Below are 72,089 nucleotides of genomic sequence, written 5' to 3'. Positions count from 1 at the left end.
GTATCTCTGTTGCGACGGTATGTGGCGGATGAATCTCATATTCTGCAGCGGTCTGAGGTTCAAGTGAACAAGGATTTTACCTATGTTGAGAATGAAAGAGTGGGTGCCCAGTGAGCCAACTTGTGGCTATGGGCTTTGATGACTCTTTGTACAAACGATCTTTTGTTTAATGTAATTTACACTTTTATTAATGGCAATGACTTTATCTTTCTTCATATTGTTATATTATGATATACTATTGTTGTTTTGATAAAGACCTTGAATATACTATAGTGTATGTAAGATGTGGTAGAACATGGGGATGTCTATCATGAAATACATCTTATAGTCACTGTATATTCTAAACTGTTCCTAGTCGATTGAGCCGTCCGATAATAAGGATAAGGATCGCTCGAGTTTGAGACTAGCATTTGCGATGCGGAGTACCACGTTTCATTGGTAGGGAACATGGAGATGTTCAAAGCATGCAAATGGATATTCATAGGATGAATAATCGAACTACCCTATCCGGACTTTCCAAGTGGTTATCACTTATCGAGTGGATAAAGTCCGCGGTTTTGGTTGTACACCATTAGTCCTTACTACTTGAAACATCATGGAGACTCTATATGCTAGTACTGTGCTTTGACTCGTTTACCGACTCTATGGGGTCATCAGGTGTCGGGATTGGGTACAGTTACAACACATATAGGAGTCGATGCATTGTTGTCAAGGATTCACCACATACTTGCGAGTGTGGATATCCTATGCGATCTGAGGAGATATTAGTGTGACGAATCTTTGGCCAGAGTACTTGATGTGATTTAAGAAATGGTTTCTTAGTAGCACATGCGATGTCACTAATTTGATCTTCAAGATGTATTGCATAGTTATCGAATCTTGAGCGACTCTCGATATACCAATGGTTGTTGATTCGATCGGGATATATGGATGAAGGGACCGTACTGTACGCTAACCAAAATCTACTGGTTCTTGTAGGCACTATCAGTGATACCTAGGGAATCATGGGGCGATGTTGCTAGGCGCTTTACCATGATTCGTTGGGCAAGTCGGAAATCGTTGTTCCGAGTCACAAGGAGTTGTGAGCCCACGGCTAGCTGTATCCCTGAACCATTGAGGGTCACACAGTGTAATGGAGTTTTAATCCCCGTTGAGATAGTTAAATTTAAAGAGTTAAATTTAATGAATAAAGAAGTTGGACTTCTTAAATAAGAGTAAGGGAGTAGGATTTCCTAAAATGACATAGGGATGTACATTTTTGGAAACCACTGAATTCGGATTCAGGAAAATTTATCTTGACTTTAAAATGTGCAGAAATGGTTTCTGTGCACATTGGTAAAATCGGTTTATCAATCGGAGTCACGATGAATTTTATATTAATTTCTGAACATGCGGGCTTTGCTTGTCGGGCCTCAACTTATGACTAATGGGCCTTAAGGTGTTAGTGGCCTGCATTATAAATAAGTTATTGCAGTACAGAAATTACACACAACAGGTAATAATTTTGAGAGAAAAATTTCGAAATCCTAGCCTCTCTCTCAAATATTTCGGCCGAACACCCTCCCTCTCTCTGTCTGAGAAATTCCGGTCTGTGATTTTGAATTGCAGTCTGGAATAGCGAATCAAATTCGTTTATTCTCTTCGCAGAAAACTTCATATAGATTTTCTAGTGCAATCTATCAGAGGGATTAAACCTCCATTCGTGGACCTGATTGAAGGAGTTCATCAGTTCCTGGGAGAGACAACAAGAGTAGAGAAATCTGTTGGAGTCCAATAATCTCGCTTCGAGATTGAAGGTAAAATTTAATAATTGTTATTTAATTTTACACACACTTATAATTTAATCGTTAAACGGTTGATACCCACACTATGGAATTGTTCCATAATAAAATTTTTAAACTTCCGCTGCACCGGGTATCAATCGTGATTGATCTGAACGCCAGTTTTCCAACAGTGGTATCAGAGCCAGGTTGCTCAGATCAAACGATTAAATTAATCGATTGCACAAAAATTTTTGAGTCTTGGTTTTTTAAAACAAAATAAATATTTTAAATAAAAAATTTTTTTTTTCGGGCAAAACCCGGGCAGCGATTGGATCGCTGCCCCGGGCGGCGCACGGCGCCGCCCAAAGGGGGCGCACAGCGTCGCCCACGGCGGCGCACGTCGCCGCCCAGGGGCGGCGCACGTCGCCTCCAAAGGGGCAGCCAGGCTGCCCCGGCCCTCGCCCACGGGTGCGGGCCGGCCCGGGAGTGTCCCGGGCGGCCCGCGGGAAAAATTATTTTTTTATTTAAATTAATTTTAATGTGTTAAAATTTTATTTTTGGTCCGGTCAAAAATTGTTTTTGATTGGTTCACGAGGCATCGGATCGAATTGTTCGAGTCCGAAAATTTTAAAATTGATTTTTGGATAAATTTGAATTTTTGGAAAATTTTAATATTTTATCCTTAAATTGAATTTTGAAATCAATTATTTTTGGTACAATTGATGATAAGATTTGATCTTATGTATATATTAAGTAAAATATGATTTTATCTATAAAATTAGATTCTGTAGATAAAATATGATTTTATTTAATAAAAGGTAAAATATGATTTTATATGTAAAATATGATTTTATATATAAAATATGATTTTATCCTGTTTAAATTTAAATTGCCATATGCATGATATCCAATAAATTAATTTTGAATTAAATGTTATTGGATAAGGATGATCGATTGCCATGACCAATTTTGTAGGTGTATGTTAGGAATTTACATTTGTTTTATTGTTGTTGGTTTTATTAATGGGTCTGGTTTATGGCCCAATATGAATGTCATATGTAATAAAAGTGGGCTTGGTTTATGGCCCGTTCCCACCCCTAAAATGTATCTCCTACTTGTCATTGCTATTTATTGTAAATACATTAGATTTAGTGGGAGATCAAGATTTGAAGATGGTGGGCCCAGCAGACAATAAAGACGAAGAAATGTAAATTGGAAGCTAATGTAATAGGATTGCATTGCATACTGCATATTACCTAGGATTGGACTAAGACTCGTGATTGGCAACCACGAGTCAATTAGAAATGGAATCGATCATCCTATATATAATATATGATATTATGATTGTATGCATGTTTTAGACATAATTGTATGAATCCGGCAAGCATACAATAAATTGAAAAATGATGAGACAAATTTTCATAATTAAAAATCCCTCATTTTAAATATGATTTAAAATTGATATCAAGATAAATAAAGGAAATTTGAATTTGTTTAAATGTTCCTACCTTCCATCAACGGTCAATGTATGTGATGTTACCCGCGGATACGGTCCGGCTCATATTATTGGGGGGGCCCGTTCGTCGGAAAGCTGTACATTGGATTGACACATGTTGTAAGTTGGGTGGAACTCCCATGGGATCGGCTCATATTATTGGGGGATCCACATGGCGACCGTCCATCACAACTTAATATTGATGGGTCATCTTGACATGTCACTATAAACGGCGTCATATTATTGGGCCCTTATTGGACATGAGGTAAATACATGGGGGTTGCTTTGGAAGCAATTGGGCTCTACCTTTTGAGAATTATGGTTGGCTGATATTATTCGGGACCATAAGTTTGTCAATTGGACTCCATGTTCTCACTAAGGAAAAAGTTTCCCGTTTTCACTAGAGGGTAGTGAAATCGTTAAAATAGTGGGAGTGAGATTCATAAAATTAAATTCGCCTATTTTATGTCTTAGTAAATTGCTTAAACAATCATTGATATATGTCTGTTTTTCTTTTCAGTATTTCATACAATGAATTCGCGTAATCCATTATTCTCGATCCTCGAACAAAACAAGTTGACTGGCGCAAACTATACGGAATGGTTCCGAAAGTTGAAGATTGTCTTGACTTCGGAGAAGATGCTCTACGTGTTAGAGAAATCACCTCCGAAGGAAGCACCAGCTGACGTAAGTCCGGAGGAATTGGCCAAACTTGATGCATGGTGGGACCATGACATCAAGACCAAATTCTATATGCAAGCCTCGATGTCTGATGAACTCCAGAGGCGATTTGAGGACACCGTGAATGCTGCTGACATTCACGCTCAACTCAAGGAACTTTTTGGGGCTCAATCGAGGGCTGAAAGGTTCGCTACTGTTAAGGAGCTAATGACGTGTCGCATGCGTGAAGGGACTTCGGTCCGTGATCATGGGGTACGAGTGATTTGGCTCATACAGAAGTTAGCAACTCTTGATTTGGTGTTGGAGCATGAACTCAACGTGGATTTACTGCTTCTGTCTCTTCCTTCTTCGTTTGACGGATTTGTGGTAAATTTTAATATGAACAAGATAGAGGCCACCCTTGAAGAGATGGTCAATATGCTTGTGACATATGAATCCACACTAAAGAAGGATAAACCAGCTTTCTTGGTGGGCTCCTCATCTTCTGCTAAGAAGGGGCCAAGTACGAAGGGTAAGAAACATTCTGCCCCACCCAAGAAAGTCGAACCCAAGAAGAAGCACAAGACAAAGGCTTCAAACAATGGAAAATCCAAGGATGTTTGCCATTACTGCAAGAAGCCCGGTCATTGGAAGCGCAACTGCAAGGAATATCTAGAGCAGTTGGGAACTGCAAAGGGTATGTTCTATATTGAAATAAACATTTCACTTAATACTACTTCTTGGGTATTGGATACCGGATGTGGATCTCACATTTGCAATGATTTGCAGGTGATGACAAGAAGTCGTAGGCTTAGAATGGGTGAGACCCAGCTGAGGCTCGGGAATGGTTCCAGAGTTGAAGCTACAGCCATTGGAGATGTTTGTTTAATTTTGCAGAACGGTTTTAAGTTATTTTTAAGAGATGTTTTATTTGTTCCGGATTTAATTAAAAAATTATTTCTGTTTCTATGCTAGACAGAGATTGTTATTCTTGCAATTTTGTGAATGGGATTTGCAATATTTACAAGAATGAATGTTTGATTGGAAATGGACAACTTGAAAACGATCTATACAACTTAAAACTAAAAGACGTTCCAATAAATTATGTTGATAAACCGGCGACAACAAACAAAAGGAAAATCGATAGTCAAAACCCGGCAAACCTTTGGCACGCTAGACTAGGTCATATTTCCTCAAGGAGGATGAACAAGCTAGTGGGAGAGGGCATGTTTGATATGTCTGATATTAACTCTCTACCTACTTGTGAATCCTGCCTAAAAGGGAAAATGACTAAATCTCCTTTTAAGGGGAAACCTGAGCGTAGTCAAAATCTGTTGGATTTGATCCATACAGATGTTTGTGGTCCATTTAGAGTTGGGACTCAACATGGCCACACCTACTTCATTACCTTTACTGATGATTATTCAAGGTATGGGTATTTATATTTAATGAAATATAAGTATGAAGCATTTGAAAAGTTCAAAGAATTCAAGGCTGAAGTAGAAAATAAGCTAGGTAAAAGTATTAAAGCACTTCGATCGGATCGAGGTGGAGAATACTTAAGTACCGTTTTTTTGGACTATCTAAAAGAGAATGGGATTCTCTCTCAGTGGACTCCTCCTATGACACCACAGCTTAATGGTGTATCGGAGCGTCGTAATCGAACTTTGTTGGACATGGTTCGATCCATGATGAGCTTCACTGAGCTTCCACCTTCGTTTTGGGGCAGTGCGCTTGAAACGGCGGTATTGTTGTTGAACAACGTCCACACTAAAGCAGTGGACAAAAAACCATACGAGTTATGGAATGGCAAAGCTCCTAAGTATTCGTACTTAAGGATTTGGGGATGTCCTGCTTACGTGAAGCAGACAGTGGGAGATAAGTTGGATAGTCGATCCAGCTTATGTTATTTTGTAGGGTATCCGAAGAATTCAATCGGATATTATTTCTATTATCCTGCTGAAACAAAGGTGTTTGTTTCTAGGAATGCCATCTTCTTGGAGAAGGAGTTCTTATTGGATAAGAAAGGCGAGATGATGGAACTCGAAGAAGTTCGAGAAGAACCCGAAATACAAAATAACGATCCTACGCCTCAGGAACCATTACTGGACACGCCTGAACCTAGAAGATCCGAGAGGACTTCTAGACCTCCTGTTCGATATGGTCTTCTTCTTGAAGGGGATCAAGATGAACCCGACATTGGATGTGATCCAAGAAACTTCAAGGAAGCAATTTCTGATGCGGATTCAAATTTATGGCTTGAAGCTATGCAGTCTGAATTGGATTCAATGCATACAAACCAAGTTTGGTCTTTAGTAGATCCTCCTGATGGAATTGTTCCAATAGGGTGTAAATGGATCTACAAGAGAAAGCTTGGGCCTGATTGTAAGGTATTGACCTACAAGGCGCGATTGGTGGTGAAAGGTTACACTCAAAGACAAGGAGTTGACTATGATGAAACCTTTTCACCAGTTGCAATGTTCAAGTCCATAAGAATCCTTATTGCCATAGCTGCATGGTATGACTATGAGATATGGCAAATGGATGTGAAGACTGCTTTTCTTAATGGAGACATTAAGGAAGAAATCTATATGAAGCAGCCAGAGGGGTTCACATCCATGGGAAGCGAGCATAAGGTATGCAAGCTTCAGAGATCAATTTATGGTCTAAAACAAGCATCAAGAAGTTGGAACCAGAAATTTGATGAAACAATAAAAGATTTTGGTTTCATCAAGAACCCGGAGGAACCGTGCGTGTACAAGAAAGTAGTTAAGAATGCTGTGACATTCTTAGTACTTTATGTTGATGACATCCTACTCATTGAGAATGATGTAGGGATGTTGCAGTCAACAACGATATGGTTATCAGGTAGATTCTCGATGAAGGATTTGGGTGAGGCATCCTACATTCTTGGGATACAGATCTATAGAGATAGATCTAAGAGAATGATAGGACTCACTCAATCAACCTACATCGACACCATATTGAAACGGTTTTCAATGGATGGGTCCAAGAGAGGACATCTACCCATGTGTCATGGAGTTTCTTTATCCAAGTCTATGTGTCCCAAGACTGATGCAGAGATAGAGAATATGACACATGTACCATATGCGTCAGCTATAGGTAGTATCATGTATGGGATGATATCTACCAGACCGGATGTAGCATTTGCTCTGAGTGTCACGAGCAGATATCAGGCTAATCCTGGTCAAATGCATTGGAAAGCCGTGAAGGACATTCTTAAGTACTTACGAAGGACTAAGAATATGTTCATGGTATATGGAGGACGAGATCTGAAATTGGAAGGCTATACCGACTCTGGCTTCCAAAGTGACGTGGATGACTCGAAGTCAACCTCTGGATTTGTGTTCATGCTCAATGGCGGTGCTGTCTCTTGGAAGAGTTCCAAGCAGGACACCACAGCGGATTCCACCACTGAGGCTGAATACATTGCAGCATCAGCTGCTGCTAAAGAGGCCGTTTGGATGAGGAAGTTCGTCCAAGAGTTGGGTGTCATTCCTGAATTTGTTGGTCCAGTCCCGGTGTACTGTGACAACACGGGTGTCGTTGCTCAAGCAAAGGAACCAAGGTCTCATCAAAGATCCAAACACGTACTGAGGAAATACCACATCATCCGGGAGATTGTGGAAAGAGGAGACATCACTGTCGAACGAGTGGCCTCTGCAGACAATATCGCTGATCCGCTTACTAAGCCCTTGCCAGGACCATTGTTTGACAAACATCGCGAAGCAATGGGTCTACGTAGTATGACTAGTTGGCTATAGGGCAAGTGGGAGATTGAAAGAGTGGGTGCCCAGTGAGCCAACTTGTGGCTATGGGCTTTGATGACTCTTTGTACAAACGATCTTTTGTTTAATGTAATTTACACTTTTATTAATGGCAATGACTTTATCTTTCTTCATATTGTTATATTGTGATATACTATTGTTGTTTTGATAAAGACCTTGAATATACTATAGTGTATGTAAGATGTGGTAGAACATGGGGATGTCTATCATGAAATACATCTTATAGTCACTGTATATTCTAAACTGTTCCTAGTCGATTGAGCCGTCCGATAATAAGGATAAGGATCGCTCGAGTTTGAGACTAGCATTTGCGATGCGGAGTACCACGTTTCATTGGTAGGGAACATGGAGATGTTCGAAGCATGCAAATGGATATTCATAGGATGAATAATCGAACTACCCTATCCGGACTTTCCAAGTGGTTATCACTTATCGAGTGGATAAAGTCCGCGGTTTTGGTTGTACACCATTAGTCCTTACTACATGAAACATCATGGAGACTCTATATGCTAGTACTGTGCTTTGACTCGTTTACCGACTCTATGGGGTCATCAGGTGTCGGGATTGGGTACAGTTACAACACATATAGGAGTCGATGCATTGTTGTCAAGGATTCACCACATACTTGCGAGTGTGGATATCCTATGCGATCTGAGGAGATATTAGTGTGACGAATCTCTGGCCAGAGTACTTGATGTGATTTAAGAAATGGTTTCTTAGTAGCACATGCGATGTCACTAATTTGATCTTCAAGATGTATTGCATAGTTATCGAATCTTGAGCGACTCTCGATATACCAATGGTTGTTGATTCGATCGGGATATATGGATAAAGGGACCGTACTGTACGCTAACCAAAATCTACTGGTTCTTGTAGGCACTATCAGTGATACCTAGGGAATCATGGGGCGATGTTGCTAGGCGCTTTACCATGATTCGTTGGGCAAGTCGGAAATCGTTGTTCCGAGTCACAAGGAGTTGTGAGCCCATGGCTAGCTGTATCCCTGAACCATTGAGGGTCACACAGTGTAATGGAGTTTTAATCCCCGTTGAGATAGTTAAATTTAAATAGTTAAATTTAATGAATAAAGAAGTTGGACTTCTTAAATAAGAGTAAGGGAGTAGGATTTCCTAAAATGACATAGGGATGTACATTTTTGGAAACCACTGAATTCGGATTCAGGAAAATTTATCTTGACTTTAAAATTTGCAGAAATGGTTTCTGTGCACATTGGTAAAATCGGTTTATCAATCGGAGTCACGATGAATTTTATATTAATTTCTGAACATGCGGGCTTTGCTTGTCGGGCCTCAACTTATGACTAATGGGCCCTAAGGTGTTAGTGGCCTGCATTATAAATAAGTTATTGCAGTACAGAAATTACACACAACAGGTAATAATTTTGAGAGAAAAATTTCGAAACCCTAGCCTCTCTCTCATATATTTCGGCCGAACACCCTCCCTCTCTCTGTCTGAGAAATTCCGGCCTGTGATTTTGAATTGCAGTCTGGAATAGCGAATCAAATTCGTTTATTCTATTCGCAGAAAACTTTTTATAGATTTTCTAGTGCAATCTATCAGAGGGATTAAACCTCCATTCGTGGACCTGATTGAAGGAGTTCATCAGTTCCTGGGAGAGACAACAAGAGCAGAGAAATCTGTTGGAGTCCAATAATCTCGCTTCGAGATTGAAGGTAAAATTTAATAATTGTTATTTAATTTTACACACACTTATAATTTAATCGTTAAACGGTTGATACCCACACTATGGAATTGTTCCATAATAAAATTTTTAAACTTCCGCTGCACCGGGTATCAATCGTGATTGATCTGAACGCCAGTTTTCCAACAGAGAAACCTATTCATATCCTAGATTATAAGGATAAGGTTTTACGGAACAAAGTCATTCCTTTGGTTTTAGTTCAGTGGCAGCGCCGAGGCACTGAGGAAGCTACTTGGGAGCTTGAGGACAGGATGCGTGAAGACCATCCTGAGTTGTTTTGATTTCATTCTTAAGTTGTATTCAGTTGCAAACTCTATAAACGTTTGATTTGAATAAAGAATGTTTCTGATTTTTGTATTGCATTCGGTACTTAAGATCTGATTTCGAGGACGAAATATCTTAAGTGGGGGAGAATGTAGTAGCCCGTACCCTAATTGAGTAATTAAAGGATTAATACTAATTAAATAAATTGAGTATCGGACGGATCGGAAGCTCTGAAGGCACGATCGGAAGCTTCGAACAGGATCGGAAGCTCCGATGAGCGATCGGAGGCACCGATGATATTACGTCATTCATGACGTGTGGTTGGATTGGAAGCTCCGATCAGGATCGAAAGCTCCGATCACCCCTATCCGAAGTCAACAAGTGATATTTTGACACGTGGCAGATCAGGATCTTCGAAAGCTCCGATGGCAGAATCGGACGTTCCGATCGAGGTTCGGACGTTCCGATCGAGGATCGGAGGCTCCGATCGTTGTCTATAAATAGAGGGCCGAGGCTTCATTTCCAATTGCCAATTCCGAGTATTTCCCTCTCCTTTCTAGTCTATTCGAGTTGTTCTAGCCTTCCTAGGCTTGACCCGACGGTCGGCGAGGCGTTCGGAAGTCGTAGCAGAGTTGTGCCCAAGTTCTGGAGGCATCGACATCAAAGGGCTAACGACGGACGAAGGTATAGCTTTTGCTTCCTATAAATATTTAGGAGTATGCAATAGCTTAGTTAAGGCTTTTAGAGCACTTGAAATGATAGTAGTATCATTTGGCAGTGTAGAGCAGACTATAGGCGTGGACCTAGAGTTGATAGAGCTTGCACTGATTTGAGTTACAAAAGTACTGTTCGAGATATCCTGACTGAGTATGCATGTATTATGTGACTGCATGGTTTATATGTCATTGATTTATGCTGCATTCATTTGCATACTGAGCTATCTCCTTCGAGATGTCTGTTAGTAGGGTTTTTCCCTATCCTGTTAGTGGTTGGAATTCCATCGATTTGGGTTCGGCATATCCACTGGTATTATGGTATGGGAGACACCTCCTGAAGTGACGGCACAGCGTGCTACATACCAGGGCCCGGTCTGTCTCTGTTATCTGATTCTTGACCTCGAGTTTATAGGGAGTTCACTTTGCATGCATGTATACTCATACTCTCGTACTGAGCGTTTTATGCTCACGTCTCGTACTTTGTGTTTCTGGACACCTTATTCCATGGGGCAGGTTTGCGATTGGACGAGGCTGGGGGATCCAAGAGAGGCTAGGCAGTGGTTGGCCAGCTGGAGCTTCGTCTAGGTTTTATTTCTGTTGTTTTGGGTTGATATAGCTATTCGATTTGGTTGTATAATATTTGGATAAATTACAGATTCCTTTCCTTGGGATTGTATTTATTTATGGTTTCCACAAGATTATTCTGATATCTGTTTTATTAAGTTAATTGCATGCCTAAGTTTTGTTAGTAGGTGATCCGGGTAAGGGTCACTACAGTTTGTGTTGCATATTTTACTTTCATTTTATCATGGTTTTGCATGCATTTAGATGTGTTAATTAGACATTTTGTTTGTATTTTATTTATCGTGTATTCATTACATGTGCCCCGGTTTATTTTATAAGAAGTGGCATTTTGAAGAATTTTTGGACATATTTCATCGCTCGATCCGTCAAACTTTACCGATCGAGCGAGGGAGATAAATCAAGGAATAAATAAAGACAAAACTTTGGCCGCTCGATCCACCAACTTCAACCGATCGACCGACAAGAAGAAGAAAAGTGGATTTCGAGACGTAGTTTTGCTCGCTCGATCCGTCAAACTTTACCGATCGAGCGAGCCGGGCTGTTCAGGAAGGAATTTGTAGTTTTGGAAACTTTTTTATTAAGGACTCTAGTCTTTTATTAGGTTATTATTCCGTTTTTCTGATATTATTATCAGACTTTTGGGAGATAGAACACCAAGTATTCCTTGGTGGCTAGGTTTATTCCTACTTTTCTTAGATTTTTTCTCTTTTTTTATTTTTCTTTTGTTTTTCACGAATCGTTGTGGCTAGTTTCTAGAACTTGGTTGAGGAAGACAAGCCCTTGATTTTGTTTGTTTGTGAGATTCGAATTTTTCAGTGTTTAATTATTATTGAGTATCAAAAGTTGTTCTGATTTATTTCATGCTTGTATGTGAGATTTTTGGATTGATCACCCATGGATTTCTCTATACAATCTAATGCTAAATTAGAATTCAAATTCTTAACTGTTTGAATCAACTAATTTGCGAAGCAACTACGATTGATATTTTCCGCTTGTGAATTTATTAAATTGTAAGAACATTTCTTGACTAGATTAAATACATTCGCTTGTGTATGTATTGTCTAGATTCATCAGTTTTACTAGTTTGCATGTTGCCTTGAGTTTAAATCTAATCGCTTGTATTAGGTTGATTCATTGGTAAGAGTTAATTTAGATCGCTTGTGTCTAGTTAACTAAGATTAAGGTGAAACATGAATTTAATTTTCAATGATATCGATGAATATTCGATAGAATTTATTATTTTTAGATAATCGATGATCGAATGAATAATTTCAAGGGTGTAGTCGACTGATACCAAGGCTTGTTTTTAATTGATTTCCTCAGTATAATTTTCAATCTTGAATTTAGTGATAAAATTTGAATTTAAGCGCTGTTACTTTTTAGTAGTTAATTCAAAACTCAAAACCCCTTTTAATTATATTTTAGAACACATAAATTTCACTTTTTTCGTGGGAACGATCCCTACTCGCACTACTATAGAATTTATTTATCTGATTTGCTTTGGGTAATTTGGACGCGACACGACTGAGAATTGCCAAATTTTGGCGCCGTTGCCGGGGAATGGCGTTTAATTTGTTGTGTTTATTTTATTTTTTTAAATCTCACTCTATTTTCTTTTCCTTGTATCTAGTTTTTTCTCCGTCATTCATGCTTTCAGGGGACTCTTCAGAAGAAGAATTTTCATACGACCCGGATATTGAAAGAACTTTGCATAGGCGAAGGAGAGAAGCTCGTAGGAGACAGGAAGAGGACGAGATTCAAACTGAAATTTCTGAGGAAGAGATGGCTGAAAATGCAAATCTGAGTCTGAGACAATTGGGCACTCCTGATCAAAATCAACAGCCTTTATGCATTAATTTTCCTACTCTAGAAAATAATGCTGCATTTGAGCTTAAATCTGGACTAATTCACTTACTACCTTCTTTTCATGGTCTCACAGGTGAGGATCCTCACAAGCACTTGATGGAATTTCATGTGGTATGCACGAGTATGGAACCTCATAGAGTGACAAAGGAGCAGATCCAAGTGAGAGTCTTTCCTTTCTCTTTGAAGAGTTCTGCAAAGGATTGGTTGTACTATTTACCCTCTGGATCCATCAAAACTTGGACTGAAATGAAGAGGATTTTTTTGGAGAAATATTTCCCAGCTTCTAGAACAGCAAATATCAGAAAGAAAATTTATGGGATCAAGCATTTTACAGGGGAATCACTACATGAATACTGGAGCGGTTCAAAAAGTTGTGTGCTAGTTGTTTGCAACATCAGATAAGTGAAAACTTGTTAAATCAATATTGCTATGAAGGTTTGTTACCTCATGACAGGAGTATGTTAGATGCGGCCAGTGGAGGAGTTTTTGTGGACAAAACTCCAGTACAAGCAAGGAACTTGATCGAGAATATGACTGTCAATTCTCAGCAATTTGGCACCAACAGGAGTGATCATGAACCTAAGAAAAATAATGAGGTAAATGTCTCTTTCCTTGAACAACAATTGATTGAACTGACGTTTCTTGTGCGCCAAATGGCTGTAGGAAATTGACAAACTGCAAAGGCATGTGGAATTCGCACTGCGGTGGGACATGCTACTGACATGTGTCCCACACTTCAAGAGGATTCAGTGGAACAGGTGAATGCTACTGGCGTATTTCCTGGACCACCACAGCGGAAGTATGATCCATATTCCAACACATGCAATCCAGGTTGGAAGGATCATCCAAATCTTAGATACGGAAATCCTCAAGCAAATCAACCGGGACCTCAGGCACAACCGCACAATCAAGCTTACAGGCCACCGTATCCTGCACAACAACAGCGTCCTCAGATTCCAGCGCCAGGTGAGTTTCTAGAAATATAATTAAGGATCTTGCAACTAATTCCTTGAATTTCCAACAGGAAACCCGAGCAAGCATCCAAAATTCGAATAATCAGATGGGACAGCTCGCCATTGTAATCAACAAGTTGGAAGCAGAGCATTCCAACGCTTTACCTTCTCAAACAATTCTGAACCCAAGAGAGAATGCAATTGCAATTACTCTACGGAATGGTAAGGAGTTGAAAGTCAAGGAGAAGGAAATTGATGCTTCGTCCAAGAAGGAGAAAAATGAAGAGCCAAAAGTGGATGATAAAAAAGCAATTAAGGAAGAAGCGCCAAAACGTAAGTTTCCTCTTCTCTCTGAATATAAGCCTGTAGCCCCTTTTCCCTTAGCACTTAAGGAATCTAGAAAAGATGAAGGGATTAAGGAACTATATGAAACTTTTCATAGATGTGAGGTAAACATTCCATTGCTAGATTCTATTAAGAAGGTACCTCGAAATGCGATGTTTTTGAAGGAATTGTGCACAGCAAAAAGGAAGCAACCACTGAAAGGATGCCAGAAAGTAGAGTTGGGTGAGAATGTATCTGCGGTGATCCAACGGAAATTTCCTGCAAAATGCAAGGATCCAGGTATGTTTTCTATCCCATGTACCATAGGGAATGTTAGACTGGAAAAATCCAAGTTAGATCTAGGAGCATCGATCAATGTTATGCCATATTCTATTTATGCATCCTTGAAACTTGGTCCTTAAAACAAAACTGGAATTGTCATAAAACTGGCTGATAGGTCTAATGCCTACCCTAGGTGAGTAGTACAAGATGTGTTAGTACAAGTGAATAATTTGCTGTTTTCTGCGGATTTTTATGTGCTTGACATAGAAAATGGAGATCATAATAGTCCAATTTTGTTAGGCAGACCATTTTTGAAAACGTCGATGACTAAAATTGATGTTCACAGAGGCACACTTACTATGGAATTTGATGGTAAGGTTTTAAAGTTTAATATCTATGATTCCATGAAATTTCCTAACATTGATGATTGTGTTTATTCAGTTGACATTGTGGATTATTTGGCACCAGAGCATTGTGTGCATGCCGGAAAAGATGAGCTAGAGGTGGCTATTATAGCACCCATTCAGCATGATGATGATGATGGGATTTGTTACAATGGAGAAGTGAAAGAAATTGTGAACACTCTGAACAGTGCCCCTGATCTACCTCAATCAGGTAATCTTGCTTATCTCTCTTTACCAATTGCTAATACTCGGCGTCTCCCATCTATTTTGCAGGCACCAGTTGTTGAACAGAAAACGCTGCCCAAACATCTTAAGTATGTTTTCCTTGGAGAAGGAGAAACATTGCCAGTTATCATCTCCAACAGTATGGAGACCGAACAGGAAGAGAAACTCGTCGCGGTTCTAAATGAGCACAAGACTTCTATTGGGTGGACCATTGAAGATATCAAGGGAATCAGCCCTTTTACGTGCATGCATAGGATTCTGATGGAGGAAGGAGAAAATCCCTCGCGTCAGCCGTAAAGAAAGTTGAACCCACCTATGATGGAGATGGTGAAGGCTGAAATTCTCAAACTCCTTGAAGTTGGAGTTATCAACCCAATTTTTGACAGTCAGTGGGTCAGCTCAATCCAAGTGGTTCCCAAGAAAACCGGGATTAATGTGGTGAAGAACAAGGATGACGAGTTGGTTCCCACCCGCATTCAAAATGGTTGGAGGGTTTGTATAGACTATATGAAATTAAATGCTGGAACGCGAAAGGACCATTTCCCTTTGCCCTTTATTGATCAATGATTGAAAGGTTAGCATGTTATTCTTATTATTTTTTTTTTGATGGGTATTCTAGTTATTTTCAGATTTTGATTGCACCAGAAGATCAGGAGAAGACAACATTCACTTGCCCGTTCGGCACCTTCGTGTACCGACGTATTCCCTTTGGACTCTGCAACGCATCGGCCATATTCCAACAGTGTATGGTTAGTATTTTCTCTGATTTTATTGAGCATATCTTAGAGGTTTTTATGGTTGATTTTATTGTCTATGGTAATTCATCTGAAAAATTCTTGTCTAACCTAGCTCTAGTCCTTAATAGGTGTGTCAAAACCAACATAGTTTTAAATTCTGAGAAATGTCATTTTATGTTTGGTCAAGGTATTGTTTTGGGTCATGTCATCTCATCTAAGGGGATAGAGGTAGACAAAGCAAAAATTGATATTATTTAGTCTTTACCTTATCCCACTTGTGTGCGCGAAGTGCGCTCTTTTCTTGGCCATGCAGGTTTTTACAGGAGATATATTCAGGACTTTGCCAAGATCGCATCTCCCATGTGCAAACTATTGCAGAAATATGTCTCGTTCGAGTTTGATGAGCCATGCAAAACGTTGTTTGACAAAATTAAGGACTCATTGACTTCACCACCAATTATCCAACAACCGGACTGGAGCAAACCGTTTGAAATAATGTGTGATGCCAGCGACTACGCGGTAGGAGCGGTATTGGGACAGAAAGTTGGGAAAACATCGCATGCCATCTACTACGCCTCGCGTATTCTAAACGATGCCCAGCGGAATTATTCCACCACTGAGAAGGAGCTCTTGGTTGTAGTCTTTGCTTTAGAAAAATTTTGTTCTTATTTACTTGGTGTAAAGTTGTTGTTTATTCTGATCATAAAGCTCTTCGTTTTCTGATGGCAAAGAACGAGGCGAAGCCAAGATTGATAAGATGGATACTACTCTTGAGTGAATTTGATGTGGAAATCAAAGATAAAAGAGGAACAAAAAATCAATTAGCTGACCATTTGAGCCGTCTAGTTCATATTGAAGAGGAGCTGAGCTTGCGAGAAGAATTTCCTGATGAACAACTATTTTCAGCTAGCACAGTATTACCCTGGTACGCACACATTGTAAATTATTTAGTTACTAATGGGTTTCCCTCTGAATTCTCCAAAGCACAAAGAGATAAGGTCCGAAGCGATGCTAAGTACTTTGTGTGGGATGACCTATACTTGTGGAAACACTGCGCTGATCAAGTCATACGACGATGTGTACCAGCAAGCGAGGTAATTCCTATCCTCACATTTCTACCCGTAGAATTGGAGCATAGAGCCTATTGGGCTATAAAGAAATTTAACATGCAAATGGATGAGAGTGGCGAGAATCAAAAGTTGCAGTTGCTGGAGTTAGAAGAGATATGCAATGATGCATATGTCAGTTCCAAGATTTACAAGGAAAAGACAAAGGCCTTCCATGACAAGATGATTTCTAGAAGGGAGTTCGAAGTCGGTCAGAAAGTCCTTCTCTACCATTCACGACTTCGGTTGTTCCAAGGTAAGTTGCGTTCTAGTTGGATTGGACCTTTTGTTATTACTAATGTATTTCCTCATGGTGCAGTGGAGATTCAAAGTTTGGAGACCTCGAAGATATTCAAGGTGAATGGACAGCGATTGAAACATTATCATGAAGGGGTCCAAGCGAATGATGGAGAGGACGCGCATGATCTAACATTTGATGCTCCACATGGGATTGAATAAATCGCAGCATACAGTCGAGCTTTAGACTGTCAATTTAGCACTGAATTGGAGGCAACCCAGTGTTCTTTGCCTTATTTCCCTTATTTTTATTTTCGATTTTTTGTTTAGTGCATGTTTTTATTTCGGATTTTCGAAAAATTTCAAAAATATTTTTTTATATACTTCTCCGCTCGATCGGTAAAACTTTACCGATCGAGCGGAAATTTCTCTGCCTTTTAAAAATTTTTTTGATTTTTTGTCTTGCTCGATCGGTCAAACTTTACCGATCGAGTGAGAAATTCTCTGGAAAAGTTTTTTTTGTTACGTTTAGCTCGCTCGATTGGTCAAACTTTACCGATCGAGCAAGACCCCTGTATCGCGAATAAAATCGCGATACACCCTTTCCCCTCTCTCATTCTCTCTTTATTTTCTTTGAAATCCCTAAATCCCCAAACCCTTACCATGTCTAATCCACTTCATCTGAATTGCAGGAACACTTCTGTCATCTCCGGTCATCTCCTCCGTCTAGAAGGGTCTCACGCTGCCTCCCCTCTCGACAAACACTCACACGCCGCCGATTTCTCTTTGCTCTAGAAATTCTGGTTATCGACCATCTTCTCTTCTCAGACGTCGTGCCTGTCTGTTCCAGCTGCTGTTTCTTTTCACCCCCGCCCTGCTCTGAGTTCACCAAGCCTTTCCCTTTTCTCTGCCGCTAGCTACTCCGGGCAACATCACTCACTTCCGCCGTGACCCTCTAGCACTCCGAGCAATCCGCTTATCCCGTCTTCTACATCACTCGCCACTACCGATCAATCATGGGACCAAAAAGAGTTTGACTTACCGGCGAGTCTTCTAATCTACGCTCCGCGGCCGCTGCCTCTTCACAAGCCCTCGTAGGAAAATTTGTAAACCAAGCGGCCCGTGATCGATACGATCACGCCAAGGTAAACCGCTCCCCTATTTCCGAACTCGGATTTGAACTTGATTACTCTAATAGCGATATTTATCCTGTGATTTCTCAATGTGGTTGGGAAGTTTTCTGTAAGCAACCTCAAGCCGCTATCGTCCCTATTGTGCGTGAATTTTACGCAAATGCTGCGGAGCGGATTGATGGGAAAGCGTTTGTTTGAGGGAACTGATATATTTTGAGCCGAATGAGTTGAATTCTTTGCTTGAAAATCCGGATGTCGATGATACCCTGTATCAAATCCTCAAACTCGACCCGGATTTGGATGAGGTAATCGGCCAACTGGCCTATGTTGGAGCTTCGTGGCTTCATCTTGTTTCTTCCATGATTTTTAAGGAGCGCTAATTGTAATTGATTCCGGTCACCTGGTATATTTTTCTGACTAAACGGCTTATGCCGATACTGCACATGAGCGATGTTAATCTTGAGCATGCCTTACTTCTCTACTCTCTTGATTTGGGTTGGCCGATAAATGTGGAACGCGTGATACACAGCGAGATCCGACGGTCGATTACTTCCACCTCCTTGGGTCTCTACTTCCCGATGATTATTACAGAACTATGTGTCCATGCCGGTGTTCCCACGTGCTCCGATGAAGAATGGTTGAAGCCCATGCGCCCCATGGACAAAGCTGCAATTGATGTCAAGAAAGCCTACAAGGTCAAGCACTTTGTGGAGGACGGGCGATTTGTTATTCGTTAGGTACCCCTAGGCCACCTCCACCTTATCGTCACTCTCAAGCTGATTCCATCCGCGAGCTCACAGCATTTGCCCATCACCAAAATGAATTCAATTCGGTGGCTGCGCATAACTCTCAAGCTGTGGATGCTTTCCTTCGGGGTATCTTCTTGCATCTCAGCCTTGTTACGACCGTTGTCCCTGCTGCTTTGCCCTACCCTTGGCCCTTCCAGTTTCAGTATGCCAGTCCTGTTCCCCCTTCTAAAGCCAAAGAGGAGGACAACGCCAACCAGTAAACCATGGGAGTTTTGTTTTGCATTTGCATTGCATTGTCATTTCGTTATTTTTTTGTGGTTGTGTTTCGAAGAATTGAGGGCAATGCTTCATTTATGTGTTGGGTGGGGTGGGTGCATTCATGATGTTGCATTTGTTCTTGTTTAGTAGTTGCATTTAGTTCATGAAATGTTGTGTCGTTGTTTCGTGTGTGTTCGAATGCATGAGTTGAGGATGGAATTATTTCCTATGATGAGGAAGTTGAGAAAAATTGATGTTTTTGTGCAAATTTTTACTCTTGATTGGATATGAGAAACCGTAGGTTGGTTGATGAATATTTCAAGCACGCATGCTTACCGGTGACTTGTAGTGATGTATTAGATACTGTGGATGTCTGTTGGACCATTGCACGATAATAAGTGTCTGTGGAACTTGATAGCTCTTGAATCTTGATGATCTCATTGATATGGTATATACACTCTTGGGCGCACCTTTTTGAATTTTTTATAAAGCATTGGTGAAAAATTAACTCCATCCGGGTTGCAAGCAGGAAGATTGAAATTCTAATCGTCTTGTTTGTGGCTAAGTATGCGGATAGCATGGGGTTCAAATTTTGAAAATTTTTTAAATAACAATTCTATCCGGGCTTGGAATGTGAATGAAATTCTATTCACTATTTCATAGCTAAGTTTACGGATTTAATGGGATTTTAGTTCCATCCGGGCTATAAACGAGGGGATTGAAATTCGAATCCTATCAAGTTATAGCTAAGTATGCGGGTAATTATTGGGACTTTTAACATTTTCGGGTGCAAAATCCGACGGTTCGTAATTATATCTCAAGAGACTTGTGTTGTGTTGTGGGATTATTGAGAGGAGAGTTCTTGACGATGAAACTTACATTGAATTTTTATAGGTCGGTGAACAGTCTTAAAAATTTGTCTTTTGAAGTTGCATGTAGCTGGGGTAACATGTCACACACACACGTTCACATTCGACTGAAGGTGTATCATTGATAATCGAGAGTAGTTGTAAGCTTGATTTTGTGTGAGAAAACTTCTCTGAGACTATGTTATGCATGATGCGTCCTAGATTATGTGTTTTTTATGTTTTCATTTTTTTTTTCATGACTTTCTCGAGAGCAAGCAAGGATTAAGTGTGGGGGATTTTGATAGTAGTGTTTGTGTTGCATATTTTACTTTCATGTTATAATGGTTTTGCATGGATTTAGATGTGTTAATTAGGAATTTTTTTGTATTTCATTTATCGTGTGTTCATTACATGTGCCCCGGTTTATTTTGTAGGAAGTGGCATTTTTAAAAAATTTTGGACAGACCTTTCATCGCTCGATCCGTCAAACTTTACCGATCGAGCGAGGGAGATGAAGAAAGGAAGAATTAAAGACAAAAATTTGGCCGCTCGATCCCCCAACTTCAACCGATCAAGCGGCAAGAAGAATAAAAGTGGATTTGGAGATAGAGTTTTGCTCGCTCGATCCGTCAAACTTTACCGATCGAGCGAGCCGGGCTGTTCAAGAAGGAATTTGTAATTTTGAAAACTCTTTTATTAAGGACTCTAGTCTTTTATTAGGTTATTATTCCGTTTTTCTGAGATTATTATCAGACTTTTGGGAGATAGAACACCAAGTATTCCTTGGTGGCTAGGTTTTATTCAAACTTTTCTTAGATTTTTTCTCTTTTTTTTTATTTTTCTTTCGTTTTTCATGAATCGTTGTGGCTAGTTTCTAGAACTTGGTTGAGGAAGACAAGCCCTTGATTTTGTTTGTTTGTGAGATTCGAATTTTTCAGTGTTTAATTATTATTGAGTATCAAAATTTGTTCTGATTTATTTCATGCTTGTATGTGAGATTTTTGGATTGATCACCCTAGGATTTCTCTATACAATCTACTGCTAAATTAGAATTCAAATCTGTAATTGTTTGAATCAACTAATTTACGAAGCAACTACGATTGATATTTTCCGCTTGTGAATTTATTAAATTGTAGGAACATTTCTTGACTAGATTAAATACATCCGTTTGTGTATGTGTTGTCTAGATTCATCAGTTTTACTAGTTTTCATGTTGCCTTGAGTTTAAATCTAATCGATTGTATTAGGTTGATTCATTGGTAAGGGTTAATTTAGAACGCTTGTGTCTAGTTAACTAAAATTAAGGTGAAACAAAAATTTAATTTTCAATGATGAATATTCGATAGAATTAATTATTTTTAGATAATCGATGATCAAATGAATAATTTCAAGGGTGTAGTCGACCAATACCAAGGCTTGTTTTTAATTGATTTCCTCATTATAATTTTCCATCTTGCATGTTAGTGATAAAATTTGAATTTAAGCGATGTTATTTTTTAGTAGTTAATTCAAAACTCAAAACCCCTTTTAATTTTATTTTAGAACACATAAATTTTACTTTCCTCGTGAGAACGATCCCTACTCGCACTACTAATGAATTTATTAATCTGATTTGAGTTGGGTAATTTGGACGCGACACAACTGAGCGTTTCCAGATATCCTCCGCCTGGCAACATCGGCTCACCAATCCCTCCTAAGTCATATCATCACCAACTGCTACTCGGTCATGAATCTCTGGATTAAGGCCTTTAAGAAACAGATTATACTTCATCTCGGAGCTGTCAGCAATCTCAGGGCAATAGGACAACAAATCCAAAAACTTCTGCTGGTACTCGTCAATCGACATGGCTCCCTGACGTAGACCCAACAACTCACTCGCCTTCGCCTGGCGAAGTGCAGGAGGAAAATACAACTTCTGAAAAGCTGTGCGGAACTCGGCTCAAGTAGCAACTCCTCTCGCCGCAATGAATGGTGCAGAAGTGGACCTCCACCACTTACGGGCTCGTCCCTCCAAGAGATAACCAAGAGTCTCCATCTTCTGCTCCTCGGTACAGCGGAATCTCTGAAAACAACTCTCCATACTCTCTAACCAGTTCTCAGCATCCTCAGGAGTCTCGCCTCCAACCAAGGACTTAAGACCCATCTACATAAACCTATGCACACTGAAACGACAATGATCATCATGATGACAATGATGGCTCTCCCGACGACGATCATGATCATCATCTCTCCAGTGTCCACCTCCACTACCATGGCTACTCTGATCATCGTAATTTGTCATCTACAAAATTTACCTCATGGTTATCTTATGCAGAATCTAAATCCCAAGATTACTATGCATGCTCTGATACCATAAATGTAGAGACCCTTACTGAGATCACCTACTAATCAAAAAATTAAGCATGCAATTAACTTAATTAAAATAGTAAACCAGAATAAACTACAGAAGCATAAAATATTATACAATCCCAAGGAAAGAAATATGTAAATATCTGAATAATTATACAACCAAATCAAATAATGTATTATCCCAAATACATCATAAAATAAGGACCAAGGCAAAATCCCAGCTGGCCATCCACTGCCTAGTCCCTCCTGGATCCACCCGCCTCATCTAATCGAAACCTGCCCCATGGAATAGGCTGTCCAGATAAACAAAGTACGAGACGTGAGCATAAAACGCTCAGCACGAGAGTATGAGTATACCGTATTATATAGATGCATGAATGCAAGTGTACCGCCTATTGAATCTAGAGGCCAAAGATCAGATAACAAAGACACACCGGGCACTGGTATGTAGCATGTTGTGCCTTTGCTTCAGGAGGTGACTCCCATACCAAATACCAGTGGATAATCCAGACCCAAATCGATGGAAGTCCATCCACTAACAGGATAAGGTAAGAACCTATAATATCCCAAAGATATAGTTCGATGTGTAATATGCATGCAGCAAACAATCATGTCATAAAATATGCAAATAAAGTCATGCAAGCACATAATACATGCATACTATGTCAGGATATCTCGAACAGTACTTTCGTATCTCAAGTACTAGGCAAGCTCTAACAGCTCTAGGTCCACGCCTAAAGTCCGCACTACACAACGAAATGATACTAATATCATTATATAACTCCAAAAGCCTTAACTAAGCTATTGCATACTCCTAAATATTTTTAGGAAGCAAAATCTGTACCTGCGTCTGTCGTCAGCCCGTTGTTGTCGCTTGCCTCAAAACTAGGCCACAACTCCGCTACGATGCCTGGACCGCGCTGCCACTTCCGAATTCCCAAAAGGAAGCCTGGAATGCCCTAGATCTAAGATAGAAGGCTAAAGAAACGAGAGAATAGAGGAGAGGGGCGAGTTGAAATGAGGTCTCGGCTCCTCTATTTATAGACAGAAAACGGAACGTCCGTTCCTCCATCGTTGCGTTCGTCCGCCATCGTTGCATCCGTCCGACGAATGTTGCGTCCGTCCGACAAACATTGCGTCCGTCCGACGAACTTTGCGTCCGATGTCCCATCATGTTTGTAAGCAATGACGTCATCTTTTTGACGTCACGGATGACATCAGCTGACCAGAACATTGCATCCATTCCACGAACGTTGCGTTCGTTCTACCCGACCCTCCGGTCCATTTCTGATCATTCTGGGTCCATTTCCGGACTCCGCTAATCCATTAAGAATTCCCTTAATCATGTTTTAATTAATCTAAACATGACACTTGATTAATATACTCATTTATCGTTAATTTTGGATACGGGTTACTAGACCTACTCTAATACTGATTTTTTAGAATTTTCCGAGTGAGAGATGATAAAGATTCAATCTCATTGGACATAACATGAAAGTTGTCAAACAAGGATCCTTGCAGAGATTGAACTTGAGTGGACAAAGTATCCACTTTATGTTCAAGTGAGTTGTGAGACTGCTGCAGTTGAGGTAAAAAAAGAAGCCACTTGGTTAAAATTGTCCAAAGATTTGAGCAGCATTGAAGTAATCCTTCTCCAAATTAAGTTAATCAAGCATCTAATTATGTTTAATGGGTTAAAAACATGATTAAGGGATCCTCAAATGAGTCTAAAGAGTTGAAAAATGGATTCATAACGGTCGAGAATGATCCAATTAGAGCTTTGAGCTTCGGGGAGATTGGAAGCTCCAAACAGGGTTCGAAAACTCAGTAGAGTTCGTAAGCTCCGAACTCAGATCAGAAGCTCCGATCTTCACCATTGCCAGTTGTCCAGAATAATATGTAAGCAGCGACGTCAGCTGGATCGGAAGCTTTGAACGTGATCGAAAGTTCCGATCGAACTATCGGCAACCATCTTCTAGAAGTTGTTGGCTGAGGAAGTTTGGAAGCATGGGATCGGAAGCTCCGAACGTGCGATTGGAGGTTCCGATCGCTGTCTATATATAGGGGTGCCGAGCTCATTTCAAATCGCACCATTTCTCTTCCTCTCTCCATTCTAGCTATTATTTTGGGGTTTTTTTTTTGGGGTGGGGGGGGGGGGGTTAGACGTCCTACTAGAAGGTTGGGAGTGGCGGAGCGCTACGAAGACAGTAGCGGAACTGTGCCTAAGTTTTGAGGCAGTCGTCATCAATGGGCTGTCGACGGACGCATGTATAAATCTGGACTCCGATTAATTTTTTGAGTAGATATTAGTCTATTTAAGGCTTTTAGATCACTACAAGTGATATAGTGTCTATGTGATTATAGGCCTGGACTAGAGAGCAGGAATTGATAGTTTGCTCTTATTGCTGAGATTAAGGTACATACGTATTATCCAAGATACCAGGTTGAATGTACATGTATTATGTTTGCTTGTTTTCTGTGGCATTATTATGTGCATTGATATTATGCGGCACACATGTACACGTTGAGCTTTATGCCTTGATTTGCATAGCCTATAGTAGGGGTCGCTCAGCCCCATAATAATCTTAAATCACAAACATGTAAGAACATGTAAATCATGGAAGCATATTCAATTCTTAAATCTTAAAGAATAACTGTTTATCTACAACAATCTCACATCAAACATATAAGCACATTCACATCTTGAATGACATACAATAACATGCTAGAATTTATAAACTCATATCTAAACCATAGAAATCTCTAGGTTAATGCATAAATGCAATGCATGTTCCAAGGAATATGCTATCAAATCTGATAACAATAAATCTTTAGTTCGTGGGATCCCGGGGAAATAAAATCTTTAATCAACCACCAACTTGAGGTGGCTTCAAATATCTCAATTCCCCTGAATTTTGTGCAACTATAGTGAGTCATCTAGCTCTGGAAGTAAATCTACATTCCGTGTCACTCACTATAGCTATCCAAACGTCATTTCGCAATCTAGGCCAATCAGCCCTCTATGTTTTTCAAGATAAGGTTCAAGATGAATGCAACATAATCTTGATGCATTAAATCATAAAATACTGTAAAACATCTTGAACACATCATTCACATAATCATTCAAAGCAATAATAACAGTTAAATCACACAAGAGCATATAAACATATAAGTATGTGATTTTAGAAAACTCGATAATCATAAACAATCTCGAGTTTTTCTTTCCATCTTAGTTAATGTCTATTCATACCTTTCAATCTCAAATCTGAAGTATTCAAACCTCGCAAGGCTTTGCTCACACTTGGCTAAGTATGTTCATTCCAACTCTTGCTCATTCAGCTTGCTAGTCGAATATCTTGTTTGCCTCAAACTTCATTCGACTCAAATTATTCGATTCGAACTCGATACATTGTACTTCAAATCTGAAATAAAATGTTTACAACTCAATCATCAGCTCATAAACTTATTTCAATATCATCAACGGTCAAACAACTTCAATTCGTGATCAAGTGACCGGAATTTAACCGACGGCATACCGATTTCAAAACCGTAAATCTTAACAATTCAAAACTTGACTCACAAAACATTAATTCAACATTCTATTAATCATATCCTCTTCATTTCATCATAAATATTTCGAAATCAGCCTTTACAATTTCAGAATTTCATCAAATAAAAACCGACGGCGTTACGAATCGAAATCGGAAATTCCAAAAGCATAAACATCATCTTGTCAATAATCTAAACCAATCCTCATAACCAATTCAGAAGAAATACACGTAAAAAACAGCCCCCAAAAATTCAAAATTCTGAAAAATCTTTCAAAAATCGAAAACTTGTTCAAACGACGATCTTTTCTCGATCCGTCTTAGACTTGCTATCGTCATATATACTAAAACATGTTTAAACAATCAAATCTTAATTCTAACAACATCATAAAATTCAAACATGGTAGAAATTCTTAAAACTTACGTCAAAACGTAGCACTCGAAGCCGTGATCGCAAATATATGATCAATCAGAAATTCTACCGGGCGGATTAATTTTTATTGGAGCTTTAAGAAAGATAAAAATGGCGTGAAGTTGGGTTTCAGACTTATCTGCCTTGTTGCTGCTTAATCCCACGTGAATTGCTAAGAAAAGAGTGAAAATTGGATATATATTGACCTATTTGCAGTTTAGTCCCTGAACTATGGCATAATTGCAAATCAGTCTCCGAACAAGAGATTTAATTTAATTTCAGTCTTAAATAATTTAAAAATATTAAAATTTAATTTTAAACTCTCAATATTCCCAAATTACTCATTCTTGGATTGAAATTAAATAATCCCGGGCTTTATTTCATTTTAGTCCTTGAATTGCTCACTATTTTCAAATTGGTCTCTGCTCGAATTTCATCCTCAAATTCAATTATTTTCATATCCAAAATCATAATGTAAATCTTAAATCCCATAAATAATCACTTCAAATAGTTTATTCTTTTAATTTAAGAATTACGGATATTAAAATCGTAAAATCCAAAAATCCTCAAATTAAATATTTTCGACCCGAAAATTAAATCTCTAATTTCGTAAATTCTCAAATTAATATTTTCCCATATTCGGAATTTAAATCTCAAATTCAAAAATTAGAAACTTAATTTTTTCGGGCCTTACACCTTGACTGAGCAGTCTTTTGGATAGGTTCTCCAGTACCCTTCATATTGCATGTGCATTGTAGTGACCCGTAACAAAATAAGGGGATTAGGGAATTAATCATGATTAACTGATTAATTAATCATAAACCGATCGAAAGCTCCGATAGGAAGATCGGACGCTCCGATGTGATCGGACATTCCGTCGACATGATCAGACGCTCCGTTCGCAAACGGACGGTCCGATCTTCGTCTATAAATAAGGGTGCCGAGGCCTCATTTGGAGTGCACCAAGTTCCTCTCTTCTCTATAGCTTCTAAGCTTTCTAGTTTGATCTAGGGAGTTCTAGGCTTCCTATTGTAAATCCGAAAGCAGCATGGCAATCACGGCGTCGTAGCGGAGCTGTGCCTAAGTTTTGAGGCAATCGACAACAAAGGGATGATGACGGACGTAGGTATAGCTTTGGCTTCCTAAAAATATTTAGGAGTATGGAATAGCTTAGTTAAGGCTTTTAGAGCTTAAATAATGATGCATGAGTATTTGAATTGTAGACGCAGTATAGTGGACTTGTAGGCGTGGGATCTAGAGCAGTGGTGCTAGGATTTGCCTGCGGTGTTAGAGGTACGCAAATACTGACCGAGATTGCCGGCATGATATGTATGCTTATATGTTGCATTTGTATGTGCTATGTGTTTTCCATGCTTTACTGCTTTATCACATGAATACTTTCCACTGGACTGCATCTCGTGAGAGGTGAGTCATTGACAGTCTCCATAGGGAACTTGCACCTCATTTTGGACTTGGATCAGGCATTGACAGTTTTCCATATGAGACTTTTATCCTATTTTGGATTCGGGTCAAGATTTGGGGAGACTCAACCCGAGGTTTTGCTATCAGTAGGAGTGACCACGACGGTAGAGGAGACGTTATAGTTGATTGGGGAATATACGAGTACCCCGTGGAGTCGCTCTTTTAGCACGGTACTGTGTATTCATGGCGCCCTGAGCAATTATGTGCTGCAAATTTCTATATATATCATTGCTTTCATATTGAGAGTATTAACTCATGCCCCTATGTTTTGTATTTTAGGATACTTTGTGTCGGGGAAGGCTTGAAGCTGGATGGTCCCCGAGGTTCGCACCAGGAGTGAGACCTGTGCCAGTTGCAGTGAGATTTAGTGTTAGGGATTGTTACCCTAGAACTTTCGATATGGTTGTATAAAAGTATTTATACACTTTTTACTGTTCTCGGTTGTATTATGCCAATTGGATTTGTTGTATCTTAACTATTCTCTCTTTACGCTTTAATTATTTTATGCATGCACTAATAACTCTAATTAGGTAGTGGATCCGGGTTGGGTCACTACATTTGTTGTATCAGAGTGGATTGAAACTGGGAATTAGCAAAGCAGATTAAAAATTATCTGTTATTATTTGACAGATGGCAGACTACGACGAGAGCCACGACAGTGGAGGCGGTGGTCGTTGGGGCGACAGAGATGATCGTAGACATAGTCGTGGACACCACGAGGAGCGGAGGAGAGTTAGAATGCATAGATTTATGTAGGTAAGCCCTAATCCATTAGCAGGTGGCAAGACACCAGAGGTTGCTGAGGACTGGCTAGAGAGGATGGAGCACTGTTTCAGAGAGTTCCGTTGCACTGATGAGGAGAAGATGGAGACTCTTGGTTTTTTGCTAGAGGGTCGAGTGAGGAAGTAGGGGAGATCTACTTCGGCACCTTTTATAGCAGCAAGGGTAGTAGCTACTTGGGCCGAGTTCCATACTAATTTCGAGAGGTTGTATTTTTCTCCAGCCCTTCGTCAAGTGAAGGCTAGTGAGTTGCTTGGACTACGGCAGGGGATGATGTCTATCGAGGAGTACCAGCAGAAGTTCTTCGATCTTCTACCTTATTTTCCGCATATTTTTTATAGTTCTGTGGCCAAGTATGATCATTTCCTTCAGGGTCTGAACCCTGAGTTACATCAGATGGTGGCTATTTGGAGAGACATGACCTATGAGGGTTTAGTGGACCGTTGTCCAGCCATAGGACAGTTTGCGGATGAATAGGTCCATGGTTTCTTCTTCATCCAGACCGACTAGTACTTTGGGTCCGAAATCCCAGTCATTCAAGAAGCATGGAGACAGTTCTTCTTCTTCTTCTTCCGGATATGGTAGAGTGCAGCGTTTCATGGTCAGAAGATGAGCCGTTGCCAGTAGTGTAGGCGGAGACATCCTGCGGGTCAGTGTCCACGTATAACTAGTGCATGTTTTCAGTGTGGATAGGAGGGACATATGAAGAGAGATTGCCCTAATCTGATGGGAGCAGTGAGTGGTTCCGTGGGTTCTTAGGAATCTATCCAGCAGCAGCAGCCGCAGTATCAGCGGCAGCCCTCTTAGCAACCACTCCAACAGTCAGCATTCGCAACGGCAGCATTCTCATACTTCTTCATGTGGTCATTCTTCTCTACAGCCACATGTTTAAGGGAAAGTCTTTGCTCTGAACCAGGAACAGGCGAAGACTGACAGCAATCGGATGATTGCAGGTACCTGTAGTTTGTGTGGTTTTTCTGCATATGCTTTGATTGATATTGGTGCGTCTCATTCGTTTATTTTGGCATAGTTTTCTAAGAAGTATAGACTACCCTATGTTCCTTTAGACGTGTTTCTAGTGGTGTCCACTCCGATGGGTAATGAGGTTTTAGCTAAGCGTCTAGTGGTTGGTTGCACTTTGGACTTTGAGGGGTATCAGCTTATTGCTAACCTAATGATCCTAACTATGGATGACTTCGAATGTATTATTGGGATTGATCTCCTGACTACCTACAGAGCGATAGTGGATTGCTATCAGAGGTTCGTTCAGTTTTGTCCTGAGGATGGCGAGGCATGGTATTTCTATGGTGAGGGAGTGCGACCCCCAATTCCAGTGGTTTATGCTCTGAAAGCCCGGCGTTCTTTAGAGTCTGGTGGGGAAGGCTACCTTATTTACGCCATCGATGTATCCTTGGAGGGACCAGACATCCAGGAGATACCCATAGTCCATGAGTTTCTCGATGTGTTTCGGGAGGAGATTCCAGGTTTACCATCAGTTAGGGAGATCGAGTTTGGAATTGAGTTAGTGCCACGAACGATTTTGATTTCCAGAGCTCCGTATCAATTAGCACCTTCAGAGATGCAAGAGTTGCAGAAGCATCTGGAGGATCTTCTTGATAAGAGCTACATTCGACCTAGTGTTTTGCCATGGGGATCCCTAGTCTTATTTGTCAAGTAGAAGGATAGGTCGATGCGTCTGTGTATAGACTATTGACAGCTTAACTAGGTGACTCTGAAGAAAAATTATCCTCTTCCACGGATAGATGATCTGTTTGATCAGCTACAGGGTACTTTTGTTTATTCTAAGATTGATCTGCGGTCGGGATATCAGCATTTGCGGGTTAGAGAGGAGGATATCTCCAAGACAGCATTTCACACACGGTATGGTCACTACGAGTTCTTGGTGATGCCGTTTGGATTGAAAAATGCACCAGCTATCTTGATGGATTTGATGAACAGTGTATTCCGTGACTTTCTAGATAAGTTCATTGTAGTGTTCATCGATGATATTCTGGTGTACTCTCACAGTGTTGTCGAGCATGCTTTCCATCTCCATACTATATTGCAGATACTGAGAGAGAGGCAGTTGTATGCGAAGGCGAGTAAGTGTGACTTCTGGATTGACCGAGTTGTTTTCCTTGGTCATGTGATTTCACGGGATGTTGTATCAGTTGATCCTGGTAAGACGGAAGCCATTCTGAACTGGTCGCATCCGACGACAGTTGCAGAGATTTGTAGTTTTCTTGGGATGGCAGGCTACTACCGTAGATTTGTGGAGAACTTTTCTCAGATTTATAAGCCTTTGACACAGTTGATGAAGAAATATGTGCCTTTCGTTTGGACGTCAGAGTGCGAGGAGAGTTTTCATGAGTTGCATCGCCGTCTCACTATAGCTCCAATGCTCTACCGTCTGGATCGGGTGGTTATGTAGTCCACACCGACGCTTCTCTCTAGGGTTTGGGATGCATGTTGACGCAGAGAGCACATGTGATTGCCTATGCCTCTATGAAATTGAAGACTCTTGAGTAGAATTTATCCCGTACATGATTTAGAAATTGCAGTCATTGTTTTGATCTTAAGATATGGCGCAATTAATTGTACGTTGAAAGATTTGAGATCTTCACTGACCATAAGAGCTTGAAGTATTTGTTCACTTGGGTTGAGTTGAACATGAGGCAGCAAAGATGGATGGATCTGCTGAAGGACTACGATTGCGAGATCAAGTACCATCCAATTCAGTGTGGATGCTCTTAGCCGCAAGGTGTATGTGGGTTCCCTTCGTACCCGATCGGTTGCACGAGTGGTAGAGGAGTGTTGTTCCTTGGGTTTCATTTTTTGACACAATAACGAAAAACAGAGAGTTAGCATTTCTTTTGTACTTGCCAAAACAGCCTTGTATACTCGTATACGTGAGCCTCAGACCGTTGATCGGAAGACGCAAAAGTTAGCCCAATTGGCTCAGGATGGAAAGACTTCTGGTTTTCATTTGTAGAATGATGGTCTGTTGTGTCTTTTCAGACGTGTGGTGGTTCCTGATGATTCCACACTGAGGGAGGAGATTCTGACACAGTCTCACCGTAGTAGATTCTTTGTTCATCCGGGCAGCATGAAGATGTATAAGGATCTACGTATGAGATTTTGGTAGAAAAGAATGAAGCGCAGCATTTATCAATTCGTGTCTCGATTCCTTGTATATCAGTAGGTCAAGGCAGAATTCCGATGACCTCGTGGATTGCTCCAGAGTTTAAAGATTTCTGAGTGGAAGTGGGAGCATGTGACGATGGAATTTGTCACCCAATTGCCTATGACTTTCAGGAATTGTGATGCTGTTTGGGTGGTTGTTGATCGACTGTCAAAGTCAGCGCATTTCTTGTCGTATAATCGAGACTTTACTTTTGATCGGATGGCACGTCTATATGTGAAAGAGGTTGTTCGTCTTCATGGGATTCCATTGAGCATCATCAGTGACCGAGATCCGAGGTTTACCTCTAGGTTTTGGGGTAGCTTCCAGAGAGCTCTTGATACTACACTGAGTCTGAGTACAGCTTATCATCCAGAGACTAACGGACATACAGAGCGTACTATCCATACTCTTGAGGATGTGCTTCGATCTAAATTCATGGATTTTGGACCAGCGTAGCACGATCATTTGGCATTGGTGGAGTTTTCTTACAATAATAGCTACCATCGCAGCATTGGCATGGCACCATTTGAGGCTCTATATGGACGCCGTTGTCGTACACCTTTGTTTTGGGACGAATTTGGCGAACGTCAAGTCGAAGGTCCATAGATGATTTAGCAAATGATCGATGCAGTGGAGTTGATCCATCGTAGGATTATGGCAGCTCAAGATCAATAGGCAAGCTATTCTAACACTCACCGCAGACCATTGCATTTTGAGGTAGGAGAGCATGTGTTCGTGCGAGTGTCACCTTTCCGGAAGGTGATGAGATTTGGTCTCAAAGTCAAGTTGTCGCCGAGGTTTATCGATCCGTTCAGATTCTTGAGAAAGTTGAAGACGTGGATTATCGTCTAGCTTTGCCACCTTATCTTTTCGACATTCATGATGTGTTCCACTTATCCCTGTTGAGACAGTACATGGCAGACGAGTCACACATATTGCATCTGTCTGAGGTGCAATTGGACCAGGATCTGTCCTATGTTGAAAGACCTCTCATGATTCTTGACAGGAAGGACCAGGTACTTCGCAACAAATGCATACCATTGGGGATGGTGCAGTGGAAGCGTAGGGGATCAGAGGAAGCGACTTGGGAGCTAGATAGCCGGATGCGAGCTGAGCATCCAAAGTTGTTTTGAGTTTTGAACCTTTCTTTGTAAATATTTGTACTTTGAAATGTTCAGTTGTAATAAAGAACATTTGTTCTTACTTTTATATTTTCCTCAGACTTCAATTTTGAGGACGAAATTTCTTAAGTGAGGGAGAATGTAGTGACCCCTAAACAAATAAAGTGATTAGTGGATTAATCATAATTAGTTGATTAATTAATCATAAGACCTATCAGAAGATCCAATAGGAAGATCGGATGCTCCGATGCAATCGGACGTTCCGTCGACAAGATCGGACACTCTGATATGGCTAGGTCTTACGTCATTATAACCCTCAGCAAGGTGACGTTATTTCTTGCATCATGGATGGGACATCGGATGATTCGGTAGGCAATCGGACGCTCCGTTTGCGATCGGATGCTCCGTTTGCGATCAGACGATCCGATCTCCGTCTGTAAATAGGGGTGCCGAGGCCTCATTTGGAGTGCACCAAGTTCCTCTCTTCTCTATAGCTTCTAAGATTTCTAGTTAGATCTAGGGAGTTCTAGGCATCCTATTGGAAATACGAAAGCATCATGGAGATCCCGGCATCGTAGTGGAGCTGTGCCTATGTTTTGAGGCAATTGACAGCAAAGGGTTGACAACGGACGCAGGTATAGCTTTGGATTCTTAAAAATATTTAGGAGTATGGAATAGCTTAGTTAAGGCTTTTAGAGCTTAAATAATGATGCATGGGTATTTGCATTGTAGACGCAGTATAGTGGACTTGTAGGCGTGGGATCTAGACTAGTGGTGCTAGGATTTTCCTGCAGTCTTAGAGGTACGTAAGTACTGACCGAGATAGCCGTCATGATATATATGCTTATATGTTGCATTTTTATGTGCTATGTGTTTTCCATGCTTTACTTCTTTAGTACATGCATACTTTTCACTGGACTGCATCTCGTGAAAGGTGTCATTGACAGTCTCCATAGGGAACTTGCACCTCATTTTGGACTCGGGTCAGGCATTGATAGTTTTCCATATGAGAGTTGTATCCTATTTTGGATTCGGGTCAGAATTTGGGGAGACCTAGCCCCATGTTTTGCTATCACTAGGAGAGACTACGACGGTGGAGGAGACGCTATAGTTGATATATAGGGGAATATACGAGTACCCTACGCAGTCACTCTCTAAGCACGGTACTGTGTATTCATGGCGCCCTGAGCAAAGCGTGTTACCCTTGTTTTAAAGTCATTTATGTGCTACATATTTGTATATATATCATTGCTTTTGTATTTAGCGTATTCGCTCACTCCCCTGTGTTTGGTATTTTGTGATACCTTGTGGCGGGGTAGTCTTGAGGCTGGATGGTCCCGGAGGTTCGTACCAGGAGTGAGAGCGGTGGCAGTTGCAGTGAGATTTTAGTGGTAGGGATTGTTACCCTTGAACTTTTGATATGGTTGTATAAAAGTATTTATACACTTTTTACTGTTGTTGGTTGTATTCTCCCGATTGGATTTGTTGTATCTTAATTATCTGCTCTTTACGCTTTAATTATTTTATGCATGCGTTAATAACTCTGATTAGGTAGTGGATCCGGGTAGGGTCGCTATAGCACACATGGTATATGTATATTCGTACTTCTATACTGAGCGTTTTATGCTCACGTCCATAGTATTTTGTGTTGGACACCCTATTCTATGGGCAGGACTTAGGTTGGACGGATCCGAAGGTAGTGGTCGATGAGCTGCAGTGGTTCCGTGGGGTTGTATTATATTATTTTATTTTTGACCCAGTTGTTCTGCCTGTGACTTTGTATTTTTGTTCTAGTTTCTGCTAATTATTTTAATTATCGTACTTTAAGTTAATTGTATTCTTAAGCTTTGATTAGTCAGTGATTTCGTGTTGGGTCACTACAATGTAGCATGGTGAACTATTTTAGCAGCATCACCACCTCTTTTGTCATTTAAGTCTCTAATAATCGAAAGGTGATTTCCATTTTGGCCTTGATCATTTCTGATTGCCTCAATGTTCCCATAAAGTGAAACCAATGAAGACTCAATTCCATTTAAGGTGCTGACCAAGTCATCAAATTTTTCTTCTTCATTCTGCTCTACTGCTTCAAGTTCCACATCGCAGGAATTTGAAAGCCCTTCTTGACCATGAGTGAAATGGATAGAGTGATTTTCTTTGGTCAAGAAATCTTCATCTTCCTCCACCCCGACCAAAACATCTCAGTGTTTTGTCTTCAACAGATTCTACTTCCTTAATCCTCTATTTCCCTTTCACATCGGAGTCTAACTATTTTTATTCTTCCCTGCTCCTTGTTACCATCTCTTGAGTTAGGAATTCGCAGGAACACCAGAAGACCGTCGGTAAATACTCTAATCTTCGATTGATGCATTTCACATTTCAATTACATTGACTTTACTTTAATAATTTTTGTAATCTATTCATTTCAAGCTGCAGAATTCGAAGATTAGGGGGAAAATTATGCTTATTGAGAGCTAATCTGCCATCAATTTCAATTGTATGACTTTATGTTTCTGCGAATTCGACTTTTGTGCATAGTGCTGATAAATATTTCCAAACGGAAGAATCATGCTTATTATTTTGAGTTTGGTTGAGTTGATACCATTTGTAGAATTTTCAAATTTTAGAGTTTTTAAATCATTATTTAGACGTTTAGATGCTCTATAAAATATAAATGTGAATTTTCAAATTTTGTAGGAATTTTTGGAAAATTCAGTTTCGTTCAGGTTTGGATATTTCGACTTTTAGTTGAGCGTTGTTATTCTTTATTTTTTTGGTGATTTCACACTGGTTTCCGGCTGTTTTGTGGTAGTATAGCTATAATTATAATCTTAGAAAATTATCTGAGCCAAGCCTGAATTTTTATGGTTGAACCAGCCGCAATTTGGGTTTTTTCTGGTGAGTTTTGATTGCAGCTGGCTGATTATAATTGAGGTGCCCTATGATTTTTTTTTTGTTTCTCCTATGTTGAAAGAGCAGTGACGAATCACATTTGGTTTGATGCAAAACAATAAATGATACCTTGTTCAATTTAGTATTGTTTTATCATTGGTAATACAATTTTGATCTAGGGAATATAGTTGAATTCAACTTACAATTTGTCTCTCCCGCACTTCTCTCTTTTCTCTGCTTCATCGGCCGATATATTTCTCTCCATCGTACAGACTAAAAAATCCTTCCTTCTTATTTTCCTTTTTCTATTCAGAATTGTGGAGATTTGTGCCACGTTTTTAGATTCACACGACGCCTCTTATATCTTGTATGTTCCAAATCTATCCATGTTTATAAATCTACCTTTCTCTAAATTTTGTGGTATTTGATTTGACTGATTTTGTATGAGATTTGGGTGTTGGTTTGTTATTAATTCAATTCAATTTCCGACTGAAGAGTTGAAAGCGGTCAAAGCCAAATCACGAATATACCAGAAAACTACACATGGACAATGGTTTTTTTCCAAAATAGAAAACAAGAACGTTTAGTGTTCGATTCATAGAGTGAGAGATTTAAGTGGTTTTCCTGATTAGTTGATTGAGAAAATAGGATTTTCCAATTTGGGGCTTGTAAAATGGCACAACATCCAACAAAATTAAATGCATCTGTTTGTACGTATTATAGGATAGATTCTAGAAGGAGTTCTGCTTGCTTTGGAAGTAATGATTATGTTTATTTGTTGTACTTTCTGTTGGATTTCATTCACCGATACTCAACCTCATGAGAACATCACAATCTTGTTCTAAACCTGTCAATAATGAATATAATAGAATAAGTCATGTCCGCTTTGTGAGCTTGCTATGCCACCACAGTGAATGTCTTTGGGTTTTCATGATTTGAAATTGAAATAGTGAGATAGTATATTGTTGTTGTATCATGCATCTGTCATGTTCAACCTTGGAGTATTAATATGGTAATGGATATTTAGAGCTTGAATAATGGTTAACACATGCTGATCTTAGATAAACAGGTGCATGATGTGAGACCTCATTTCTAAACATCTAATCTCGAATAATTAACCACAATCGAACACAAAGAGCTGAGTAAAATGAATCAATTTTATTATTTTTTTAAAACAAGCCTCGCGCCCGCGTAGGCAAAGAGGCCAGAGGCCTTGCAGAATGCTCGCGCCCGCGCGCGCGCGGGCAAAATTACCCGAGCCTTCCTAGCATCTCGCGCGCGCGCGAGGTCAAGCCTCGCTCGCGCGCAGGCCAATCGGACAGAAAAAGTGCAGAGCCCTGGGAACAAATTCCAAAAGAAACTCCAATCAAATCTAAATTTAAGAACACATACATATCAATATTTAGAACATACAATATTCTAAGTTGTGCCCAAAATACAATAAGAAGTTCGACGATAGGGTCATTTGACAAATCAAATAAATTCGGGTTTCCTAAACATGATTCAAGACATGAAATTTCATCAACCCTATAATGCAAGATTGCTAAAAGAACAAACTTCTAAACAGTGTCTCACTCAATCACTTCCAACTCGATCTAGTTATGCAGCTTTTGACTTGATCCTGCCCCACCTGCCATCAAGTACACATACAAACAAAATGACAACCGGATAATCCGGTGAGAATCTAATTCCCAGTAAAAGAGACAAATCAAGCAATTCCAAATAATGTATCAAATCATGTTATTTAAAACAACGAGTCAATTAATTAAAAAAGGACATATCAGCACTCAACTCAAAATGCATTAAAATGCAATGCATGACTTCAAAACTCAGGATTATCTAATCGGATAATCGAATATCAATCGGTACTCGGTTGGGATCCCGGGGTCAAGTTTTCACGAACAACTCACCGACACACCCATTCGGGGTGGATGTCGCTCAACTCAAACCCCTAGACTTCAGAGCAACTATAAGAAGTATTCTAGCAATTGGAAAAACTCGAAATCCAAAGCCACTTCAATATAGCTCCCTAAATCGTCTAAGTTCAAAATGAATCAAATCTTTGGCTCAAGATGTATGCAAGTGAAATTAAACTCATTCAAGTTAAAATCAAATAATTCAAATAGCATACAAGTATGTGATTTCTTTTGGGCACTCGAATTAATTCAAATTCGAGTTAATCGTCTCGTTCATTCAATTGTCGTCTTCTTTTCTTTTTCAAGTTCGTCGAGGATTCAAACCAGAAAATAACAATGAACTAAATCAATATCGAATCGAATCAAAACGAATCAATACAGGAAGTTCAATACTATACTGTCTTCAATTCTCGAATCGGTTCAAACTCCCCTAGTTCGTTGCAAACCCGAATCGTCAACCCAAATCTGAAAATGTTGAACATACGGATTCGATATCAATTCATCAACTCAAACCAAACCGGAAATCAAACCGAAATAATAGAACCGATAGTCCAAAACTTGATTTCGACGGCATAATGACTATAAATGGTCAAACCAAAAATCAACAACAACATCAACCAACTCTAAACAACTCATATCATCATCCAATCCATCAAAACAACCAAATCCAACTATAATTCACAAAACCCATTTTCGAAAATATGCTCCAAAAATTATATAAAATCCAAACTTCGTTCTTTTTTCAAACCGACTTCGAATACACGGTCTATGCAAGCTCAAGAACGACATACTCGAAATTTATCAAATTCTGACAACCCAAAAAAAAATCAAAGTTCATGGATCGTAGCAAAACTTACGTCAAAACGACGCCCTCATTGCGGTGATCGTGAATCTCAACTCGAATCTGAAATCTGACAGTCGGATCGTGCGAATCGGAGGAAGAAGAAGCTTGAAAAATTGGTCATGGCTTCTCTCTCGGTCTCTCGGTCGACGTGAGGGTGGGGGAAGGAGATAGAATGAGTGATGGTGATGGAGTAGGATAGATAATAATATAATACTCCCCACTTGACTAGTCAGCCGACTAATTGCAAACCGGTCCCTGAAACTACAAATTAAATCAATTCAATCCCGGCTCAATTAATTTCCACTAATTCCAAATTAAATAATAATCAACTCTGCTAATCACGAAAAAATTAATTTCAGGGCCTTACACATGATATTGTTCTCTTCTAGCTTGCTTCCTATCCTCGTTTGTGAATGTGTAATGTGACAGTCATTAGCTTTTTAAATCTAGCAAAAGCCGAAGTATATGCTTAATGGAATGCTGTCACTCACATCTTTAAAGGCCAAAGAATATGCAATCATCTATCAACTTATGCCCAGCCCACTTCCTTGATTCTGAAATCATGATTCTTCACCCTAAAGGGTAATTTTCTATCGTGTATCATCTTAGTGATTTTATTATATACTTTTTGGGTGCTTAACCTACGTACTTTCCAAACTAATGAGTCCCATAAATATTTCATCAGACAAAATCATATATACCAATAATCCATCCATGTTCCTGATCATGAAATATATATGTTCCGTGGTCACGTGTAGCCCCATGTTGTTGATCTTGATCCTGCTTCTGAGATACAATGTTTCATTAGGCTTGATGAAAAACAAATCTATCAACCCTCCAAGATAAGTCAAAAGAATTAAATGAGACATGATGTTTCCTAAGGCTTAAGGAACAACAAATCTATTAATCTGATGCGAAGTTATTCAAGACTTATTAGATTTCAAGTACTAATAAGAAAATCATCAAGAATATCAAAAGTTGGTTGATCATTCCGAATTCCCGAGTAGCAACATCATCCTAACAGAATTCAATAAATTTTCCAGAACTTTCTATAGGATTATTATTTTTTAGCATCGTTTTTTTTTGTTGAAAAATATACATGTATGGATTTTCAGTGATATATGGCTTGACTTGTAATTCATTCCCAGTAAATGCAGTTTAATCCTTGAACTTGTTACTGGAATCTGGTGGCTTTTGAAAATTTCCCATGTCATTTTAAGTGTTTTGTAGGCATGATTAAGCATCGATATTACATTTTGTGAGTTATAAAGTTAGTTGTTGAAGTTTTTAGTATGGAATCTTGAAGGATATGCTTACTTTGAGTGATCTATAGCCATGATTAAGCATCAACATATGTTCTGAGATTTTAAAATTTAGTTATTGAAGATATATTTTGATATTGGAAGCTAACAAGACCAAAAGTGCATGTATGTGTATTCAATATGATACTTGAAGCTAATAGAACTAAAAACACATCTATATGCGTACACAAGATAGTTCAACAAATATATACTAGCATGTAAAATCGATAATGATAAAATCCTATAGGATATAATCTACGTTTTCATGGTTTTAGGCCTTGTTCGTGAGGAAAATCGAACGGACGCTGAAGCGAGGCAAGATCTGCTTGCTACACATTTTGTTGTCTCTAGGGGTTGATAAGTACTCTGCCAACGATCTGTACTGTGTGAAACCATTGGACAAACTGTTCAAGAAATCAGACTCATCGAGGTAAAGACTATAAATGGATTTGGTTTAGATACTGAAATTGTTTACTTAAAAAAAATCAACAATCAAAGCTTTCATTCCATTGATTCATACGTAATTAAAGAGAACATATCACAAAGGATTTTGTTCTGATTTATTCTTTCATTAAATTCTCAGAATATTGTAGTTATTTAGGTTGTTTCTTTCATCCACAGTATTTCAATATGATTTTTATTTCTTTAAATAATTTGAAGAAGTGATTAGTATTGTAATGTTGAAATTTGAAGATTATTGACCATGATTTTGGGTTTAAAAGAGAGATTTTTCAGAAATGTGGAGGAGGAATTGTTGCTTCAAATGGTTTCTAATCGTTATTAAATTTAACGACGGCTTGCAGCACACGCTGCGGATATTACTTTACTTTCGACAGCATACGGTGCATGACATTATTATATTTAATGATGGCATGCAGCTCACACTGCGGATAGTGCCTCATTTTCGACAGCATGCGGCGCACGCCGTTATTAAATTTAACGATGGCTTGCAACGCATGCTGCGGATAGTGCCTCACTTTTGACGACATTCCGTGCATGCCGCAGATAGTGCCTCACTTTCGATGGCTTATAAATTTGCAGCGTGCACCGTAGCATGCAGTGCGCATCGTGGATAGCAATTTGCGGTGCACATTGCACGCCGCGAAAAGTCCTTTTTCTTGTAGAGAATTTTACTCCTACAAGCTCATGATACATGCGCCCATTATATTATTCTTATAATAATCTCTATCGACGATCCAATATCATCAATGGAACGATTTTAACTTATTCTTTATTATGATGCACACTTTAATTTTTTGAAACCACTGAAGTATAAATAAGACAGCTGCTAATTTTGTAACATTTTGACTCAAATTAGGCAGGTGCACTCCCTTCACTATTTTTAGCAGTCATGCTCTCAAAATTTCTATAAGATCTTATAAACTTATTTATAAGCTTATCATTTGATCTCATCAAACTCATTTTTTATAAATTCAACTTTTTAATTTATTATCTCAACGCACGGGAATATGAAAACCAGTGCTTTTGTGACCCTCAATGGTTCAAGGATATAGCTAGCCGTGGGTTCACAACTTTTTGTGATTCAGGACATTGTCCTTTATACGGGCTTACCCATATTTGCAATACTATGCATCAACTCATTGATCATAAGAATGTCATAATTCATTTCTAATTGGACCCATCGCATCATGGTAAGAGCGTCTAGTAGCATCGTCCCATGATTCCCTAGGTATCACTGATAGTGCCTGCAAGACCAATCGATTATGATTATCGTACAATACGATCCATTCATATCTTATATCCCGATCAAATTTGCAACCATTGGTTCATCGAGGGTTTCATGTGGAGTTTGATAACGATGTGATGCATCTTTGAGAACACATAGAGGCATCATATGTGAAACTAGGGAACCACTTTATGTCAGGTAAGTTTTTACTGTTTTGAAACCCATTCAAGACTATATCTATTTTAAAGGTTTAATCCTAGGTGGTTTTATGATGATCGATGCATGTTTCTTGTAAAATTTCACGAGTATGATGTTTAAACGTGAAGTGTGAGTTGTTCCTGATGTCTTGGGTGTAATGTATTGAGGTTTTTATGGATTTTGAAGCGTTGTTGCATAATTTTGATGTTGGTAGTTTTTGGGACAAATATTTTTCAAGTTTTGAAGTTTACTTGTCCAGGAATGATTTTTTTTCAAGTGTAAAACATTTGATGGAGAAAGAGAGTCGTTTAGAGCATAAAAATTAGAAAGGAAGGGTGTAAAGACGTTTGTGCATTGCTGCTGAGGAATCTCGGCAGCGAGCCTCTTGCTCGAGCGCATATTTTTGCCGCTCGAGCGAGATTGTTAATGCATGGCTCGCTCGAACGGCAAGTTCCTGCGCTCGAGCGAGCAGGGTTCTGTCTCAAAATTTTAGTTTTCATGTGTTCAGTCCAAAATTCAAGTTTTTGACTTTTTAAGCTCCTTTAAGAGGAAAGAGTTTCAAATTCGAATGTACGGGACGGACGGAAAGACTCACGTTATCAATTATGCTAATTTATGTGATTTTCCCCCAAGAAAGCTATTTTATCATGAAATATTTTGAATTATTTTATGCATTATGATATCACGAAAAGTTTAAGAGCATGATTTTATGAAGTTACAAGGAGGTGTATGATGATGACACGATATGATTCAATGAATGATACAATACATGAAAAAAATATTTTGATGATTTATGCCTTTTGTGGTGATTGCACGGGGTATGCACTTCGGGATGAGCTCCAGAGAGGCTATCCAAACATGGCTCATGGGATTATTATACGGGATATGCACTTCGGGATGATCTCCGGAGCGGCTATCCAAAGAATGAAAGTTTACAGGCGTAATGCCATATGCTTGTTGTACAACAGGAAACTATGAAGGGCTCATTATGCCGGTTACCACAATACACATACTTCATTACCCCCAAATGTATTATTGTTATGATTTCTTCAAGATATGTTCACGTTATGTTTTGCATGAAAGTTTATTCTAAGGATTTTTCTCAGTTAAAGGTTTAGTAAAAATCCTTTTATGCATTATTCTTGCTGAGTCTTTAGACTCACTATACTTGAATGACTCAGATAACGAGAATATCGATACCTTCATCGATGAATATGTTGGCGGACATGAAGAGGAGCCACAGGTCGGTCCAGTGGATGATGCATGAGTGCGAGGTGTTTGGATGAGAGTTAATCAAAAAATTATTTTATTCTGATGAAGGGGAAACATGTTTTAAATTTTCATTTGATGGTCATGTTGGCAAAGTTTGTTGAAAGCTAATTTCATTATTCGTGCACTTTTTAATACTCTTATTTAATAAAGAAGATGATGCTTCCGCAAAATTTAAAATTTTCCCCAAATTTTGAAGTATTTATGTTTGAGTAACGCTCCAATAAAGTTTGGGACGTTACCGCTTGGTATCAGAGCAGTTCGCTATGGGATTTATCGCACGCATACATACTTGCCACGACCCTATTCTTCGTCTTCAGGTCTGTAACTTTTTTTATGTTATGGATTGTTTAAGATGCATGATAGTATGCACGATTTAAGAGTTATGCATGTTTCAAGTATGTTGTTTATGTTTAAAACGTGATTGAGTATGTGGACTATGTTGGACATCAAGAACATGACTACCCTTAGGAATTCGAATAATGAGAGCGATCAGAACAATCAAAACAACCAGTTTCTGGCCGGGTTGGAAAATCTGTTGCAAGAACAGAGTAGAGCCCAAGGGGAACAGATTCAGCATTTAATCCAGGTGCAGGCAGGTGGCAAGAATAACAATCAGCCTGGAATAAACAATCCGATATTTAAACAGTTTAAGGATCTAGGGCCACCGGAGTTCAAAGGAGGGGCTGATCCCATTGTAGCCGAGGAGTGGGTGCAGTCGGTGGAGACCATTTTCGATTACATGAAACTCGATGATGCAGATCATGTGAGGTGCACTATCTTTATGTTCCAAGATGATGCCTGGGTTTGGTGGCAGGGAACCCGTTCTGCTATGGATATTACTAATTTGACTTGGAACGGATTAAGAGAGGTGTTCTATGGGGAGTACTTTACTGTCAGTACAAGAACCAGACTTGCCAGGGAGTTTCTGGAGCTCCTCAAAGGGAGCATGTGTAATACCCAGAAAACTCCATAAATTCATTCACGAGTATTAAAGAGACTTTAAGAGTTAAATGAATTTATTTCATTTATATGTGATGTAAAAGATTGATAATTCAAATGTTAAAAATATATGTTTATTATTGTGTTAAATGATTCTACGAGTATTTTGATTATAATATTGTTATGGTTTTATTTTAATAATTGAGAGGAGAAAATCTTATTAGTCGAGTTTGAGGCGTGTTGGAAAGACTGCATTTGATGTAGTCCTCCTAACCACCACCAATTATTTCCTTTCCTACACCATCTCATTTACTTGGTTTTCTCCTCTCCATTTCATCTTCTTTCTTCTTCACGTTTCTTTCCTTCTTCCTTCCTTCTCATTTTTCAATCCCAACTTCAAGAGCTTCCCGTAAGCTTTCATCAAAGCTTCAAGAATCCCAACAATTTCCTCCATCTTCCTTCCTCTTCCTAATCTCCAAATTTCATTCAAGCTCGCCTCCCTCTGCGCAGCTGCTGTATTTTGATCACATCTCATTCATCCGATGTTAAAACTTTAATCCATTTAAAGTGTTATCTTCCTTACATCCGTACCTTATGTTTTAGCTAAAATTGCTATTTTTGGTGGACGTTTCAGCCTAGATCGAAGCCTTCTTGTAATATGGTTCTGCACTTTTTTTCTAATGCATTTCTTATTTGATTTTGTCTTTGGTTTTTGTTGTCTCCTCACCATATAAAGTTTTATTTTGAGTGTAGGAACAACTAATCAAATTACTGGATTTCATATTCCTTTGACTGCCTTTTTAGCACGTCTTGATTCCATTTGAGTAAGGCTAGATCTCTACAAGTCCATGTTGATTCCGTTCTTTGAAGAATAAAGGCAAGTACAAATTTTCAAGGTTTTAAATCCACTATTCAAGATATAATTATTTTGATATAAAAAGATGTATGTTGAGATATGTATGCATGATTTTAAAGAATTTCAAGAGCATGAAGTTTTGATTTTAAGGGTTTGAAGAGCATGTTATATGATGGTATGAAATTGTGAAGCATAAGTCGTACATGTCAAGTTCTTGAGTTTGATTCAAAAGATACAAGTTTCTTTTAAGTTTTGATGTGTTCTTAAGGTTCAAATGATGTTTTATTTAAATTATATAGCAAGAGAAGTAGAAAATATCATATTTTGAAGTGTTGAGTTAGTTTGAGTTAAAGTTTAGAAATTTTACATGTGCTGGGTTGTTTCGTATTAGCGACACTTGTTACAATTTTTTAGATTTATAATGGTGTACTAATCAAAATTATATGAGGCCAAATTTATTTGAAAGGTAGTTTAAATATCTACAACTTTCATGTTTTGAGTTTTTTCCAAATCGTTTTGGATGTTTGGAAAAAATCGCCCTGAAGTGCATTAATTGTTTTGACTTTCTGGCACTCACCAATCTCGGGAGAATGAGCATAACGTTTTACTGAAACATTCAATTAAGGTAAGGTTTACGGAATTTTAAATCCAGATCATAGCTAAAACTTTCTTGTTTACCACTTTTCCAAATTCCAGACGTAAAATATAGTTTGATCGCCTGAAATATGCTACTCCAGAACAGGTCTTGCTCGAGCGCGAGATCTTGCCACTCGAGCGAGGATGGTTCTGTCCCAAACCCTTCCTTGCATGTTTTTTTAAGTTCTAAATGCATGTTTATGATGTATTAAGGTGTTTTAAGAATGTTTAAGAGTTCCCATGCAAAAATTTTCAAGTTTTATGTCAAGAACGAAAAGAATGACTCACGTGGATTGATAAGTGCATTTTGTATGCATTATTTCATGATATTTTTATATATATTTTTGTGTGCATTCATATTATTTTTATGTGTTTTTATGTGTTTTAGTTCATGTGTTTGTATTTCACTCTCCCGGTTAATTTTGTAGAAAAATGGATTTTTGAAGAGTGAATTACGGAGCAGCTTTGTTCAAAAAATCAAATTTATTTTTATAGAGATCAAAATCCGATCTCACCATTCAGAATGAAGTTCAAGATGTTTTGAAGCTGCTTTTCAAATTTCAGGTCAATCCGACGGCTAGAACTCAAGTTATGAATTTTTCAACTTTGTCGCTCGGAGCAGGTTGAAAGTTGCGTTGATGGTGAGTGTTGTAGCGCGTTAGCACTTGAGTTTGGCGCTAGGAAGAGTGCTAACGCGCTTAGAAGAAAGTGATTGGCACTAAAGAGGAAGCTAGCGCGCTAAGGAAGGGCTCAAGGTGGAAGCGCTATCGCGCAAGTCTTTAGCGCTTCAGAAATTAAATAACGCACCCGGGCGAGCTTCTACCTCGCGCGCGCGCGAGTGTTTATGAAGCCACTATTTTGTTGAACTGCGCGCGCGTGTCGCGGAGGAGAAAAAATCCGAGAAATTCGTGTGACATAAGGAATTGATTTTTAAGTGATCCGAACACTATAAATAAAAAATCTGAATGAATTTTAGGGGTTCCGAGTTCCCAGTTACAGAGTTGCAGAACAGAGAAGGAGGCGGCTACGGCATCCGGATAATTCTTTCTCTTTTCTTCTTTTTCTTTTTATTTATAGTTTTAATTATTGAGTAGTTTATTTTCAACCAAGACGGCGTGATTGGGCCGAACAAATTTATGTAGAAAACTTGGATGTTTGTTTGAGATTTTTCAGAGTTGATTTTATTTTATTGATTGTCAGATTTATATTTGTTTTGTGAATAGTCTGATCAATTGTTTGCTTGCATGTTAATCGATTCCAAGTCGACAGAGGAGGTATTGATTTCGATCACTCTGATAATCAACATATTGTAAAACCAACTTGAAATATAATTCGGTTTCATTATGCGGTTTGGGTGTAAACTGAATTTTCATAAATATTTAATGCATTCAAATTTGATTAGAACTAAGAAAGATTAGTTCATCAATATTTGAATAGGTTTGATTGTTCTAGAAATAGACTTTTGAACAAATTAGGAGAATTCCCGTGAATTAAGATTAAATCTGAGTCCTGAATCGACTACATGTTACATGATTTGTTCGGTACCTACGTGTGTCTTGGTTGTCTCGTTTTAATTATTTTTATCTTCAGTTATTTTAATTCTTATTTCTTTAGCAGTTTTTATTATAAATTCTTATTTTATTTAAATCAAATTGCTTTTTATTATTTTGTCTAGATTAAGTAAAATAATTAATTCTTGAGAATTGACAACAGTCCCTGTGGGATCGATACTTGGACTCTGTGGTAGCCCGTAACCAAAATCAATGATTAAGGGGTTAATCAATGCTAATTAAATAGATTGGGTACCGAACGGATCGGAAGCTCAGATGCAGGATCGGACGTTCCGATCAAGATCGAAAGCTCCGATGCAGGATCGGAAGCTCCGATGGTATTACGTCAGGCATGACGTGTGGCAGGATCGGAAGCTCCGATCACCCCTATCCGAAGTCAACCAGTGATAGTTTGACACGTGGCAGATAACGATGTTCGGAAGCTCCGATGGCAGGATCGAACGTTCCGATCCAAGATCGGAAGTTCCGATCGAGGATCGGAAGTTCCGATCGTGGTTTATAAATAGAAGGCCGAGGCTTCTTTCTGATTTGCCAATTCAGAAAATTCCCTCTCCTTATCGACGTTTTCGAGTTGTTCTAGTCTTCTTAGGCTTGGCCCAGAGGTCGGCGAGGCATTCGGGAGTCTTAGCGGAGTTGTGCCCAAGTTCTGGAGGCATCGACATCAAAGGGCTAACGACGGACAAAGGTATAGATTTTTCTTCATAAAAATATTTAGGATTATGCAATAGCTTAGTTAAGGCTTTTAGAGCACTTTAATGATAGTAGTATCATTTGGCAGTGTAGAGGAGACTATAGGCGTGGACCTGGAGTTGGTAGAGCTTGCACTGATTTGAGGTACAAAAGTACTGTTCGAGATATCCTGACAGAGTATGCATGTATTATGTGACTGCATGGTTTATATGTCATTGATTTATGCTGCATTCATTTGCATACTGAGCTATCTCCTTCGAGATGTCTATTAGTAGGGTTGTACCCTATCCTGTTAGTGGATGGACTTCCATGGCTTTGGGTCCGGTAAATCCATTGGTATTATGGTATGGGACCCACCTCCTGAAGAGACGGCACAGCATGCTACATACCAGGGCCCGGTCTGTATTTGTATCGGATCCTTGACCTCGAGTTTTAGGGAGTTCACTTTGCATGCATGTATACTCATACTCTCGTACTGAGCGTTTTATGCTCACGTCTCGTACTCTATGTTTTTGGACACCCTATTTCATGGGGCAGGTTTGCGATTGAACGAGGCGGGTGGATCCAAGAGGGGCTAGGCAGTGGTTGGCCAGCTGAAGCTTCGCCTAGGTTTTATTCTGTTGTTATTTGGATTGATATAGCTGTTCGATTAGGTTGTATTATTTTTGGATATTTACATATTCCTTGTCTTAGGATTGTATAATGTTTATGGTTTCTGCAGTTTTATTCTGATATCCGTTTAATTAAGTTAATTGCATGTCTAAGTTCTGTTTAGTAGGTGATCCAGGTAAGGGTCACTACAGACTCTCTGTCCACTTTACTATTACTTGACCTGGTATGCTTAGCAGTAGATTTATATCACACCGATTTAGCCGATCAAGTTTTTGGCGCCGTTGCCGGGGACTGTTCAGTTAATATTGGGATAGATTATTTGCTTGAGACTAGACATTTTTTTTTCTTGCATTAATTTTTTATTTTTAATTATTAATTATTATTTTTCTTACTTGTGAGGTACTTGGAGATGGATCATCGACAGGTGTTCACAAGGTTTGGCCAACAATACTCGGATCCCTTCTATGCTGCTTGGGGGAGATTCAATGATTTGGCTAACAGGTTTAGATGTCATGATTTTTCGAACTAAACTCTATTTAAAATTTTTTATGGTAGTTTGGATGAGCTAACAAGACGTTGGGTAGATTATTGATCTTTGGCCACTGACAGTCACTTGTTCAGTAGAGATGAAAACAGTGTGATGCACTTGTTAAATGATATGATAGATTTTGACTACCATTGGCATTGTGATCCTTTACTTCAGGGTTGGAGTCACCAATATCCTCCAGATATCGACTCTAAAAATTTTTCGAACCAACCACCGGAGCATCAAGAAGAGTGTGTAGGGTATTTTGAGGATCATGTGGGGCAGTTGGAGAATCTTTTGCGACAACAGACAGAGACAAATCAATTCTTAGAAAGCCATATCAACTCTTGGAGTCTTTTGGATGAACAGATTGCGCTTCTTAGAGAACCAAATTTGGAGATCTGCCAAGAGAGTGAAGTAATTGAGCCAGCGCATGAAGAAATAGTTTTTGAGGAATTTTCTTGTGAAGAAGAGCCAATAGTGGACTTGGAGGAGGAAGAAACATACAAGGCTACATATTTTATGTAGTAACCCGTATCCAGAATTAGCGAGTAATGAGTATATTAATCATGTAATCATGTTTAGATTAAGCAAAACATGATTAAGGAAATTCCAAATGGGTTAACAGAGTCCAGAAATGGATTCAGGACACTCGAAAATAGCGGGAAGGTCCCGAGGATCCGGAGGGTTCGGAAGCTCGGAACCAAGTCAGGAGGCTCCGAACTGGATCGGAGGATCCGAACTCAGGATCGGAGGCTCCGAAGTGGATCGAAAGCTCCGTCGGTAAGATCGGACGTTTCGATCGGGACCAGGGCACACATCATCGCTTACGTCAGCAAGGTGACGTCATGGCTGACGTAATATTGGGCGATCGGACGCTCCGAAGATGGGATCGGAAGTTCCGATCGTGTTCGGACATTTCGAACCGGGTTCGGAGGCTCCGAACTTCGTCTATAAATAGGGGGCCGAGATTTCATTTCAAAGTGCACCTTTCCCTCTCTTCTCTCTGATTCCTAAGCCTTCTAACTCAGATCTAGGGAGATCTAGGCATCCAATGAGGAATCCGGAAGTGACATAGCGATCTAGGCGTCGTAGCGGAGCTGTGGCCTAGTTTTGAGGCAATTGTCATCAGCGGGCTGACGACGGACGCAGGTATAGCTATGGTCTCCTTAAATTATTTAGGAGTATGCAATAGCTTACTTAAGGCTTTTAGAGCTTAATTATTGATTCATGGGTATTTGCATTGTAGAGCTGATGTAGGCTTGGAACCTAGAGTGGGACTGCTAGGACTGCCTGTAGTAAGGTACGTAAGTACAGACTGAGATAGCCAGCGGGTTTTGCATGCTTATATGTTGCATTTGTGTGTCATATTATTATGCAACATGTGCATATCATATTGTGCCTGTTCATCTTGTGAGATGAGCCATGTAGGACCGCTCAGCCCTGTCTGGACAGGTGATGTCTAGTGCCCAGTGACTGACGCATCATGGGTAGTTAGCATCTGGGGACACAGTCCACGTCCTATAGGATTGAGCAGTGTCGACAGGGTTTGCTCCTCAGGTCGTACCACTCATGTCCTAGGCGCCATTACTGAGCAGTTATATACAGTTATCTCAGATATGGATACCCTATCATTTGCATGCATCATATTTGTATGTTTTACCCAGTTCTTTCGTATTGAGCTTAGAGCTCACGCCCAGTCTTTTCTGTGTATCTGGACACCCCATTCGACGGGGCAGGTGTAGGAGCAGGGTGGAGCACCAGGAGCTTGGACTGGCCAGCGACCAGTGAGGACAACGTGATTAGCTGTAGGTTTTTCCTTTAGGTTTATTTATTCGATTGGGTTGTATAATCGAATTTATTTAAACCATTTGTATTCTGCCGATCTGTTTTTATTTAAGTCTTCCGCAGCGATTTATTTAATGCATGTTTAATTATGCTCTTAACTCTGATTAGGTAGCGGATCCAGGTAGGGTCGCTACATTTATTGGTATCAGAGCATATGCATGCAAGAGACTTGGGATATATTAATGAGACTTTGGGTTATCCTTATAGAATTGATGAGACCTTGGAAGAGGTGATGATGCGGCAATTAGTTTGCCTAGAGACTATCATCATCGGCAGGATTTCTGAAGATTTGGCTTATGGGATACCAGCAAGTGCAGACAGGAGTGATGGATCGTGTCTGAGTTTTCAAGATTTCTACTCAGGTGGATCCTAGTTTAGGATCGAGTACCGGATGCTAGAGGCAGTGGCAGAGGATTGGTGGGGACTTACTTGATGCTTGCATCTGTACAGTCATTACCATGATGACACTACTCTGAAGATTCTCCACTAGTAGTTGGAGAGATTGTTAGATAGACCTTTACCAAGGAATGCCTCGAGTGCCTAAGGCATGACAGGTTTCGAGCGTAAGGTCTTTAACCTCATGCAGTACATGGTTTTGCCGGTATGCTGATATCGATGCGTTCGGTAGGCACACGGGAAATTTCATGTTCAAAAGCATGATATGAATACAAGAAGAACGCTGATGGTAGATCGTGAGCAAAAGGGGTCGACTGACATGCACTGACGCAGAGCATAGCTGGTTAGCTATCACGTGCCATTTCTCCGGAGTTCTTCGTAGGAGGACATGCAGAGAGACTTGGTTGGGAGTAGGCTTGTATCGATGTGTGTGTCGATTAGAAGCTTCATGCTCAAGAAACGAAGACTAGTACGATGATTTAAATACTGTATCGTTGTAGTTGTAAACAGTATTTCAGTTGTAATGAATCATCATACTTTGGTTGTATCATTTTAAGTTCGATTGTACATTTCATTGTATTTTGAATACTGTATGTATTACATGGGATTGTAATTGAGAAATTGTACATAAATGGAAGAAATGATACATGTTTTATTTATCCAGCAATTCGTGAATGATTGCAAGTGATTTTGCTAGGATTGGCATTGTTTTAGTTGATTAATTTTCAACTGTTGAAGCTCATGGGATTTGAGTGGGCCAACTGTGACTGTTTGAATTGTGGTTAGTCTAGACGTTTTCCTAGGATTGACCCAGTTTGTCGGTGGACTAAGTTAGTGCCAGCGATGAGTGGACTCATCTAGAGGCATTAGGGATATTGTTCGGTTTAGAACATTTGGGTTTTGTTCTAGGTTGTTTCCTTAGAATAGGCTGTCTGACCTTCGTTAGGTTGAGACTTATGATGATGGGTTTTCATTGGGATACCAGGTCCAGTATATGCCGAGAGTTGTGGACTATGACCAGGACTAGACGTGATGGGGCGCGACCCTATGCCAGTATTACTCTGGGAGTCCTTGTACTTCAGAGGTTATCTGGGAGCCTTGTGCTTCAGGAAATGGCGGTGGGAAGGCTACTCAGTCTAGGGATTTGGTGACAGTCACGACGAGGTATGACCTTGGATTAGATATCAGGTTTGATATCGATGGTTCGATATCGTCTGGTGTGCCAGAGATATAGTTTGAGTATTCTGTTATGGGAACCAGTCATGGAGGGATTTCCTTGACAAGTGTATACTCTGAGCAGATAGGTTTTAACCTTTGGGTTACTGCTAGACGTGTGCGTCTAGTTGTGGACGGATTTCTACCAGCGATGACTAGGGGTTGTCATCAGGGTTGTGGTTAGAATTTTCCTGTAATAGGAGTTATCCAAGGTACTGGATGGAATGTTGTTTTAAAACTTAGACTCGAATACGAGGACTACTCCATGATGATTGACTTCATCTGTGATAGATTATGTCAGACGCTAAAGATTGTACAGAGCTATCTGAGATATGAGGAAAGCGTGGCCTATACCTGTGAAGCCTTGGTGGTTGTCCAGGTGGGTTAACATGGTAAGCTACCTTAGTCTTAAATTGTTGCACAATCTTAAGCGAGGGATATGATCAGGAGAGTGTTCGAAGATTGTGGAAATCTTTGGGATTCTTTAGTGATTCTTCTTGGACTTGACGAGCCGTGGTGTTCATTCTGAATGAACGAGGCAAGGATAGTGAGTCCAGTGGTTGCGCTAAGTACTGTCTGATATTTTCAGAGATTGAGCGTAGGATTTTCCATGGGATGGAAATGAGCTTAGTTTATCTTAATGTTTGCCTTGGGTGAACAAGACAACGATTGGTAGTGCTAAGGTGGCACGAAATCTGTGCTAGTGACTACTAGTGGTTATTGGCTAACTCTGTCAGAGTTAGGATGATTAAGTTCAGAATACTAAACAACGATTAGTAGTGCTGAAAAGGCACAGGACTTGTTCTAAGTAAACTACTTATGTACTGTGATCTGACATCGTTTGGAAATGGTTCTTTGTGGCAGCTGAGTCATAGTTATTGACCGAGCCATGTAGGTTGGATGATCAGTGGTGGTCTGATCTGATAAGTGCGAGCTTAAGTAGATCGACAAATTCGATTGGTTGAGCCAATCAGGGTTGATCAGGATGTAGCAATTAAGAAATACTTGGGATAGTATTTTGTCAAGTAATGCTTATGGGATGAGTACTGAATACCATCTCAGAGAAATCGGAGATTTGAGTTATTTAGTCTCAATGATCGCCAGAGATGAATCTTCTGGGATTGCTGTAATCGGGAACGATTGCAAGTGGACTTGTATGATCAAGTTAGGTGCTAACTTGACAGTGGAGACAAGCAAGGGAGTTGGTAGTTTCCAGTACAGTGCATTCTTGTTAAGAAGGAAGCTTATATTGTAGTAGCCCGTACCCTAATTGAGTAATTAAAGGATTAATGCTAATTAATTGAATTGGGTATCGGACGGATCGGAAGCTCCGAAGGCTCGATCGGAAGCTTCGAACAGGATCGGAAGCTCCGATGAGCGATCGGAGGCACCGATGTTTTTACGTCAGGCATGACGTGTGATTGGATCGGAAGCTCCGATCAGAACCGGAGGCTCCGATCACCCCTATCCGGAGTCAACAAGTGATATTTTGACACGTGGCAGATCAAGATCTTCGGAAGCTCCGATGGCAGGATCGGACGTTTCGATCGAGGTTCGGACGTTCCGATCGAGGTTCGGACGTTCCGATCAAGGATCGGAAGTTCCGATCGTTGTCTATAAATAGAAGGCCGAGGCTTCACTTTCATTTGCCAATTCCGAGTTCTCCTTTCCTTTCTAGTCCTTTTGGAGCTGTTCTAGTCTTCTTAGGCTTGGTCCGGAGGTCGACGAGGCGTTCGGTAGTCGTAGCGGAGTTGTGCCCAAGTTCTGGAGGCATCGACATCAAAGGGCTAACGACGGACGAAGGTATAGCTTTTGCTTCCTATAAATATCTAGGAGTATGCAATAGCTTAGTTAAGGCTTTTAGAGCACTTTAATGATAGTAGTATCATTTGGCAGTGTAGAGCAGACTATAGGCGTGGACCTAGAGTTGGTAGAGCTTGCACTGTTTTGAGGTACGAAAGTACTGTTCGAGATATCCTGACTGAGTATGCATGTATTATGTGACTGCATGATTTATATGCCATGATATTATGCTGCATTCATTTGCATCTTGCTGTATCTCTTTCGAGATGTCTGTTAGTAGGGTTGTACCCTATCCTGTTAGTGGATGGACTTTCATCGATTTGGGTCCGGTGTATCCACGGTTATCTCGGTATGGGAGCCACCTCCTGAAGCGACGGCACAGCGTTCTACATACCAGGGCCCGGTCTGTCTCTGTTATCTGATCCTTGACCTCGAGTCTATAGGGAGTTCACTTTGCATGCATGTATACTCATACTCTCGCACTGAGCGTTTTATGCTCACGTCTCGTACTTTGTATTTTCTGGACACCCTATTCCATGGGGCAGGTTTGCGATTAGAAGAGGAGGGTGGATCCAGGAGGGGCTAGTCAGTGGTTGGCCAGCTGGAGCTTCGTTTAGGTTTTATTACTGTTGTTTAGGTTTATACAGCTATTCGATTTGGTTGTATATTATTGGATAAATTACAGATTCCTTTACTTGGGATTGTATGTTGTTTTTGGTTTCCGCAGTTTTATTCTGATATCTGTTTAATTAAGTTAATTGCATGCTTAAGTTCTGTTTAGTAGGTGATCCGGGTAAGGATCACTACATTTATGGTATCAGAGCATGCAAAAGATTTCTTGGGATTTAGTCTCATCTTGAGGTATTTTTGTAGATGTCAAATCGTGACGACCAGAGTTCTCATGGCAGTGTTGGTGGGCGTTGGGGTGATGCTGACCGGGAGCCTCGTCGAGAACGGCGTCATCGTCACCATGACGACGAGCGTTTCTCTGTGCGTCGATTCTTAGCTATGGGTCCTAAGCCCTTAGTTGGAGGTGAGTCTCCGGAGGATGCGGAGAACTGGTTAGACCGCATGGAGACGAATTTTCAGACTTTCCAATGCACTGATGAGCAGAAGGTGGAGACCCTTGGCTATCTTCTGGATGGGCGTGCGCGCAGGTGGTGGAGGTTTACTTCTGCACCTTTTGTTGCGGCGAGAGGAGTGGCCACCTGGGCCGAGTTCCGCACAGCTTTCCAAAAGAGGTATTTTCCTCCTGCACTCCGTCAGTCGAAGGCAGGCGAGCTACTGAGTCTGCGACAGGGAGCCATGTCTATTGATGAGTATCAGCAGAGGTTCTTTGATCTGCTATCCTATTGCCCCGAGATTGCTGATAGCTCAGAGATGAAGTACAATCTGTTCCTTCAGGGCCTTAACCCTGAGATCCACGACCGTGTGGCGGTTGGCGACGACATGTCCTACGAGGGTTTGGTGAGCCGTTGTCACCAGGCGAAGGACAGCATTCGGCGAAACAAGTCTTTCCCTCAGTCGAGGCCTACTAGTTCTTTGGGTCCCCATGCCCAAACTTTCAAGAAGTCTGGATCTTCTTCTTCCTCTGGTTCTGGAGGTGTTGTCCGTTACGGTAAGAAGGACAAGTGTGATCACTGTGGGAAGAACCATCCATCCGACAAGTGCCGCAGAGCTTCTGGAGCTTGTTTCCATTGTGGAGAAACTGGTCATATCCGGAGAGATTGTCCACTGTCTGGGGGAGGCGGTTCTGGTTCTGGTTCTGGTTCAGGATCGGGTTCTCAGACCACCGTACAGCAGAGGTCGCAGGGACAGTCTGCTGGGAGTTCTCATTTGAGGCCACGAGCTTCTGGCCAGGTGTTTGCCCTGAGACATGATCAGGCTGTGGAGGAGAATGAGAAAGTCATCGCAGGTACATTTCTGCTTTATGGTATACCTGCTCTTGTACTTATTGACACTGGTGCATCTCATTCCTTCATTTCTGCACGTTTTGTTAAGAGGCATAAGTTACCATGCATTGCACTAGACGTAGTGATGTCTGTTTCTACTCCGACGGGCCAATCTGCTTTGGCTAAGCGTCTAGTGATGGGTTGCCCTTTAGAGTTCGAAGGGAACATTCTGTTAGCGAATCTCATGGTCCTGGCGATGGACGACTTTGATTGCATTCTGGGAATAGATGTGTTGACTACCTATCGAGCTTCAGTGGACTGCTATCAGAGATTAGTACGCTTTCATCCGGAGGGGAGTGAGAGCTGGTTTTTCTATGGTGAGGGAGCGAGACCCCCGATGCCTTTGGTATCAGCTTTGAGAGCCTGTCGAGCTCTAGAGTCTGGCGGGGAAGGCTACCTTATCTATGCAGTTGATTTGTCCGCTGAGAGTATTGGGATAGAGAGCATTCCTGTTGTAGATGAATTTCCAGATGTATTTCCCGATGAGATTCCGGGTTTTCCTCCTGCTAGGGAAGTCGAGTTTGGCATAGAGTTGATGTCGGGTACTTTGCCTATTTCTAGAGCACCATATCGTCTGGCTCCGTCAGAGATGCGTGTGTTGAAGAATCAGCTACAGGATCTTTTGGACAAGGGGTACATTCGTCCTAGTGTATCTCCTTGGGGAGCTCCTGTTCTCTTCGTAAAGAAGAAGGATGGGTCGATGCGGCTGTGCATTGACTATCGGCAGCTGAATCGAGTCACTGTGAAGAACAAGTATCCGTTGCCTCGTATTGATGACTTGTTTGACCAGCTGCAGGGCACATCAGTTTACTCCAAGATTGACTTGAGATCTGGGTATCATTAGTTGAGAGTCCGTGATCAGGACGTAGCCAAGACTGCATTCCGTACTCGCTATGGGCATTACGAGTTCCTAGTGATGCCATTTGGTTTGACCAATGCGCCGGCTATATTCATGGATTTGATGAACCGTGTCTTCAGGGAGTATTTGGACAAGTTTGTAGTGGTATTCATTGATGACATCTTGGTGTATTTGCGTAATACGGAAGAGCATGTTTCTCACTTGCGGTTGGTACTGCAGACTCTTCGAGATGAGCAATTGTACGCCAAGCTGAGCAAGTGTGAGTTCTGGATGGATAGAGTGGTCTTTCTTGGCCATATCATATCCAGGGAAGGGATTTCTGTTGATCCAAGCAAGATTGAAGCAGTACTTAATTGGTCGCGTCCGACGACGGTTGCTGAGATCCGTATTTTTCTGGGTCTAGCAGGGTATTATCGTCGCTTCATTCTGAACTTCTCTCAGTTAGCTCGACCGTTGACGCAGCTTACTCGCAAGGGTGTGGATTTTGAGTGGTCCTCCGAGTGCGAGGAGAATTTCCGTGAGCTTCGATGGCGGTTGACTTCTGCGCCGGTGTTGGAATTACCGTCAGGATCTGGAGGGTATGTAGTTTACACGGATGCTTCTCTTCAAGGGTTAGGTTGTGTCCTGACTCAGAATGGGCATGTGATCGCATACGCTTCTAGACAGCTGAAACATCACGAGGACAACTACCCAGTCCATGATTTGGAGTTAGCAGCCATTGTGTTCGCTTTGAAGATCTGGCGTCATTATCTGTATGGCGAGAAATTTGAGATCTTCACCGACCATAAGAGTCTCAAGTATTTGTTCACTCAGGCAGAGTTGAACATGAGGCAGAGACGTTGGATGGACTTGCTTAAAGACTATGATTGCGAGATTAAGTACCATCCGGGAGCTGCTAATCTCACCGCTGATGCTTTGAGTCGCAAGGTGTGACTATCCGCACTTCAGACTTGTTCGATGTCTAGTGCGATCAGTGACTGTTGCTCTTCAGGTTATACCTTCAAGCATAAGAAAGGTATGCAGAGTATCCAGATGTTTGCAATATTATCTGACCCAGCCTTGTATTCGCGGATCCGAGATGCTCAGATGTCTGATTCAAAGACCCAGCGTTTAGCTCGTCTAGCTAACGAGGGTAGCTCGTCTGGATTTCATTATCAGTCAGATGGCTTTCTGTGTTTGTCTGGTAGGCTTGTGATTCCGCAGGATGAAGAGTTGCGAGAGGAGATTTTGTCTCAGGCGCATCGCACTAAGTTGAGTATTCATCCTGGGAGCAACAAGATGTACAAGGATCTACGTACTCGTTTCTGGTGGAAGGGAATGAAACGCAGTGTTTATCAGTTTGTTTCGAGATGTTTGGTGTGTCAACAGGTCAAGGCAGAGCACCGACGACCTGGAGGATTGCTTCACAGTCTGCCTATTCCTGAATGGAAATGGGAGTTTATCACTATGGACTTTGTGACCCATTTGCCGGTATCCCCGAGGAACTGTGATGCTATCTGGGTTGTGGTGGACCGACTCACCAAGTCAGCGCATTTCATTGCTTATAGCCGAGAGTACTCTGTGGATCGCATGGCACGGATGTACATTCAGGAGATCGTCCGACTTCATGGAGTGCCTGTGAGCATTGTCAGCGATCGGGACCCCAGGTTTACTTCTAGATTCTGGGGGAGTGTTCAGCGTGCGATGGGTACTACTCTCAGTTTGAGTACAGCCTATCATCCGGAGACTGATGGTCAGTCAGAGCGCACTATCCGTACGTTAGAGGATATGCTTAGAGCGTGCGTCATGGATTTTGGTTCAGCCTGGCAGGATCATTTGCCGTTGATCGAGTTCTCTTACAACAACAGCTATCATACTAGTATTGGGATGACACCTTTTGAAGCGTTGTATGGGCGACGTTGTCGTACCCCACTCTTCTGGGAAGAAGTGGGGGAGAGACAGGCTGAAGGACCGGAGTTTATCCAGCAGGCGATAGACATTGTTGATCAGATCAAGAAACGGATTAAGACTGCACAAGATCGTCAGGCCAGTTATGCTAATATCAAGCGTAGGCCCTTGCAGTTCGAGGTTGGGGAGAAAGTGTTTCTGAGAGTGTCACCTTTCCGCAAGATTCTCAAATTTGGCCTTAAGGGCAAGTTGTCTCCTAGATTTATCGGTCCGTTTGAGATCTTGGAGAGCATTGGCGATTTGGCTTATCGACTAGCTTTGCCACCGCATCTATCCAGTATTCACGACGTGTTCCACGTATCTCTGTTACGACGGTATGTGGCAGATGAATCTCATATTCTGCAGTGGTCTGAGGTTCAGGTAGACAAGGATTTGACTTATGTTGAGAAACCTCTTCGTATCCTGGATTATAAGGATAAGGTTTTACGGAACAAAGTCATTCCTTTGGTTTTAGTTCAGTGGCAGCACCGAGGCACTGAGGAGGCTACTTGGGAGCTTGAGGACAGGATGCGTAAAGACCATCCTGAGTTGTTTTGATTCCATTCTTTGAGTTGTATTCAGTTGCAAACTCTGTAAATGTTTGATTTGAATAAAGAATGTTTCTGATTTCTGTATTTGCATTCGGTACTTAAGATCTGATTTCGAGGACGAAATATCTTAAGTGGGGGAGAATGTAGTAGCCCGTACCCTAATTGAGTAATTAAAGGATTAATGCTAATTAATTGAATTGGGTATCGGACGGATCGGAAGCTCCGAGGGCTCGATCGAAAGCTCCGAACAGGATTGAAAGCTCCGATGAGCGATCGAAGGCACCGATGTTTTTACGTCAGGCATGACGTGTGATTGGATCGGAAGCTCCGATCAGAACCGGAGGCTCCGATCACCCCTATCCGGAGTCAACAAGTGATATTTTGACACGTGGCAGATCAGGATCTTCGGAAGCTCCGATGGCAGGATCGGACGTTCCGATCGAGGTTCGAACGTTCCGATCAAGGATCGGAAGTTCCGATCGTTGTCTATAAATAAAAGGCCGAGGCTTCACTTTCATTTGCCAATTCCGAGTTCTCCTTTCCTTTCTAGTCCTTTTGGAGCTGTTCTAGTCTTCTTAAGCTTGGTCCGGAGGTCGGCGAGGCGTTCGGTAGTCGTAGCGGAGTTGTGCCCAAGTTCTGGAGGCATCGACATCAAAGGGCTAACGACGGACGAAGGTATAGCTTTTGCTTCCTATAAATATCTAGGAGTATGCTATAGCTTAGTTAAGGCTTTTAGAGCACTTTAATGATAGTAGTATCATTTGGCAGTATAGAGCAGACTATAGGCGTGGACCTAGAGTTGGTAGAGCTTGCACTGTTTTGAGGTACGAAAGTACTGTTCGAGATATCCTGACTGAGTATGCATGTATTATGTGACTGCATGATTTATATGCCATGATATTATGCTGCATTCATTTGCATCTTGCTGTATCTCTTTCGAGATGTCTGTTAGTAGGGTTGTACCCTATCCTGTTAGTGGATGGACTTCCATCGATTTGGGTCCGGCGTATCCACGGTTATCTCGGTATGGGAGCCACCTCCTAAAGCGACGACACAGCGTGCTACATACCAGGGCCCGGTCTGTCTCTGTTATCTGATCCTTGACCTCGAGTCTATAGGGAGTTCACTTTGCATGCATGTATACTCATACTCTCGCACTGAGCGTTTTATGCTCACGTCTCGTACTCTGTATTTTTTGGATACCCAATTCCATGGGGCAGGTTTGCGATTGGACGAGGAGGGTGGATCCAGGAGGGGCTAGTCAGTGGTTGGCCAGCTGGAGCTTCGTTTAGGTTTTATTACTGTTGTTTGGGTTTATACAGCTATTCGATTTGGTTGTATATTATTGGATAAATTACAGATTCCTTTACTTGGGATTGTATGTTGTTTTTGGTTTCCGCAGTTTTATTCTGATATCTGTTTAATTAAGTTAATTGCATGCTTAAGTTCTGTTTAGTAGGTGATCCGGGTAAGGGTCACTACATATATTGATCCAATCAATTGCTTAGTGATAGCAATAGGTCAGGAAAGGATCATGTTGTTGTTTCATGTGAGAGTTTCCATTGAACAACAATAGTGAAGATTGTTGATCGGACATTTCGGTTAAGTGAGAGAATCTATGTGTGTACCGTTGTGTTTGGATCCGACGAGTAGTTGGAAATGCTAATGGAAATTAGTAAGGGAACATTAGTTGTTTAAACGTGTGGTATGACATTAGCTGGGATCTAATTCTCAAGATCCAGCAGATTGTGTCACTAATCTTCCAGCAAGTGATGTGCAATATGTGACTGAGATGGTCAAGGATCGACTTAGTAGCCAACGAGGTTTGCCTTTGGGGTCGAAGATTTCGCAAGATCGTGACGGATCGATTTTGTTCTTTCAAGTCAGTGAGTCGCATCTATGCAGAATGTTTGTCAAAGATATTGCGTTGTAGCAATAAACGACAATCAGAGACGCATTGAGTGACAAGTTACTTCGAGCACAAGTATTTCCCAGGATTGACTAGGGAATCGACTAATAGATCGTTCAGTGCTGAGACTGATGCGTTCGGCAAGGGAGCGATTTGACTATTGAGAATCCGTTGGGATTTAGTTCCAGTATCAGTATGTTCAACCTTGGAAGGTTTGTATGAGCTGATGGTATTATCAGAGACTCTAAGTTGAGTTATACCAGGTGCAATGACTGTCGAGTTTTGAAACGGAATAGGAAGCGTTTCCATATGTATGTGCACTGTGGAATGTCCCAGTCGACCATATTGGTGGGAGCTTGCCTTAGTCTTGATGAACGTACAGTGATTGCGAGTATGTATAACTATCAGGAGGATGTCCAACGATTGGGATTCATGGGTGAATAACCTATGGATGAGGTGATGTAGATCATTAGAGGTGTAATAACTTCTATTGCAATGTATGCGAGACTTTGTAGGCCAATGGCTAGGAGATGACGTAGCGTCATGAATTGCAAGTGATGATAGTTATCATCAGAGCACAGTGCTGAGATTATACTAAGAAACGTGGACAGCAGAATGTACTAGACATGATGGTTTAAGTTCCCAGTATTCCTTGGGAAGCCGGTTGTGCTTCAGGGACAGTGGGGAGGGTAACCAGTCTAGGGAACATTGTGAGCAGTTACGTTGAAATATAGACTTGAGTCCACTAAATTACCTTAAAGCGAGATTCATGTTAGAATGTGTCAGCACAATGTTGGGATTAGTGTTTTCCTGACTAGAGGTGTTGAGCACCGAGAGCTTTTGGAATCATTAGATGGTTAGTATTGATTAGTGATTCGACGAATGCAGTAAACCAGTCAGGCTATGAATTGTTCTTCGTCAGTATAAGATTTTCTTTGAGACGATAATCTCGATCAAGTGGGTGTTGGTATCTTTCGTGACCAGAGAGATCGGGGTCAGTTTGGAAGACGTATCAATGTTGTGATATGCGAGTGCTAGAGGAGTTCGATTGTCGACCAGTAGCGCAGTAATTTTCAGCTGGGAAAATGTTAATGCGGTTCAGCATTAATGAAGCTTGTAGAGAATTCGACGGGAGTCTGAGTGTGTCGAAGGATATTTCGACCAGACACTCGAGCAAGGGTTTCTAGTACGTTCTCGAGGTTTTACCTTAGATTTTGAGGACGAAATCTTTTAAGGGGGGGAGAATGTAGTAACCCGTATCCAAAATTAGCGATTAATGAGTATATTAATCATGTAATCATGTTTAGATTAAGCAAAACATGATTAAGGAAATTCCAAATGGGTTAACGGAGTCCAGAAATGAATTCAGGACACTCGAAAATAGCCGGGAAGGTCCCGAGGATCCGGAGGGTTCGGAAGCTCCGAACCAAGTCAGGAGGCTCCGAACTGGATCGGAGGATCCGAACTCAGAATCGGAGGCTCCGAAGTGGATCGGAAGCTCCGTCGGTAAGATTGGACGTTCCGATCGGGACCAGGGCACACGTCATCGCTTACGTTAGCAAGGTGACATCATGGCTGACGTAATATTGGGCGATCCGACGCTCCGAAGATGGGATCGGAGGTTCCGATCGTGTTCGGACGTTCCGAATCGGGTTCGAAGGCTTCGAACTTCGTCTATAAATAGGGGGCTGAGATTTCATTTCAAAGTGCGGCTTTCCCTCTCTTCTCTCTGATTCCTAAGCCTTCTAACTCAGATCTAGGGAGATCTAGGCATCCAATGAGGAATCCGGAAGTGGCTTAGCGATCTAGGAGTCGTAGCGGAGCTGTGGCCTAGTTTTGAGGCAATTGTCATCAGCGGGCTGACGACGGACGCAGGTATAGCTATTGTCTCCTTAAATTATTTAGGAGTATGAAATAGCTTAGTTAAGGCTTTTAGAGCTTAATTATTGATGCATGGGTATTTGCATTGTAGAGCTGATATAGGCTTGGAACCTAGAGTGGGACTTCTAGAACTGCCTGTAGTAAGGTACGTAAGTACATACTGAGATTGTCAGCGGGTTTTGCATGCTTATATTTTACATTTGTGTGTCATATTATTATGCAACATGTGCATATCATATTGTTCCTATACATCTTGTGAGATGAGCCATGTAGGGCCGCTCAGCCCTGTCTGGACGGGTGATGTCTAGTGCCCAGTGACTGACGGGTCATGGGTATTTAGCATTTGGGGACACAGTCCACGTCCTATAGGATTGAGCAGTGTCGACAGGGTTTGCTCCCCGGGTCGTACCACTCATGTCCTAGGCGCCATTACTGAGCAGTTATATACAGTTATCCCAGATATGGATACCCTATCATTTGCATGCATCATATTTGTATGTTTTACCCAGTGCTTTCGTATTGATCTTAGAGCTCACGCCCAGTCTTTTCTGTGTATCTGGACACCCCATTCGACGGGGCAGGTGTAGGTGCAGGGTGGAGCACCAGGAGCTTGGACTGGCCAGCGACCAGTGAGGACAGCGTGATTAGCTGTAGGTTTTTCCTTTAGGTTTATTTATTCGATTGGGTTGTATAATCGAATTTATTTAAATCGGTTGTATTCTGCCGGTCTGTTTTTATTTAAGTCTTCCGCAGCAATTTATTTAATGCATGTTTAATTATGCTCTTAACTCTGATTAGGTAGCGGATTCGGGTAGGGTCGCTACATTTTACCTCGTCAATGGTCGTTCCATATACACCGTTAGAAGATTCTTTCTTGCCATTGACGCCACCTCCATCATATTCCATCCTCTATGAGCTTTACCCTAGATTTGGAGTCTCCTTCCAAAAGAAAAAATTCATACCGAGTATTGCTGGACCGATGAGCTTTCCATGTCAATATCACGCCAAGCTTGAGGGCGAAGGAAATCAAGACCCATATGTAGAGTCGTATGATTCTTACTATGGGCGGCAGCCGCTCTTTGATGGTTTCTTCTGCATAGTCAGGCTGTAGACTATAAACTTAGCGCTAACTAGAAGGCAACCCAGTTTTGTCATGCCTGCCGATATATCGAGACTGCGGCTGCTGTCCCAACTGATACTGTCAAGAAGGAAGAGGATGAATTGAAAACCAGGGGAGTGTTATTTTTGTTCTCATTGTGTTTTTGTTCGTCTTTTCATTTGTGTATTTGTTATGCATTCTGTTCATTGTTCTAAAGCATTGAGGGCAATGCTTCGGATAAGTATGGGGGGGTAGACTAGTATATTTCATTGTTTGTTATGTTTGTGTTGCATCTGTCATGTTTTGTGTTTGTTTGCATTTAGTTTGTTTTTGTTGTTGTTTGCATTTTTATGAGTAGGATGAGTCATAATAGCCAATGATGATGAAGTTTATTTGAAAAAATGGATTTTTGAAAAAAATTTGCTCTTGACTTGACATGAGAAACTGTAGGTTGAACCGTGAATAGTTTTAAGCACTAATGTTAGACCAGTGAATTGTAGCGAAAGATTTGATGAATTTTCTGTCTGTTTGACCATTGCACGACAATAGGTAGTTTGTGGATCTTGATTGTGTTCTATGAATTTTGATGAGGCTCTAGTTTACAATTATGATCTTGGGCGCACCTAGAAAAAAAAATTTAATTTCATCCGGGCCTTGAAAGGATTAAAATCCTATAAAAGACTAAATTTAAGCCTAAGTATGCGGATTAAATGGGATTGATGCTCCATCCGGGCTATAAACGAGGAGATTAGAAAGAAAAAATAGAATGATTTTTCGTATCCTATCCAGTTATAGCTAAGTCAGCGGGTAATTATTGGGGCTAAAGCAATATCAGGTGCAAAATCCGGAGGTGTGTAATTCATTATCTCAAGGGAGGTGGGTTTAGTCTAAAGGTCGTTGGAAGGAATGGGCACTAGATTGTGATACTTGCACTGATTTGTCATAGGTCTCTAAACAGATTTGAGACGAATTTGATCTAAGTTGCATGAAACCGGAATGACATTTCACACACACACGTTCACGTTAAACCGAAAGTGTATTATGAAAAGTTGAGAGCATGTCTGTGTTTTTGGTTTTGTGATTGAACTTTTTGGAGGCTGTTCACATTTATGAATCGTCCTTACTTATGTTTTTGTTTGCATATTGTTTTTGCATGTCTTGCTCGAGGGCGAACAAGGTTTAAGTATGAGGGTGTTGATAAGTGCATTTTGTATGCATTATTTCGTGATATTTTTATATATATTTTTGTGTGCATTCATATTGTTTTTATGTGTTTTTATGTGTTTTAGTTCATGTGTTTGTATTTCACTCTCCCGGTTAATTTTGTAGGAAAATAGATTTTTGAAGAGTGAATTACAGAGCAGCTTTGTTCAAAAAATCAAATTTATTTTTAAAAAGATCCAAATCCGATCTCTACCGTTCAGAATGAAGTTCAAGATTTTTGAAGCTGCTGTTCAAATTTCAGGTCAATCCGACGGCTAGAACTCAAGATATGAATTTTTCAAATTTGTCGCTCAGAGCAGGTTGAAAGTTGCGCTGATGGTGAGTGTTGTAGCACGTTAGCACTTGAGTTTGGCACTAGGAAGAGTGCTAACGCGCTTAGAAGAAGGTGATTGGCGCTACAGAGGAAGATAACGCGCTAAGGAAGGGGGCAAGGTGGAAGCGCTATCGCGCAAGTCTTTAGCTCTTCAAAAATTAAATAACGCGCGGGCGAGCGCGAGTGTTTATGAAGTCACTATTTTGTTGAACTGCGCGCGCGCGACTTACATCCCAGGCGCGTGCGCGTGTCGCGGAGGAGAAAAAATCCGAGAAATTCTTGTGACGTAAGGAATTGATTTTTAAGGGATCCGAACACTATAAATAGAAAATCTGAATGAATTTTAGGGGTTCCGAGTTCCCAGTTCCAGAGTTGCAGAACAGAGAAGGAGGCGGCTACGGCATCCGAATAATTCTTTCTCTATTCTTATTTTTCTTTTTATTTATATTTTTAATTATTGAGTAGTTTATTTTCAACCAAGACGGCGTGATTGGGCCGAAAAAATTTATGTAGAAAACTTGGATGTTTGTTTGGGATTTTTCAGAGTTGATTTTATTTTATTGATTGTCAGATTTATATTTGTCTTGTGAATAGTCTGATCAACTGTTTGTTTGCATGTTAATCGATTCCAAGTCGACAGAGGAGATATTGATTTCGATCACTCTGATAATCAACATATTGTAAAACGACTAGAAATAGAATTCGGTTTCATTATGCGATTTGGGTGTAAACTGAATTTTCATAAATATTTAATGCATTCAAATTTGATTAGAATTACGAAAGATTAGTTCATCAATATTTGAATAGGTTTGATTGTTCTAGAAATAGACTTTTGAACAAATTAGGAGAATTCTCGTGAATTAAGATTAAATCTTGAGTTCTGAATCGACTACATGTTACATGATTTGTTCGGTACCTACATGTGTATTGGTTGTCTCGTTTTAATTATTTTTATCTTCAGTTATTTTAATTCTTATTTCTTTAGCAGTTTTTATTATAAATTTTTATTTTATTTAAATCAAATTGCTTTTTTATTATTTTGTCTAGATTAAGTAAAATAATTAATTCTTGAGAATTGACAACAGTCCCTGTGGGATCGATACTTGGACTCTCTGTCCACTTTACTATTACTTGACCTGGTACGCTTGTCAGTAGATTTATATCACACCGATTTAGCCGGTCATGGATCGATTATGCTAAATATGCATGTACATGTCTATGTTTTATTCATGAAACCTACGTTCAATATGCAAGTCTGATTTTTAATTATGTATGACATGCATGATGTTATCGATTAAAGTCTTATGTTCATGAAATGAAAGTTTTATGCCATGCAAGTCATGAAAAGATGGAACAATATGACGATGATAAGGTTATGATGATGAAATTATAAGACGAATGTTATGATGAAAGTTATGATGAGACGAATGATATGTTGATACATGAAAATTTTTGATGTCTTATGTGTCTTTGTGGTGGAAAATACGGGATTGGTAGTTCGGTAGGGCGCCGGAGGGACCTTTCCAAATCTACGGGACTGCCACTTTGGGATAAGCTCCGGAGGGCCCTTTCCAATTATGAGTTAAGCGACGGAAAGACATGGAACTGGAACTTTGGGATAAGCTCCGAATGGGCCTTTCCAATTACTTGTTGATAAACATAAATGATGAGATCAGACCTATCATATAGTTGCCACAATTTCACATAATTCATCAACCAAAAGGATACGTTTTTATGTCATGTTATGTTAATGGTTTATGTTCATGGTATGATGTTTGTCCAAGTTGCATGATTTTCATTAGATTTTAGGTATAAATATGTTATCAACAAATGAAATGGTAAAGCTTGATGATATGCATGAAGTCCATATTTAAGTTTTTTGCATTTTTAAAGAGTTTTAAAGTCCATGTTCAAGATTTTTAAGTTTAAAGTATCGTGATGTTTACGTTTAAGTTTTCAAGTTTATAGTATCATGTTATGTATGTTCATGTTCTTTTAAGTTTAAAACATTTTGAAACTTTTATGTAAACGATATGCATGTTTTTAATCTTGCTGAGTCTTTAGACTCACTATACTTGAATGGTGCAGTTGGATTAATAGATTTGAATTAAATACTTTTGATATGAATTCTTATTGTATGAATAGCAAACACGATTATATCGAATCGTACCCTCAATTCAATAACAAAAGAAATCAAAGAATTTTTTCGATCTTTAAACAAGTAATAAACTTTGGAAAATCCACCTCTAGTTTACAACGAAACAAGCAACAGAAATTCACGAGATAAACAGCTGATCTCGATGGAACCTTTAGAAAATTTGTTTCTGAAAATCCACGAAAAAGAACAATCGACAAACGACACAAAGCTATGAACTTTGATAAATTGATTTGAAATAAAGCTAGAAAACCTTAAGAGAAATTATAGAGAGAATTTTAATTTGAATAATCAAAATAGAAATTGTATTCTTAAAATAATGAATGTCTTAGTTGTATTTATAATACAACTACAAAATATAATGAAAAATATATCTAAAGATATCAAATATATCATCCAAAAATTTCCTTGTATGTTCAAAAGACTCAAAATAGGAAAAATAATGTCAAAATATCAAAAATCTCACACACACACACACACCGAACTGTGTAAAAGTTGGAAGCACGGGCGCGCATGGATAAAGCACTATTCGATTCATCATCTTCAGGCTGCAACGTAGGCGCGCGGTTAGAAGGCGTGGGTGCGCATGAAGTTTGCACAATCTTTGTCAAAAACTCACCCGTCAGCACAGGCGCGCATGAATTTCTCAAAACACAGCGCGGGTGCGCGAATGTATAGGCTCAGGCGCTCTTGAGCTTCGAACCAAATTGTGTGTTTTTACATTTTCTTCAATATTTTCTTCACTTCCTTGATCTCTTTGGACATCAATAAGATTATAGCATCCCCCAAATTGATCTTCAAACATTCCAATGCCTTCTTGATAATTCATCATCAACACATGAGGCGCATCCTTGAAGTTCTTGCTCCGACCTCTCGTAATTGGTCCTCATGGCATTAATGGATCTTTAGCTTCCTTAACAACGTGATCAACACGCAGGCCATCCATAATCGCATCATCATCCCCTTCTTGAAAAGGATTTGTCCTCAAATCTTGATCATCACCTACATCAAACAACGATAAATCAGAAACATTAAAAGTTGTACTCACATTGTACTTACATGGCAAGTTCAATTTGTAGGCATTGTCATTGATTCGTTCAAGACTTGAAATGGTCCATCTCCTCTAGGTAGAAGCTTTGAATGCCGCTTTTCCGGAAACCGCTCTTTTCTCAAGTTCAACCACACCCAATCACCTGGTTCAAACACAACTTTTTTTATACCTTTATTCCCTTGCTTTGTATATTGCAAGTTCTTCTTTTCAATATTCACCTTCACCTTCTCATGCAAACTTCTCACAAAATCCGCCTTTTTTTTACCATCCATGTTAACCCTTTCACTCATAGGAAAATACATCAAATCCAATGGAGTTAACGGATTAAAACCATACACAATTTCAAATGGAAAAAAATTCTTATTAGAATGAATACTACGATTATATGCAAACTCAACAAAAGGCAAACATACTTCCCAACTCTTCAAATTCTTTTTGATTATAGTACGCAACATAGTTTCTAACGTTCTATTAACGACTTCAATTTGAACATCCGTTTGAGGATGACATGTAGTAGAAAATAGCAATTTAGTACACAGTTTTCACCATAAAATTTTCCAAATGTAGCTCAAGAAATTAGTATCCCTATCAGACACAATACTCCTAGGCATACCATGCAATCTAACAATCTCACTAAAGAATAAATCCGCAACATGAAAAGCATCATCAGATTTATGACACGCAACGAAATGAGCCATTTTTGAAAATCTATCAACCAGAACATAAATAGAGTCCCTTCCCTTCTTAGATCGCGGTAGTCCTAGAAAAAAATTCATAGAATAACCCACGGTTCACTAGGAACAGGAAGTGGAGTATATAATCCATGTGGTTGTTGTCTATACTTAGCTTTTCTACAAGTCACACACCTCTCACAAATTTTCTCAACAACATGCTTCATGTTAGGCCAATAAAAATGTTCATGCAATTTTTCATAAGTTTTAGCCACACCGAAATGCCCATTAAATCACCCCCATGTGATTTCCTAACAAGCAATTCACGAATTGAAGACTTAGGAATACACAACTTATCTTCCTTAAACAAATAACCATCATGCATGAAAAATTTATCCTTTGGACCACACATACACGACTCATGGATCTCACCAAAATAAACATCACTAGCATATAACTCTTTCACATGCTCAAAACCCAAGAATTTAGAATCTAAAGTAGACAATGGAACGTACCTCCGTGACAACGCATCTGCTACAATATTTTCCTTACCTTGCTTATACTTGATAACGTAGGAAAAAGTTTCTACAAACGCTACCCATTTGGCATGTCTCTTATTCAAATTTTGTTGTCCTTTGAGATCCTTCAAAGATTAATGATCCGTAAGAATCACAAACTCCTTTGGCCTCAAGTAGTGTTGCTATGTCTCAAGTACCCTCACCACCGCATAAAACTCCTTGTCGTAGGTAGGATAATTCAAAGACGCCCCACTAATCTTTTCACTAAAGTATTCAATCGGCCGCCCACCTTGCATCAAGATGTAAGAGTAGGTGCCCAGTGAGCCAACTGTGTGGCTATGGGCTTTGATGACTCTTTGTATAAACAATCTTTTGTTTAATATTATTTACACTTTTATTAATGGCAATGACTTTATATTACTTCATATTGTTATATTGTGATATACTATTGTTGTTTTGATAAAGACCTTGAATATACTATAGTGTATGTAAGATGTGGTAGAACATGGGGATGTCTATCATGAAATACATCTTATAGTCACTGTATATTCTAAAACCGTTCCTAGTCGATTGAGCCGTCCGATAATAAGGATAAGGATCGCTCGAGTTTGAGACTAGCATTTGCGATGCGGAGTACCACGTTTCATTGGTAGGGAACATGGAGATGTTCGAAGCATGCAAATGGATATTCATAGGATGAATAATCGAACTACCCTATCCGGACTTTCCAAGTGGTTATCACTTATCGAGTGGATAAAGTCCGCGGTTTTGGTTGTACACCATTAGTCCTTACGACTTGAAACATCATGGAGACTCTATATGCTAGTGCTGTGCTTTGACTCGTTTACCGACTCTATGGGGGTCATCAGGTGTCGAGATTGGGTACAGTTACGACACATATAGGAGTCAATGCATTGTTGTCAAGGATTCACCACATACTTGCGAGTGTGGATATCCTATGCGATCTGAGGAGATATTAGTGTGACAAATCTCTGGCCAGAGTACTTGATGTGATTTAAGAAATGGTTTCTTAGTAGCACATGCGATGTCACTAATTTGATCTTCAAGATGTATTGCATAGTTATCGAATCTTGAGCGACTCTCGATATACCAATGGTTGTTGATTCGATCGGGATATATGGATGAAGGGACCGTACTGTACGCTAACCAAAATCTACTGGTTCTTGTAGGCACTATCAGTGATACCTAGGGAATCATGGGGCGATGTTGCTAGGCGCTTTACCTTGATTCGTTGGGCAAGTCGGAAAGTGTTGTTCCGAGTCACAAGGAGTTGTGAGCCCACGGCTAGCTGTATCCCTGAACCATTGAGGGTCACACAGTGTAATGGAGTTTTAATCCCCGTTGAGATAGTTAAATTTAAAGAGTTAAATTTAATGAACTAAGGAGTTGGACTTCTTAAATAAGAGTAAGGGAGTAGGATTTCCTAAAATGACATAGGGATGGACATTTTTGGAAACCACTGAATTCGGATTCAGGAAAATTTATTTTGACTTTAAAATGTGCAGAAATGGTTTCTGTGCACATTGGTGAAATTGGTTCATCGATCGGAGTCACGATGAATTTTATATTAATTTCTGAACGTGCGGGCTTTGCTTGTCGGGCCCTAGCTTATGACTAATGGGCCCTAAGGTGTTAGTGGCCTGCATTATAAATAAGTTATTGCAGTACAGAAATTACACACAACAGGTCATAATTTTTGAGACAGGATTTTCGAAACCCTAGCCTCCTCTCAAAAGAAATCGGCCGA

At 40.2% G+C, this 72,089-nt stretch overlaps 2 protein-coding genes across 2 annotated transcripts in view; one reads left to right on the top strand and one right to left on the bottom strand.

The window, feature by feature from the left end:
* Positions 1–29,801: 29,801 nt before the first annotated feature.
* LOC140889314 (uncharacterized) lies at positions 29,802–43,115 on the top strand. Its single transcript, XM_073297033.1, has 9 exons — positions 29,802–29,910; positions 30,043–30,347; positions 30,435–30,810; positions 30,880–31,057; positions 31,727–31,822; positions 32,024–32,188; positions 32,614–32,908; positions 33,746–33,815; positions 43,030–43,115. Exons 1-9 carry the CDS (start codon positions 29,802–29,804, stop codon positions 43,113–43,115), a joined length of 1,680 nt encoding a protein of 559 aa, XP_073153134.1.
* Positions 43,116–69,149: 26,034 nt separating this feature from the next.
* LOC140889313 (uncharacterized) overlaps positions 69,150–72,089 on the bottom strand; it is a 23,650-nt gene continuing 20,710 nt past the window's right edge. The window contains exons 4-5 of the mRNA XM_073297032.1: positions 70,319–70,446; positions 69,150–69,507 (exon numbers count right to left, since the gene is read on the bottom strand). Coding sequence (XP_073153133.1) covers positions 69,150–69,507; positions 70,319–70,446 — 486 coding nt within the window. The remainder of the gene's footprint in view (positions 69,508–70,318; positions 70,447–72,089) is intronic.

The sequence above is a fragment of the Henckelia pumila genome, chromosome 3, assembly GCF_033568475.1.
Source record: "Henckelia pumila isolate YLH828 chromosome 3, ASM3356847v2, whole genome shotgun sequence".
Taxonomy (NCBI): Eukaryota; Viridiplantae; Streptophyta; class Magnoliopsida; order Lamiales; family Gesneriaceae; genus Henckelia; species Henckelia pumila.
Note: the sequence above shows the minus strand (reverse complement) of the source record. Positions and strands in the feature narration are given on the sequence as shown.

Bases quoted from the DNA above. Each gene is read 5' to 3' on its own strand.
- LOC140889314 (XM_073297033.1), top strand. From the start codon at position 29,802: ATGGGTAATGAGGTTTTAGCTAAGCGTCTAGTGGTTGGTTGCACTTTG. The intron at 30,348-30,434 runs GTTTTGCCATGG...CAGCTTAACTAG, and splicing joins AGAGCTACATTCGACCTAGT to GTGACTCTGAAGAAAAATTA. The intron at 32,189-32,613 runs GTTTACCTCTAG...ATTTTGAGGTAG, and splicing joins ATCAGTGACCGAGATCCGAG to GAGAGCATGTGTTCGTGCGA.